Source organism: Pelophylax lessonae, assembly GCF_965119305.1.
Source record: "Pelophylax lessonae genome assembly, chromosome: 10".
Lineage (NCBI taxonomy): Eukaryota > Metazoa > Chordata > Amphibia > Anura > Ranidae > Pelophylax > Pelophylax lessonae.
The window spans coordinates 216,407,034-216,479,122 of NC_138777.1; the positions used below are offsets into that span (position 1 = coordinate 216,407,034).

Consider the following 72,089-nt stretch of genomic DNA (forward strand, 5'->3'; position numbering starts at 1 on the left):
GTCCCCTTCAGCCCCCATAGTATTGTCCTGTCACTGTGTCCCCTTTAGCCCCCATAGTACTGCCTGTGTCCCCTTCAGCCCCCATAGTACTGTCCTGTGTCCCCTTTAGCCCCCATAGTACTGTCCTGTGTCCCCTTTAGCCCCCATAGTACTGTCCTGTCACTGTCCTGTGCCCCCTTCAGCCCCCATAGTACTGTCCTGTCACTGTCCTGTGCCCCCTTCAGCCCCCATAGTACTGTCCTGTCACTGTGTCCCCTTCAGCCCCCATAGTACTGTCCTGTCACTGTGCCCCCTTCAGCCCCCATAGTATTGTCCTGTCACTGTGTCCCCTTTAGCCCCCATAGTATTGTCCTGTCACTGTGTCCCCTTCAGCCCCCATAGTATTGTCCTGTCACTGTGTCCCCTTTAGCCCCCATAGTACTGCCTGTGTCCCCTTCAGCCCCCATAGTACTGTCCTGTGCCCCCTTTAGCCCCCATAGTACTGTCCTGTGCCCCCTTCAGCCCCCATAGTACTGTCCTGTCACTGTGTCCCCTTCAGCCCCCATAGTATTGTCCTGTCACTGTGTCCCCTTTAGCCCCCATAGTACTGCCTGTGTCCCCTTTAGCCCCCATAGTACTGTCCTGTCACTGTCCTGTGCCCCCTTCAGCCCCCATAGTACTGTCTGTGTCCCCTTCAGCCCCCATAGTACTGCCTGTGTCCCCTTCAGCCCCCATAGTACTGTCCTGTGCCCCCTTCAGCCCCCATAGTACTGTCCTGTCACTGTGTCCCCTTCAGCCCCCATAGTACTGTCCTGTGCCCCCTTTAGCCCCCATAGTACTGCCTGTGTCCCCTTCAGCCCCCATAGTACTGTCCTGTCACTGTGACACTGTGTCCCCTTCAGCCCCCATAGTACTGTCCTGTCACTGTGACACTGTGTCCCCTTCAGCCCCCATAGTACTACTGTCCTGTCACTGTGTCCCCTTCAGCCCCCCCCCCCCTCCCCTCCCATAGTACTGTCCTGTCAGTCACTGTGTGTGTCCCCTTCTCACATGGGTGTCCATATTCCGCCGCCGCCGCCTGCTGAACTTCAAGCTCAGCTTGGCTCGGATGGCTGGCTCCTGATTTTTAAATTCTGCCGCCTGGCCTGGCCCTGGCGGTGGTGTGGCGGGATTCGGGAAATGCGCCATGACGATGACATCCAATGATCCAATCAGCTCAGCAGCACTTGCGGCGCCGGCGCCTTGTCATCACAAGTCAGTAGGCGTGCCGGCGTGCCGCACTCACAGCTTCGTTCTGACTCTCCTGAGCCTTACAGCAGCCAGACCCACCCCCCTGGCCAGGGCTCCGCCCGCCCGCCCGAATACAGGAAATGATCGGGTCATCTCGGGCATTTCCGGAACTGCACATGCGCAGTTCCGACCCGAGCCGATTGCTGCCGTATTTCACGGGCACTTTTCTCCTGCTACGGGCATTTACGGGCAGGAGAAAAGTGCCCTGATTTTACGGGCTGTCCGTAAATATACGGACGGTTGGCAACACTGGTTCCAACCTGCCGTGTTACCGGAGGTATTCTCTCCCCAGGATATTCCGGCTGTGGAGGATCACCTTTCCGTCCTACGTGCTTCTTGGGTACAGATCCAGAAGTCCCTTGAGGTCTCTGCGCAGCGCCAGAGACTCCAGGCTGATCGCAGACGAGCGCCTGCTCCTTCCTACCAGGCCGGAGACCGTGTATGGTTGTCCACCCGCAACCTCAACCTTCGAGTGCCCACTCCCAAGCTGGCGCCTCGCTTTGTTGGTCCCTTCCGAGTGCTTCGCAGGGTAAACCCGGTAGCCTATGCCCTTGCGCTTCCTCCTGTCATGCGGATCTCCAACGTGTTTCATGTCTCCCTGTTGAAGCCACTGGTGTGTAATCGTTTCACTTCCTCGGTTCCTCGGCCTCGTCCGGTCCGAGTGGGCAATCGTGAGGAGTATGAGGTGAGCAATATCCTGGACTCACGCCTGGTCCGCGGTCGGGTGCAGTTTTTGGTTCATTGGCGTGGTTATGGTCCAGAGGAGCGTTCCTGGGTTCCTTCCGCAGATGTCCATGCTCCTGCCTTGCTCCGAGCCTTCCACGCACGCTTCCCTCAGAAACCGTTCTTTACTCCGCGGAGGAGGGGCCCTTGAGGGGGAGGTACTGTCATGGTTTTACCTTCTTGCTGTTCTCCTTCGTTTGACATGTGCTGGCGGCCATCTTGGTTTCTGGGTCTCTTGTAGCCTCCCACCCTGCGGCTCCTCCTTCCCACTGGGAGGAGCTGGATGCCTAGCTCATATATATAGGAGGTCTGTGGCTTCAGTTCCCTGCTTGGTCCTCCTGTGTTCACATGCTTCTAAGACTGCTGCTGCTTCTGGTTCCTGTTCCTGGCTTCGTCTGACTACCCTGCTGGTTCCTGATCCTGGCTTCATCTGACTACCCTGCTGGTTCCTGATCCTGGCTTCGTCTGACTACCCTGCTGGTTCCTGACCCCTGGCTTCGCAAAGACTCTGCATCGGTTTCGCCATCCGTTTGGACTTTTGCTTTATAGCTTGTTTTTCAATAAAGCTTTCTTATTTTCTTATCCGTTGTTGTACGTCTGGTTCATGGTTCCGTGACACTGACTCCCGTCCGTGTGTGTGTTCACCGGACCCAGCTGCCGAACTTGGAAGCTGTGATTAGCCTGGCACTGCTGTACCAATAAATATTGCCTTATTGATTAACTTGCATTTTTATTCTCATGGGTAATTGTGTTTGCGGGGCCCCAGTGCACTGCATTGCCTGGGGCCCTTTAATGCTTTTAAGATTGCACTGGCATTCATCCAAGAATGGGTGGATGTAGATGGGTGACCCCTGGTATTGCAACACTTAGGTCAGGGACTCGTGTGCTGACCACCCATTAGTCCTGATCATTCTATGCTGAATTTGTATGCAGCATTTACTTCTTTTCTTCCTCTGGTGCACATTTTGGGCTATGCCGTCCCCCTTCTGATTCTAGCAGGAATACACCAGCATTCACTTTATGGCCTCTATTGCAACACTTATGGACTTATGTCAGGGACTCACAGGGCCACTGCTAGAAATCATGGAGCCCTGTACAGCCTTCCTGACAGGGGCCCCCCAACCCTGCCCACACCCCCCTCCCCCTTCCCCACGGGGGGTGCAGTGGAACAGCAGCACTGACTTAACCTGCCTACGCCCAAAAAATGAGAAAAGTTCCTCTTCTGTTCCCACCTCTTGCCCCTCTGTTGACCTGATGGGGCCCAGGGAAATGTCATTTTAAGCGTAACTCCACTTTTGTTGAGAAAAAAACATTCCCCTCTGGGTGATCTCTGTACATTACAAGGATTTTCACAAACTTTGTTACAGATTTCTACCTTTTGTTATTCTTAAGAAATCATTGTTTGTTCCTCTGTGCTGAGTGGGTCTAATGGGAGTGGCTTCATAATTATCAATCAGCTGTGGCAGCTGCAGAGCACTAATGAAGAAAGCTGCTGGGCCTGTGTCCCTTTTGTCGTGTTCCTATTGGGAGTATCTCACCAGAAATTACATTTTTGTTGCAGGGGATGCCAGAAATCTGACTTGTATCTTAGGCAGACTTCTGAGGAAATTGGTGAGCCAATCACACAAGCAGGAAATGATGTTTCTGGGGGTGTGGTCACTATACATTCTGTGTACAGAACCGCTCCAGGCGGCCATATTGTATTGCATTTTCAGAAAATTACAACAGCGGCAAATTGAAAAGGAAAGGTAATTTTTAATAACATTCAATTATAATATGACTTGTGTCGCAATTGTATACTCTATATTGTTTTTTCTTTATTTGCTATTTTTTTTCCCCACGAAAGTCGAGTTACCTTTTAAGCTCTGGTAAGCTAGTAGGAGTAGGGGTGTGGTCTAGTAAAATAAATATAATAATTTAGGCAGAAATCACCAATAAAGCAGCCCTGGGCCCCCCCATTTAGCTGATAGGGCATGGGGCCCAGTACAACAGGACAGGTTGTACTGCCTTATCAGCAGTCCTGAGGACTCATATGCGTTGCTCCCATCCAGAAAGGAGGTTGTCTATGCCAGAATTGACTATCTCTTTCTACTGACTGGTCTTTGCTTGCTCAGCATGCAGTAGTTATTTCTTGTCTTCCTCTGGTGCAGGTTTTGGGCCTTGCTGCAATTTCAATCCCCTTCCTTATTCCAACATGGGTGCAGCAGCATTCACTTTATGTACTCAGGTACCCTGTCCACCTATAAGGGATAGCCAAGAACATAAGTAGGCATTGGCCTCCAGTTGACTTTTTAGGGTTGTCAAATTTTCAAGCTGCTTATTGAACAGCTTGCACACTCATGATTACAAATCTCTGTTGGGTTGCAGATCCTAAGACGCTGACATTGCTTGTTCTAACCTCGATTTTTATCAGCAAACCCTGACCCTTGCTGTGCTTCCTGACTACGTGTTTTCATTCACACTTGGAGTTGGTTATCCTCAGCAGCAATCTTTGGCTATGCTGCACAACTATGCTCCTGTCTCACACTTTGGTGCTGTCTGCGGCCATACCACCCCTAATCTTCAACTTTCTTAAAGTGTATAGCAAAGCCAAGTTAATCACTTCTGGATCGGTAGGATTTTCCCCCTAAATGACCAGGCCATATTTTGCGATTCGCCACTGCGTTATTTTAACAGACAATTGCGCGGTCGTGCGATGCTGTACCCAAATAAGATTGACATCCTTTTTTTCTCACAAACAGAGCTTTCTTTTGGTGGTATTTGATCACCTGTGCGATTTTTATTTTTTGCGCTATAAACAAAAAAAAAAGCGACAATTCTGAAAAAAACCCCAATATTTTTCACATTCTGCTACTGTATATAACATTCCCAAAAAAAAAAAAATTTAAAAAATCAAAAGTTTTTAACATTTTAGGCCAATTTGTTTTCTGCTACATATTTTTGGTAAAAAAAATCGCAATAAGCGTATTTTGATTGGTTTGCGCAAAAGTTATCACATCTACTAACTACGGGAAAGATTTATGTCATTTTTATTGTTTTTTTTTTTTACTAGTAATGGCGGTGAGCTGCGATTTTTTGCCAGACTGCGACATTGCGGCGGACAGATCAGACCCCTGAGTGACATTTTTAACACTTTTGGGGGGACCAGTGACATTACTACAGTAATCAGTGCTAAAAATATTCACTGTTACTGTAATAATGACACTGGTAGGGAAGGGGTTAACACTGTGGGTGATCAAGGGGTTAAATGTGTACCTATGGGTGTGTTTCTAACTGTGGGGTGGGCGTGGCTTGGGAAATGACCACAGAGACCTGTGTTCCTATATAGCAGGATCACAGGCGCTCTGTGATCATTTCAGGGAGAAGAACGGTCAACTGTGTTTGCAATCGGAGCCGTCTGCCTGCTGCATTGGCTTCCCCGCTGACGAGCAGGGGCGGGAGCGCGCCGCCGACGGCGCGTGCTCGCGCCCTAGCTGCCTGCGCACGACCTACGTATAGCTACGTTGGTTTGCCCAGGAGCGTCTGCGGGCGGTCGTAAAGTGGTTAAAGTATATAGCAAAGCCAAATTTAAAGCGATTGTAAAGCCAAATTTTTTGGTAAAATAAAAAAAGAGGTTATACTTACCTGCTCTGTGCAATGCTATTGCCAAGGAATTTTAACCCACAACCTCTCAATTGCAAGCCTAGTAGCCTACCACCTCCACTACCATCAGGCCTGCTTAGACTGAACACACTCTCTCTGCCTAACTAAATAACTTCTATCTCTAGAAGTTAGTGGGTTAGGCAGGGAGAGTGTGTTCAGCCTAAGCAGGCTTGACGGTGGCATAGGTGGTAGAATACCAGGTTTGTAAATGAGAGGCTGTGGGCTCGACCCCTGGCCAGCAGGTGATTTATAAGTGGAATTCCTTCAGGGAGAGTGTAGTGAACTTAACAGAGATATAGTGTAGTATAGTTAATATTACATTGCTGGCAGGAAAGAGAAAGTTTTGCTTTTTACAGTTTGTTGAGATCAGACAGTGCAGTGTATACCACAAAGTAACATACATATATATATATATATATATATATATATATATAGGCACTTCAGTTTATGTCGGTATTGCTGAAAAAAATGGCGTGGGGTCCCCCCCCAAGTCTATACCAGGCCACTCGTTTCTGGTATGGATTTTAAGGGGAACTTTGTGCCAAAATTTTTAAAAAAACGGCATGGGGTTCCCCCTAAAATCTATACCAGACCCTTATCCAAGCACACAACCTAGCTGGCCAGGATGGGGGTGGGGGTGGGGGCGAGCAGGCATGGGGTTCCCCCTAAAATCTATACCAGACCCTTATCCAAGCACACAACCTAGCTGGCCAGGATGGGGGTGGGGGCGAGCAGGCGCCCCCCCCTCCTGAACCATACTAGGACACATGCCCTCAACATGGGGGCGGGGGGTGCTTTGGGGCAGGGAGGGCTCGGTACCAATCACTCCTGTGTCCTTTTATCACTGAAGCATAGTAAACTCTATTTACTATGTTTCTGTTTGTGAATGAGCAGGAAGCCTCAGAGTGCTTCTGTGAAGCTGAGTCTATAGAAAAAGAGATTAATAAATGTATCTAATGTCCTCAGTTACTTTTAGACAGAGGAGGGGAGCCCTGTCGGGAAGGCTATATGGGGCCCCGTGATTTCTAACAGCAGCCCTGGTTGCAGGTGACTTTTCTGGTCATGTGATGAGCGGCTCCTTTTCTGATCTTTAGCAGTGGGCAGTCCTTACTGTTGGGCAAAATGGGGATCTGTGCAGCAGAACTGTGAGCCCAGGTCAGGTTGATGACACACCCCCAGGGGGGCAGGTCCATAATAGCCTGATCCCATAAGGAGTGGGTTGAATGACACTGGCAGCAGCAGAACAGATCAGATTTTTTGCATGGGACAAAAAAAATCTACTCTGCAATTAAAGTTGATTTTGTATTTTTTATTTTACCTTCTGCTTCCCTATTTATTTATTTATTCAGATCTAAAGAAGAATTTATAATCAGATATTGATGTGTATGACCAGCTTATGGCATTCCTTATTTGCTTTCAATCATCTGTTTTCAGGCCAAAGCTCAGCTGGAAATGTCTGATAGATTTTAAAAGCAAAACATGCATTAAATATTTTTTTTTTCACTTCATCATTTCAGATCAGCTCTAATATTGATTAAATCTTATTTGAATAGGATCATCAGTGGCACGGGTGAACTAGGAATTGTTGCAGGGACTGCCAACTCCTCTTAAAAGTGAGCCACACTCAGTTCACTTTTTAGGGGTTTTTGAAAGGCAGGGAGGAGACATTGTATCACCTCACCGCCTGCTTTAACCCCTTGGACCCTGCACTAGCATGCAGTGCCGGGACAAGGTCATCCAGTGCCCAGGGCAAAGATGCCAAATTGTGCCCCCCCCCTCCCCATTTATTATGTGGAAGCTTAGAGGATCCTACACCCAGTAAACTATTGCGCCCAGGGCAACCGGCCCTCCTGCCCACCCCTTGTCCCGGCCCTGCTAGCATGCCGCAACTGCACTTAAATGGGTCACAATCATCAGGCGGTCGCACCCACCAAAAGGACAGGGGGTATAATTATTTCTGTGGCATGTGTACTCCCTCTGCAGTTAGTGCGGAGTTCCACTCATTATTGTGTTTATTAAATGTCAGTAGCTAGAAAAAGTGTAGCTGCTGACTTTTAATAAACACACACTCACCTGTCCAGGGATGCGCCGGCATTGCAAGTATGGGCACCCTGCTGTGACAGCTTGCAGCTTCACAGCCGGGTGCACACTGCGCATGCGTGAGCCACGCAGCGCCTCCCAAACGGTCGGGGAATCTTCTGGGACCTGCGACATGTCCCGGAAGATTGCAAGGAGAAAGGGGGAAAAGAGAACTCCCGCTTGAGCTGCCTAGTGGGAGCAAGTACCTGTCTCTCATCCCCCCCCCCCCCCCGCCGCCCCAAAAAAAAACAAAAATTACATGCCTAATGTGGCATATTTTGGGGGAGGGGAATGCTTAAACTTCCCCGTTTGGGTAGGGCTCCACTTTAAAGGGGGAGTGGCGGGGGAAGTAAAACCACAGCTTGGCCACTGGGTTTTACCACCCACCAACCACTACTGTGAATGAGCCCTAAGTCTTTTGATCTTATTTATAATAAAAATGATTTTAAGTACAGCTAGAAAACAATGCTCTACCTTCAAATCTGGAGTTACCTTATGGGCAGGTCCTATATCCTTATCGAAAATGTTCTTACTACCACATGTTCTGTGTCTATTCCGCACGCTGCCTCTCCCATACTCTCATGTACAGCTCAGACGTATCCAAACTATTCTACAGAAATTAATCTGGGATTTAAAAAAAAAAACACGCCTCAGGAAAGAGACTCTTTGCATGACACCTAAACTAGCAGGCATGGGGGCTCCCAACGTTATGGCCTACTACCATTCTCTCCCAATTAAGGCCATGGTGGTCTCCTATTCTAAGTCTACCCTGGACTCAAATAGAGTCTAATGCTGCAAAGTCAGACCTTAACTCCTATTAGAGGCTACTTTGCTCCAACAAACCCCTCCACCACCACAATTCCTAGACACTATCAAAGCAACGCTTAAAGTATGGGTATCAGTGGATAATTCAATTCAAGGTCTTTCACAACAAACTCTCCACCTGAAATGTTTGCCCATTCCTCCTTGCAAAACAGCTCGAGTTCAGTGAGGTTGGATGGAGAGCGTTTGTGAACAGCAGTTTTCAGTTCTTTCCACAGATTATCGATTGGATTCAGGTCTGGACTTTGACTTGGCCATTCTAACACCTGGATATGTTTATTTGTGAACCATTCCATTGTAGATTTTGCTTTATGTTTTGGATCATTGTCTTGTTGGAAGACAAATCTCCATCCCAGTCTCAGGTCTTTTGCAGACTCCATCAGGTTTTCTTCCAGAATGGTCCTGTATTTGGCTCCATCCATCTTCCCATCAATTTTAACCATCTTCCCTGTCCCTGCTGAAGAAAAGCAGGCCCAAACCATGACGCTGCCACCACCATGTTTGACAGTGGGGATGGTGTGTTCAGGGTGATGAGCTGTGTTGCTTTTACGCCAAACATAACGTTTTGCATTGTTGCCAAAAAGTTTGATTTAGGTTTCATCTGACCAGAGCACCTTCTTCCACATGTTTGGTGTCTCCCATGTGGCTTGTGGCAAAATTTAAACAACACTTTTTCTGGATATCTTTAAGAAATGGCTTTCTTCTTGCCACTCTTCCATAAAGGCCAGATTTGTGCAGTATACGACTGATTGTTGTCCTATGGACAGAGTCTCCCACCTCAGCTGTAGATCTCTGCAGTTCATCCAGAGTGATCATGGGCCTCTTGGCTGCATCTCTGATCAGTCTTCTCCTTGTATGAGCTGAAAGTTTAGAGGGACGGCCAGGTCTTCGTAGATTTGCAGTGGTCTGATACTCCTTCCATTTCAATATTATCGCTTGCACAGTGCTCCTTGGGATGTTTAAAGCTTGGGAAATCATTTTGTATTCAAATCCGGCTTTAAACTTCTCCACAACAGTATCTCTGACCTGCCTGGTGTGTTCCTTGTTCTTCATGATGCTCTCTGCGCTTTAAACGGACCTCTGAGACTATCACAGTGCAGGTGCATTTATACGGAGACTTGATTGCACACAGGTGGATTCTATTTATCATCATTAGTCATTTAGGTGAACATTGGATCATTCAGAGATCCTCACTGAACTTCTGGAGAGAGTTTGCTGCACTGAAAGTAAAGGGGCTAAATAATTTTGCACGCCAAATTTTTCAGTTTTTTATTTGTTAACAAAGTTTGAAATATCCAATAAATTTTGTTCCACTTCATGATTGTGTCCCACTTGTTGTTGATTCTTCACAAAAAATTACAGTTTTATATCTTTGTGTTTGAAGCCTGAAATGTGGCAAAAGGTCGCAAAGTTCAAGGGGGTCTGAATACTTTCGCAAGGCACTGTATCTCGGTTGGAGTGTGATGACTGTGCTGTCCATCACATTGGGGGATGAGCGGGTACTCTATCTGGTGAAGGATGTGCACTACTTATGAAGATTGAAGACATTGGGTGTTTTATTTTCTTTACGTTAACTCTTCACGTTATTTTTCAATAATTGGACATATTTATTCATATTATAATGTTGGACAATTATCATTTTATTGGACTTTGATTTATTTATAGGTGGATTTTGGTGTTGTGCTACACTGCGTTTATTTCAGGTCAATATTTTGGTGGTGTGAAAACATTGTATATTGTCCGGCTGTGCAACACATAATTGATTTGTTTAATTGATTTTTTATTATTTAGGATTTATGCGCTGATTGCATTAATTTTATTTTTGTCCATAATAATATGCACTGTCACTATACTAATGACACTGCCTGGGACGGGGTTAACATTAGGAGCGATCAAGGGGTTCAATGTGTGCCTAACAATGTTTACTATGTGTAATGTGTGCTGTTTTTATCCCTGGGAGGGAGAAAAAAAATAACAGCACCCCACTGCTTTCAGTAGAGAACCCTGTGTTGTTTACCTACACAGAGCTCTCTTCTGTAATTTGCTCAGCCGATTGGGGGGTTCCCGGTCATAAATCAATGGTCGAGACCCACCGATCAGCTTGTGCTGTAGCGAATGACAGCACAGCCGGGGCAGCGCATGCCCCTTACCTGGAAATAGCAAATCACGTACATGTACGTACGTGCCACAAATGCAGTGGGCGGTCCTGAAGTGGTTAAACAAAACTATAATAGATTGTCATTAGATTTGGTCGCTGTAATTGTTTTCTTTTTTCAAAAAGGAAACTAATTAAGCCATCGCATCTAAGGACGGATAATCTGGAAAAGATTAAATGTTTGTTCTTGGGTTTATATATCCTTGAACTGCTTGCCGACCGCCCGCCGCAGATATACTGCGGCAGGCTGGCTCGGCTGCGCGAATCGCCGTATCCATACATCACCCCTCGGGAGCGAGCGTGGGGGGGCGCGCCAATTCACGAGAGGGGAAGCTGATCTGCGGGGCTGGTGGGCCGCGATTGCCGCCGGGCCCTTTAGTTCAGTTTAGGGGTCCAATCTGTCCGCTGCAATGTCGCAGTCTTGCTAAAAATCTCTGATCGTCGCCATTACTAGTAAAATAAATAAATAAATAAAATTGACATAAATCAAAAATCGGCCTAAAAAAAAAAACAATATATATTTTTTTTGGAGAATGTTATATAGCAGAAAATGAAAAATATTGTTTTTCAGAATTGTCGGTCTTTTTTTGTTTATAGCGCAAAACATTAAAAAAAGAAAGCTCTATTTGTGGGGAAAAAAGGACATCAATTGTATTTGGGTACAGCATCGCACGACCGCGCAATTGTCAGTTAAAGTAGCGCAGTGCCGTATCGGAAAAAAATGGCCTGGTCATTAACCACTTGCCGACCGCCGCACGCCGATCTACGTTGGCGGTCAGCCCCTCACAGGCAAAGTGACGTAGTACTACGTCACTAGCTTGTGAGGGTCTAGGGAGCGAGCGCGCACCGCCGGAGGCGTGCTCCCGCTCCCGCGTGGTCACGGACCCCCCCGCGCGTGTGACCGGCGGACCCGATGTCCGCCGGCCACTCTGTGATCGGCGGGGGAGAGGGAGAAAGTCAGGCAGCTTGTGTAAACAAGCCACCTGTCATTCTCCCCTCTGTATGAGAGCTGATCATATGGATCTACTATGTAGATCCGTTGATCACTCTGCATATAGCTGAAGCCACAGCCAATCACAGTTAGAATCACGCCCCTAGGGACACACACAGCCCCTCCCTCTCAAATAAAGTTAACCCCTTCACTACCAGTGTATTTTTACAGTAACAGTGCATATATATAGCACTGATTACTGTAGAAATGTCACTGGTAACCCCAAAAGTGTCAAAAATGTCAGTCAAGGGTCCGATCTGTCCGCCGCAATGTCGCAGTACCGCAAAAAAAAATCGCAGATCGCCGCCATTACGCGTTAAAAAAAAAAAAACAACAAAAATGACAAAAATCTTTCCCTTAGTCAGTAAACGCAATAACTTTTGCGCAAACCAATCAAAATACGCTTTTTGCGATTTTTTTTTACCAAACATAGGTAGCATAAAACAAATTGGCCGAAAATGTTAAAAAATTTTGATTTTTACATTTTTTTTGGGGGAATTTCATATAAAAAAAAGGGAAAAATATTGCTATTTTTGCATAATTGACGCTCTTTTTTTGTTTATAGCGCGTGATCAAAAAATCGCACAGGTGATCAAATACCGCCAAAAGAAAGCTCTATTTGTGGGAAAAAAAGGACGCCAAATTCGTTTAGGTACAGCGTCGCACGACCGCGCAATTGTCCGTTAAAGTCACGCAGTGCCGAATCGCAAAATAACCCCTGGTCGTTTAGCAGCCAAATCCTCCGGGGCTTAAGTGGTTAAGGGGGTAAAACCTTCCGGTCCAGAAGTGGTTAAATGGAAATACATCCCAGGTGTAATTGAATTGAAGAAAATGTAATTAAAAATATTGAAGCAGGTGTGGCTATCATACAGATTGCCTATATCAATCATTATCAATATTTTAGTAGTTACCTGGCTCTGTTCCACCCCAACCACAGAAAGGCTGCGTTACCCCTGTTTGACCAACAGGTGGCGATCTTCACCAGCGTCACTAATTCTGTGCAGAGTGTAGAGAGAGTTACATGTTTGCAAGATGCAATTTATTTATTGGAATCAACAATCAATCAATTTCTTCCTCTTGAAATAATTTAAGTATTGCTAAGGTCCAGGTCAACTTTAAAATGAACTATTTGTGCAAATTAAAAAAAAAAAACTACAGATATGAACTGCCATAAAAAAAATAAATAAATAAACTATGGACTGCCATGGAAAAAATAAAAAATGTTAATAAAGTATCAAATGGTTACCTAAATTAAATTAAAATTAGGTAGGGAAAACGAAAAGAAAAAAATGTATGTATGTTGAAAAACAAAAGTTTACTTTCCTTCCAAGGCACCGCTGGGATTCGAACCCAGGATCTCCTGTTTACTAGACAGGCGCTTTAACCAACTAAGCCACGGCGCCGCACGCTGTTCCAGCCTCGATAAAACAAAGCTCTTACATAGGGCACCAATGCTGGTGGTTTTTGGTATTGCAGCTAGTAAGTATGGGATTATAAAATTAAGTAGTAGGAATTTATTCAAAGGAAGTATTATTATTATTATTATTATATAAGATTTATATAGCGCCGACAGTTTACGCAGCGCTTTACAACTTGACGGTAGACAATACAAATGCAATACACTTTAATACAGTAGGAATCGGAGAGCCTTGCTCGTTAGAGTTTACAATCTAAGAGGGAATATTTAATATTAATATTCTTGACTTATTTTATTGTGCTTTTAAACAAAATTTTAATTGAATTGCTTTGTTTAAAAAAAAAAAATTATTACAAATGTTGATTTTTTTTTTTTCATTAGATTTTAGTCTTCACCCATAAGTATGACTTCAGTTGGCCATACACAAATTATGAATACATTCGATGACTTGATGAACGCCGTTCGAATTTACGTTAAAACGTGGTTTCCTTTTAACATTCAATTTTGGAATGATTGCATTTTCACGAACGTCAGCCACATACACTTGACTTGAAATTTCGCTTGCTCTTGAAAAAATTTCTATCCTGCTTCTGCACATTTCATCGTCACTGAGATCGGGAGCCAACGCTGTTTTCATACCACAAATGATTATTAAATCAGACAAACGTTCTCACCCCCATCCCCTTCTCTGACACAACTGGTAGGAATTTTTTTTACCCCTTCCCACCTGCCCTGGGGGTGGGGGGGGGGGCAGCAAGGGCCGGTGATTTGTCAAATAGTCAGAGTTGTATAAAGTACTCGAAACCCATACTTGAGTAAAAGTACAAGTGCTCGATCAAAAAGTGACTTGAGTAGAAGTGGAAGTGCTCGATCAAAAAGTGACTTGAGTAGAAGTACTAAAGTATTCAACATTTTTTATACTTAAGTATCGCAAGTAGTTTTTTAAAAAATTTTGCTACTCAAGTACTGAAAGTAAAAGTACCAGTAGTTTTGAAAAAAAAATTGCTACTCAGGTACTGAAGGTAAAAGTACAAGTACTGTGTTATGTAGTTATTAAAGAAAGAAGTCAAAAGTTTGAACATCATATTGTTTTTTATTATTTCAAATGCAGCTTTTATTTATACATACAGTAGCATTTATTTTCGTATGCGCTGATAATACACATGTTTTGAGCTTCATGAAACCTGCCATCTACTGTTCTGGCAGTGGTAATTTTTATAATTGTAACGAGTAACTAAGCAGCACAAAAAAAAAATATCGGAGTAGAAGTATTGAAATCATCGAAAAAATGTAGTGAAGTAAAAGTGGAAGTAGGAGAAAAAAATTCTACTCTAGGAAAGTACAGATACCGCCTTTCCGTACTTAAGTACAGTAGTGAAGTAGTTCTACTTAGTTACTATACATCTCTGCAAATAGTGCATCCCATCAGATAATGCCTCCGACGAGATCTGTGCATGCAGAGTACGTAAGGTTACTCCAGCTGATCTATTGATCAGCTGGCGTGACGTCAACACTGCGCATGCGCAGATCGTCTGAGGCATTATTCGATGATCTGTAAAGCACGGAGGGAGAATCTAAATCTAATTGTCAGATTGTGCCTCACTCTCTCTTCGCATGCGTGAGACTTGAGTGACGTCACAGGTGGAATATTATTGTTGTTGGGAGGATTTGGGTTTTTTGCAGGGCGGATTCCGTTACTCGAGTCTCGCGCATGTGCAAAAAGAGCAAGGCAGAATTTGACAATTAGATTCTCTCTCCGCACCGTCCGATAGTGCCTCCGACATTCTGCGCATGCGCAGTGTTGACGTCACACCAGCTGATCAACAGATCATTACGTACTACGCATTAATCCGACGAGATGCACTATTAACACCAGCAATCATATGACCACTGTTATAGGTTGTCACAATGGTCACATGATTGGGTGCTGGTCCCGCCAGCTACTGATCTTTAGCCTGGTCAACAGCGGTCTTTGACAGCTCAGTGTCTGTGTTGGGAGCGCACTCTCTGCACAGAAACATCGGTTACCCAGCGATGCACGTGTGTGACATGTGCATGGTAAATATGTTACATGGGTTGAAAATAAATATTTTTTGTCATCCTAGGCAAGGATGACGTATGCAGCACCATCTCACGCATGCGCAGATATGCTGCTGGATCTATAGGACCTGGCAGAGCAGCGGCGCAAGTCTGTGAGCAGAATTGTGTGAACCCCCCCCCCCCCCCACACACACACATGAGCAGAAAGCAGCAGGTCCCTGTCTGTCTATGGGACCTGGAAGAGCCGCACAGCATCTCCCACATGTGGTGGTTTTTAGTCATTCCGAGCATTCGCAGATGTGCCCCATTACTCTGCCAGGTCCTACAGACCTGAAAGTGGCTTATGGGCAGGGCCGTCTGTAATTATGATTGGACCCTGGGCAAATATTTTCTTGGGCCCTCCCAAAACCCACTTATTACCTATTTGCTGGCAGTGCGGGCTCAAGGGGCAACTGCTTTGGGCCCCACAACAATGACTGGACCCAGGGCAGCTGCCCCTTTTGCCCTGTGTTAAAGACGGCCCTGCTTATGGGATCCTTGAAAAGGTGTGAGCTATCAGGAAAAATGGCGGTGCAGGAACACAATGACAAAGAAGAACATTGGACTGGAAAGAGAACAACGCTGGACTCCATGGGTCAGCAGAGTCTGGTACACACAATGAGAAAATCGAACTAATGATCGTTCAGGGTTTTTGCATACTAATCTCATTTCTAACACGAGAGAGCTACTAGGTGTACGAAAATTCTTGGACGATTCAGTACAGAGTGGAATCGGAAGTAATATAATTGTACATGGGAGCCCTCTGCATGCTACACCTTCTGCTACTTCCGTTCGGAGTGTTGCGGCGTCTTAGTACATTGGTGTCAGTAGGGCAGTGGACAGGCAACATTTAACGAGTAGAAGGAAAAATGGATTCAATAAAATTTCAGCAAATTTTGGATGGTAACTTGATGCCATCTGTGAAAAAGCTAAAGTGAAAGAGAGGATGGCTTCTATAATGGATAATGATCCTAAACACACCTCGAAATCAACGGGGGATTACATCAAGAGGCGTAAACTGAAGATTTTTCCATGGCCTTCACAATCTCCTGACCTCAACATAATTGAAAATCTATGGATAGACCTTAAAAGAGCGGTGACAGACAGCCCATAAATCTCAAAGAACTGGAAGACTTTTGTAAGGAAGAATGGGCAAAGATACCTCAAACAAGAATTGAAAGACTCTTGGCTGGCTACAAAAAGCATTTACAAGCTGTGATACTTGCCAAAGGGGGCAGTACAAGATATTAACTCTGCCGGGTGCCCAAACTTTTGCAGACGCCATTTTTTTTTTCTGTTATTTTGAAAGCGTAAATGATGGAAATAAAATCTAACTTTTGTTGACCTATTATAAGAATGTCTAATCTGTAATTTGATGCCTTTTGGAGATTTTTTCATCTTTCCTTGGCTTCTTTATGCACATTAATACAAATTTTTACCTGGGGTGCCCAAACTTTCGATCACCACTGTATATATATATATCCCAATGTCCTTCTCACTTTATTAGCTTGATTTAGAAACACACACATACACACACGGTCATAATAAAAAAAAAAGGTTTATTCCAGAGGTGTACAGACGGTCGGAGGCACGGGGTGAAGGAGGTCTCTGGAGGGCGTAGAATGACGACAAAAAACACATCTGTGGGTGACGTTGGTATTGTCCCAGTGCATGATGGGAAAAGTCTTCTGGCACTCTTCACACTGGAAAGATAAAGAGGACAGTTAGGCTCATAAAAGGCTGTCTATAGGATAAGAGGTCTGTCCCTGCTGACAATGGTGACCCCCTTCCCCATACAGCTTTACTTTACATTGAACAGCAGCACAATGAAAGTCACATTGAAAAAAGGGAACAATGGATTACTTGTAGTCCAGGATTTCCCAGTAGGGGAGTGATAACCAGCAACGATGATCAGTACCGTTTTAGGAAACGGGAGGACCCTGAGAAAATATATTAGAGGTAGACCCCACCACCATGTACTAAAATAACAGACATTTGGCAGGCTGCAGGCTTCTAGGAGGGGAAATTTAAGGGAGATGCTTTAGGGGGATTTATGTCGGGAGGGGGATGAGGGAAGAAGATTTGTGCTAGGTTGGGGGATTTGGGGGCAATTTGTGCTGGGAGGAGGGGGTTTGAAGTGGGAGGGAGAAGATGTGTATTAGGAGGGGAAATTTTAGGGGTAGAGAATTTTTGCTAGGAGGGGTATGAATTTTTTGGGAGGGGAGTGGAACAAAGATTTGTGCTGAGATGGGGGATTTCAGCAGGGGGGCAGATTTATACCGGGAGGAGGGGGGTGGGTTTATAATTAGGGGTTAAGCATGCAGATTAGTGCTCAGGGTCTTTTTGGGGGATTTTTTGCTGACCCATAATGCTCATGCATCCTGGGGGGGTCAAAGGTTAGCATGTTAGCCCTGGGCTCTGGTTGACCTTGTCCCAGCACTGCTGGCAGGGGCTGCCTCTGAGTAAGGATGTCTCCACCTACCTTCACAGCAGTTGGCAGTAGAGGAGAGGGAGAGACTTACATGTTTTAAAGTGTCCTACTCCTACTGGACACTCACAGCACATATGGTGCATTAGGGGGCAAGACTTTCCTGGGCACTGCAGAAAGCAGCACAATATTCAAAGAGAAGTATAGCCAAAGCTTTTTTGGCCATACTTCTCTTGTGGATCACAGGAGTGCACTTACTTTTGCTCTTCTGTGACCCAGAATCAGCTGAAAGCGGGCTAAAGCTAAATGGAGTGGCTCTTCTCCAGGCTCTTTAAAGATCCCGACAGTTTTGTCGGGATCCATCAAGATGCCTGACTGACAGCTCGCTCCGCCTCTCAGCACTCAGCGGAGAGCCAAAACCAGTTGTGCTGGCCCCCTCCCCTGCCCAGTACTCTATGGAGCTCTGCAGGAGCATAGCAGAGAGCGGTGATTGGCAGTCACCGCTCCCCACTCTGAACACACCAAGAAACGAGTGATCAGCGGTCATATGATCACTCAGTTCTCGAATTTAGAGAAAACGTTCACACCGCTGCTGCAGCACAGAGGTGAGTATATAGGTTTGTTTTTGCAACCCCAAACTTCTTTCAGTATTCGCAGGATCCTGGAGAGAGGTCACCTTGTGTTATTTCTCTTTTCAGCGGCAGGGGGGCCCGGGGTCCAAATGCAGGCCCTGAGCAAAGACAGCTGGGCTGTGTGCACAGATGCACCTGGAGTAGCTCCCAGCCTCTGTGCTTGCAGCAGCTTTCTAGGGGGGGGGGGGGGGGGGGCTGTCAGGTAGCCTGTATGGGACCCCAGGATCTCTAATAAAGGCCCTGCAGTCATGCATTGACTTAAATAAATCATATACTGCAGCAAATGTGTCTCTCCATCCATGTTTCTCTGGAACAGATCTTCCCACCTTGGAGTGCACAGGTAGTAGATTAGGGTAAATTCACAACATTTATAGACCACTTATATTAAAATATCTTAAGACTGTCACCTGGGCAAGTCGGGGACCAATCGCTTTCTTGTTCTCAATCACGGCAGGGATCTCCTCGCAGTTCTCTATATTCCACAGTCTTAGCGTAGAATCCTGCAGGAGCACAGAGGGTGTCAGGGAATTCCTGTGAGACGTCTGGTGCATAGATATGTGCATTAAGGATCGACCGATATCATTTTTTAATTGCCGATACCGATATTTTGGTCATCGCGTATTGGTATCGGCCGTTGTGGGCCGATATTTTCGTATATTTAAACATTTTTTTTTTTTATTTGACATGTACTGTTGTGGAGGGATCTGGGGGTTCTAAAAGACCCCAAACCCCTCCTCTGCACTTAAAAGCATTCAAAACACCAAATTTGGCTGTTTTGAATGCTGTCATTTTTTTTTAATCTGGCGCCGAGTACCCGAAATTGATGTCATGACATCACTTCCGGGTTTTTGCATTGAGACCCGATCAGAGCCGAATGTGGCTTTGATCGGGTCTTCGGCGGCTGTGCAGGCTGGTTGCCCAGGTCTACCGGTGGGACGGGAGACCCGGGCGAGCCGCGGAAGGCGACAGGAGGGGGGGGGGGGGGGGACGTCCCCTCCCGCTCCTTGTAATGACAGCCGAGCGCCTTCTCAGCCGCATCGGTTGTCATTACAAGATAGCCGACCGTCGGCTATGGACGCCGGTACCGGGGTGATTCCTCTAGCTGCAGACATCACTCCGGTACAGCACTTTCTGAAATATCGGTAATATCGGCCACCTTGATCGGGGAAAGTGCAGATTGGCCCTCGATATATCGGCTTTGCCGATAATCGGTCGATCTCTAATGTGCATGGTATTTCCTGAAGAACGGCTAACAGGTACACCCATGTGCGTGGGAATTTGCGATCGCGAATGCGCACAGTCACAATCCCTGTTAGCGCCAGTTGGGCTATTTAATGGGAGCTTATTCCCATATCCTTTGCTGACTGATCTTCAGCTGTGCCCTGTGTCCTGACTGATCCTGCATGTTCTCCCTGTTACTGACCTGGCGTGTTCTTGACCGGATACTGGATTCTGCTTAGGTCTTGTCGTTCACCTTTGACCCGCCTCCGTTCCCGACTTTGGCACCTCACTGCCTGCCTTAATTACCCTGGCTATTCCTGAGGCCCTGCTTCTGTCTCTGATCCTGGCTCCCGGTACTACTCAAGTGCTTGCCTGGATGTCTGTTGCACCGGCTCTGTACACCGCTGTATGTTCCAGCCTCCAGAGTCCTGACAAGCTGCCTATCCTAAACCTTCAGCGTAAGCGGAGTGCCCCTTTAGTCTGGACCAGTCCTCCGAACACTACTGCTGTTCCTGCTCCTCTGGTTCCACAGCCTGGAGTTGCATTCCCTGCTGCAGGCTCTGCAATCAACACCCATAGGCACTCGTGTCCCTGCTGTCCCTCGGCACCTTCTGCCTCATTCTCAGTGGGGTGGGGGCGGGAGATATAAGAGAGGCCGACCCCATCAATTCAGTCTCCTATCATGTACGTGACCGAGAGATCCGATATCACTTCTGTACCTGAAACTGCTACAGTCACTGAAGGGGAACTCCGCTTTTATGGCAAACTTTATTTGAAAATAACAGGGCAGTGAAATCATCAGCTGTGCAATCAGTAGTCTCAGTCTTGTCTCCAGTGAAAAATATTCAGTATATGTTTCATGTTACAGGCCCAGCTGTAATGTCCAGAATCCTTACATAGACACAGCGTCCCATGTGTCTACACTGACTGAATACACTCTGCAGTTTCCCATTAAACAGACATCAGCTACAAGGTTACTCACCTTTGAAGCAGATAGAATCCATTTCCTATCGGAGCTCAGCGCAACATCCAACACCCAGTCTGTGTGGCCCTGTGGAGTGACCAGAAAGCAGCTGGAGTTAAAATATCATGCAATGTATAATCACATATTCCAGCAGAAACCTCAGTAAATCCGAACGGATTACATTAAAATGAAAAATAGAACATGCTTCTCCGGAGCCCATAATTGGGTAATCCTGCAAATACATTGTGTGCCATACACAGGGCTGGGGCTCATCCTATGCTCCACAACAGTGGTGGCTGGTGCTCCATCAGTCGGGGGGGGGGGGGGCGGCGGAGGGCGGACACCCCCCCCAATCCCTCCAGCGGCAGACGGACCCCCCCCGGAACCCCCCCCCCAACCACTCCAGCGGCAGACCCGGACGCCCCCTCCAATCACTCCAGCGGCAGGCCCGGACCCCCCCCCTCCAATCACTCCAGCGGCAGACCCGGACCCCCCCCCCCTCCAATCACTCCAGCGGCAGACTCACCTTGCTCCGGCGGAGGCTTCCCCCTCAGTCCCCACGTTGGCTGTCTCCTCCCTTCCTTGGCCAATAGGATGCCTTCTCCTTTCGGCTAATTGGGAAACAGGTCTCAGAACCCGCTTCCTGATTGGCCGAGAGGAGAATTAGTGTGGCAATAGGGAATATTAATTCGCTATTGTCACACAACTGGGTGGGCTCAGGGCGCAGTGCTCTGCGCCCCAAGACCAACCCTTTTTAAGCCTATTAGAGCCCCTGGCTCTAATCACATGCTTAAAAAAAAAATTCTCCATTGGAATCCATGCGTCTGGCGCCCTGCATGTAGATTAGGGGGCCGGACACATGATGGACTGGCCGCCACTGCTCCACAATCCAGAAAGAAGAAAGACAGTGACACCCCTTGAATTCAATTGCTGGCAAGTTTATTATTCTGCACAAATGACAAGAAGTCCCCTCCCTGAGGTTACCTCCTTTGACACGACGCATTTCATCCACAAGACCAGGGTAAATTATAGTAGTATGGAGGAGCAGGAATGAAGATCTAAATATATATATATATATATATATATATATATATATATATATATATATATATATATACACATGCACATACATATACACACACACACACAGAGTAAAACCTTGGATTGCGAGCATAATTTCTTCCAGAAACATGCTTGTAATGCAAAGCACTCTTATATCAAAGCGAATTTCCCCATAAGAAATAATGAAAACTCAGATGATCCGTTCCACAACCATTTATTCATAAATCCTTCAGTTTATAGTCCATATAAAAAGATTATAGCAATGGGATGGGTTGTGTAACCATAAAACGTCTATCCACAAATGGCGCCTACACAAGGGGATTAAAAGCAAAAATCCAGCACAGAGTATAAAAGTGAACGGAGGCGCCTCTAAGTGTAGCAATATGGTTACATTTAATGAAGGTTCAACATTTAGCAATTAAAATGGTTAATGATTAAAACAGGTACAGCTAAGCATGCAGGCATCCAGTGCAAAGCTGTTCACATAGACCATCCTCCTCCTCCTACTTACCTGAGCTTGATCTCGATTCAGCGATGTGCACAAGAGCAGAGGCTCTCTCTGCTCTCTACCTCCTCATTGGCTCAGACACAGCAGGGGGATCATTGGCTCTTGCTGCAGGCAACAATCACAGCCAGTAATGAGGGAATGGGGGGCGGGGCCAAGCCCCACTCTATGTGTCAATAGCCACAAACAGCGAGGCTCAGGAAACCACACGAGTGCTTCATTAGCATTGGGCTTGCTACGGGGGCTCTCAAAAGGGGGAAAGGAGCCCAGAGCACCAGCCCTAAGAGGAGGAGGAGCGGGCTTCTGTGCAAAACCTTCCATTACACAGAGCAGGAAATTATGACACCTTTGTTGTAAAAAAATAAAAAGTTTTACGTTTAGAATCACTTTAAGAGCCAGTTCACACCATAGAAACGCAGTCCGGATGCGTTCCAGATGCTTTCCTGCATGCGCGTTTTTGACGCAATTTTGATGCAGTCTAGTGCATTACATCCCCCCCAAGTCTCTTTTTAACCACTTAAGCCCCGGAAGATTTTACCCCCATTCCGACCAGGGGGTTTTTTGCGATTCCGCACTGCTTGACTTTAACGGACAATTGCGCGGTCGTGCGACGCTGTACCTAAACGAATTTGACCTCCTTTTTTTCCCACAAACAGAGCTTTCTTTTGGTGGTATTTGATCATCTGTGTGATTTTTATTTTTTGCGCTATTAACAAAAAAAGAGCGTCAATTTTGCAAAAATAACAATATTTTTCACATTTTTTAAAAAGAAATTCCCAAAAAAAAAAATGTAAAAATCAAAATTTTTTAACATTTTAGGCCAATTTGTTTTATGCTACCTATGTTTGGTAAAAAAAAAAAAAAAAAAAAAAAAAAAAAAAAAAAAAAAAATCGCAAAAAGCATATTTTGATTGGTTTGCGCAAAAGTTATTGCGTTTACCAACAAAGGGAAAGATTTCTGTCATATTTGGTGTTTTTTTTTTAACGCGTAATGGCGGCGATCTGCGATTTTTTTTGCGGTACTGCGACATTGCGGCGGACAGATCGGACCCTTGACTGACATTTTTGACACTTTGGGGTTACCAGTGACATTACTACAGTAATCAGTGCTATACATATGCACTGTTACTGCAAAATGACACTGGCAGGGAAGGGGTTAACTTTATTGGGGAAGGAGGGGTTAAGTGTGTCCCTAGGGGCGTGCTTCTAACTGTGATTGGCCATGGCTACTGGTGTAGGAACAGTGATCAACGGTCCTACATAGTAGAACCGTATAATCACCATTCATACACAGGGGAGAATGACTGGCGGCTTGTTTACATTAGCCGTCTGCCTTTCTCCCTTCAGGGCGGACGATCGCGAGTGACCGGCGGACACCGGGTCCGCCGGTCACACGCACGGACTTCCCCGCGAACGAGCCGGAGCGGGCGCGCGCCTCAGCGGGCGCGCGCTCGCCCGCTATTGGCTCACATGCAAGTGACAGGCGAGTGACGTACCCATACGTCACTTTGCCTGGCCGGGGCTGACCGCCGCAGTATATGTACTTGCAGCGGTCAGCAACCGGTTAACCCTAAGGCCTCATGCACACTTGACGTTATAAAAACGCCAGTAGCTTTGTAGTGAGTTTTTCAGCGTTTTTAACTTTTTTGCATTGCCGTTTTTCAGCGTTTTCTGGCGTTTTTAGCTAAGAATCACCTCTTTGCGATTTTAATAACTCCAACTTTTCCACATTGCAATGCTTGCCAGAATTTCATTGCATTGGTGTTCACAACCATTAGACAAGATTTAGGTGCGGTGAAAAAAAGGGTCCTACAACATTTTGGTGCAAATGTGGACCCTTTTTTCCCCACATTTTGCAACCTGTTTCGGGGTGTCGTTCATGAAACATTAAGCCCCCGTTCACATCGGACAGATTTGACATGCGATTTGACATGCCAAATCAGAGCCTATTGCCGGCAACCTTACTGTCCGAATTGGTGCAACCCTGACTTTGCGGCACCGCACCGATTCCCAAAAGTAGTTTCTGCACTACTTTTGGCGAATCAGGGCGATTTCAATAGACATCTGTGCATGAACCCGTACAGATATCTGTCAAATCGCCCCCGAAGTTGCACTGGCATGCGAGTGTGAAATCGTGTGCGTCCAGCAGAATGATTTCAAACCCGCCCTCAGTGTGAACCTGTGCTGGCAATAGGCTCTGCTTTGATATGCAATTCGACATGACAAATCGGCACAATGTCAACGGGGCTTCATGTTCCACGAACGATACCCCGAAACAGATTGCAAAATGCAGTGCACTTGCCAGAATCGCATCGCATGGGTGTGATGCCAGAATCGCAACCCATGCAATGCGATTAGGTGTGGAGAAAAAAAAGGGTCCTACAACAAATGTGATGCAATTTGAGCCATATAAAATATATGGCTCAAATCGCATCGCACAGACATGACATGTGATGTGCAAAGGAATGCGGTGCGTTTTTGGTGCAAATCACATGCGGTGTTCAGCATGCACCAGTGTGACCCCAGGCTATGTTCCATCAATGACACCTCCTAACACAACCCAGGCTTAAAAAAAAAAAAAACAATAGGAAAGAGAACGTCAAAAAACGCCAGTTAGCAGCATTTTTCAGCATTTATTGACATTAGAGCGTTTTTATAGCTGAAAAACACTACTCAAAACCCACTCGTTTTTGGATTTTTTTTTTTTTTTTTACAGCCAGAAAACGCCCCTGCCAAAAACTGCCGATATAATCCTATGTGTGTATGGACATACAGGAGAACATGCTGGGGAGTTTACTAGCTGTAGAAAAAAACGTCTGATGCCAAAAACAGTCGCTGTAAAAACGTCCCGTGTGCATGAGGCCTAAATAAGGACATGTGTGTTGCAGTGCATTTAGGTGCGTTCCAGTGCGTTTGTGATGCGTTTTACAGCGTTCCAGTACAGTCCAGTGCAGGAAAAATGCAGCATGTTCTCCTTTTTTTTCTGGAACTGGAATTGACTGCACTGGTGTGAACTATGCCATTGGAAAGCATATAACCTTCTTTCCATGCGTTTTTGATGCCGAAAAAAATGCACTGGGCTGCATGTGGTGTGAACTGGCCCTGACCCTTTTATTCCCATGAGTTACCTTGAGAACAAGTTTCTTGCATGCTGAACTCACATCCCACACAACGATCATTCTGTCGCATCCTCCAGACACAAGGGTGGAGCCTAAGAAGACCGAGAAACGGGGGACAGCAAGAAACAGTCAGCGATTGGTTGGTAAAAGTTCCCATTCACATTGTCCAAGGAAAAAGCAACAACCCAAATCACCCAATCTGGTTTCTCTGAATGGTTTGTATTAGTGAAATGAGCACTAAAACATCCTCAAAAAAAATCCTGCACAGTGCTTAATTGCTTTACGAACGCCCGCCGCAGTTATGCTGCGGCAGGCAGCCGCTCCTGCGCAAACCGATGTAGCTATACGTTGGTCAGGAGCAGGAGTATAGGGGGCGAGCGCGCGCCACCCGTGGCACGCTCCCGCCGTCGCTCGTCAGCGGGGAAGCCGATGCAGCGGGCAGGCGGCTCCGACTGTCACCTGACACCCGCGATTGCTCCCCACTGAGAGAGAAGGACGGTCGGCTGTTGTAAACACAGCTGACCATTCTTCTCCCTGGAATGATCATAGAGCGCCTGTGATCCTTCTATATAGGAACACAGGTCTCTATGGTCATTTCAGAAGCCACATCCCCTACAGTTACAATCACTCCCCTAGGCTCACATTTAACCCCTTGATCACCCACAGGGTTAACCCTTTCCCTGCCAGTGTCATTATTACAGTAACAGTGCATATTTTTAGCACTGATTACTGTAGTAATGTCACTGGTACCCCCAAAAGTGTCAGTTAGGGGTCAAATCTGTCCGCCGCAATGTCGCAGTCCCGCAAGCAAAAAAAAAAAAAAAAAAAAATCGCAGATCGCCGCCATTACTAGTAAAAAAAAAAAACCAATAAAAATGACATACAGTGGGTACGGAAAGTATTCAGACCCCCTTAAATTTTTCACTCTTTGTTATATTGCAGCCATTTGCTAAAATCATTTAAGTTCATTCTTCTTCCTCATGAATGTACACATAGCACCCCATACTGACAGAAAAACACAGAATTGTTGACATTGTTGCAGATTTATTAAAAAAGAAACTGAAATATCACATGGTCCTAAGTATTCAGACCCTTTGCTGTGACACTCATATATTTAACTCAGGTGCTTTCCATTTCTTCTGATCATCCTTGAGATGGTTCTACAGCTTCATTTGAGTCCAGCTGTGTTTGATTATACTGATTGGACTTGATTAGGAAAGCCACACACCTGTCTATATAAGACCTTCCAGATCACAATGCATGTCAGAGCAAATGAGAATCATGAGGTCAAAGGAACTGCCTGAAGAGCTCAGAGACAGAATTGTGGCAAGGCACAGATCTGGCCAAGGTAACAAAAAGATTTCTGCTGCACTTAAGGTTCCTAAGAGCACAGTGGCCTCCATAATCCTCAAATGGAAGATGTTTGGGACGACCAGAACCCTTCCTAGAGCTGGCCGTCCGGCCAAACTGAGCTATCGGGGGAGAAGAGCCTTGGTGAGAGAGGTAAAGAAGAACCCATAGATCACTGTGGCTGAGCTCCAGAGATGCAGTCAGGAGATGGGAGAAAGTTGTAGATAGTCAACCATCACTGCAGCCCTCCACCAGTCGGGGCTTTATGGCAGAGTGGCCCGACGGAAGCCTCTCCTCAGTGTAAGACACATGAAAGCCCGCATGGAGTTTGCTAAAAAACACCTGAAGGACTCCAAGATGGTGAGAAATAAGATTCTCTGGTCTGATGAGACCAAAATAGAACTTTTTGGCCTTAATTCTAAGCGGTATGTGTGGAGAAAACCAGGCACTGCTCATCACCTGTCCAATACAGTCCCAACAGTGAAGCATGGTGGTGGCAGCATCATGCTGTGGGGGTGTTTTTCAGCTGCAGGGACAGGACGACTGGTTGCAATCGAGGGAAAGATGAATGTGGCCAAGTACAGGGATATCCTGGACAAAAACCTTCTCCAGAGTACTCTGGACCTCAGACTGGGCCGAAGGTTTACCTTCCAACAAGACAATGACCCTAAGCACACAGCTAAAATAACGAAGGAGTGGCTTCACAACAACTCCGTGACTGTTCTTGAATGGCCCAGCCAGAGCCCTGACTTAAACCCAATTGAGCATCTCTGGAGAGACCTAAAAATGGCTGTCCACCAACGTTTACCATCCAACCTGACAGAACTGGAGAGGATCTGCAAGTAGGAATGGCAGAGGATCCCCAAATCCAGGTGTGAAAGACTTGTTGCATCTTTCCCAAAAAGACTCCTGGCTGTATTAGATCAAAAGGGGGCTTCTACTAAATACTGAGCAAAGGGTCTGAATACTTAGGACCATGTGATATTTCAGTTTTTCTTTTTTAATAAATCTGCAACAATGTCAACAATTCTGTGTTTTTCTGTCAGTATGGGGTGCTATGTGTACATTCATGAGGAAGAAGAATGAACCTAAATGATTTTAGCAAATGGCTGCAATATAACAAAGAGTGAAAAATTTAAGGGGGTCTGAATACTTTCCGTACCCACTGTAAATCTTTCCCATAGATTGTAGACGCGATAACTTTTGCGCACATTTTTTTTACCAAAAATATATAGCAGAAAACAAATTGACCTAAAATGTTAAAAAATGTTGATTTTTACTTTTTTTTTTTTTTTTTGGGGAATGTTATATAGCAGAATGTGAAAAAAAAAAAAATATATATATATATATATATATATATATATATATATATATATATATATATATATATTTTTTTTTTTTTTTTTCAAAATTGTTGCTTTTTTTTTGTTTATAGCGCAAAAAAATAAAAATCGCACAGGTGATCAAATACCTCCAAAAGAAAGTTATATTTGTGGGAATAAAAAGGACATCAATTTTTTTTGGGTACAGCATTGCACGACCGCGCAATTGTCCGTTAAAATAACGTAGTGCCGAATCGCAAAATATGGCCTGGCCATTAAGGGGGGAAATCCTTCCAGTCTTAAAGTGGTTAAATGACTTTCTTGACTCACCGTCTTCTGATAAAGTGCAGGAGCTGACAGAGCCGCTGTGTGCATGGAGGAGACTATCCGGACCGTGATGGCGGTACTCTCCAGCATGAACGTCCCAAAGCTTTATACTCCTATCCCAGGAGGCCGTGCAGAGTAGATGCCCATTGTTACTGAAGCTGCAGTCCGATATAACATTGCTGTGTGCTCTACAAGGTAATTAATAAAGTTTTTGTAAACCTCAGACAAAAAAATTTGAACAAAGCATATCCGTCTATAGTGTGTACTTGTCTCAGTCCAGAGCACTAAGTGTAATTTCTGTCTGCTGCTCCCTTCCTCTGCTATCTGCATGAATCACTTCTGATACGTTTTTCTGACACCAAGAAATAAAAAAGTGGGGGTGGGGGCTCCGCCACACATCCTGTGATTGACAGCCTTAGCTCTGTTGTGTGCTGTGTGAACGGGGGGGGGGGGATGGTGTCCCTTCCCTCCCCTCCAATCAGCTCTCAGAGCTCGCCTCACTGAGCTCTGCAGAGTGTAACTTTAGCTCTCTGCCCCCTTTTTTCTGAACCCTCAGACAAGCTGTATTAATTCTCCACTTTGAACAGATGTAGCGAAGAGAAGAGACTGTGGATAAACAGGTACAACTTGTGTAGGAGGATTTGTTTCATCTCTGTGTATCACTTGAGGCCAGTTACTGCACTTGGTATATGTAAGGGTTTACAACCCCTTTAACCCCTTGCCGTCCTCCCGCCGCAGTTTAACTGCGGCAGGCTTTTTCGGCTGCGCAAAACAACGTAGGGGTACGTCGGTCGCGTGGTGCTGGGGAAGTGGTGCCGCCCCCACTAGGCAGCGGGGATGCCGATGTACAGGACCGGCGGCCGCAATTGCCGCAGGGCACCCCCGATCGCTCCCCGCTGAGAGAGAAGGACAGGCAGCTGTTGTAAACACAGCTGACCGTTCTTCTCTCTAAAATGATCACAGAGTGCCTGTGATCCTTCTATATAGGATCACAGGTCTCTATGATCATTTCACAAGCCCATCCCCCAGACAGTTAGAAAACACTCCCCTAGGCTCACACTTAACCCTGTGATCACCCCTAGGTTAACCCTTAGTAAACGCAATAACTTTTGTGCAAACCAATCAAAATACGCTTATTGCGATTTTTTTTACCAAAAATATGTAGCAGAAAACAAATTGACCTAAAATGATAAAAGATTTTGATTTTTACATTTTTTGGGGGGGAATTTCATATAAAAAAATTTGAAAAATATTGTTATTTTTTCAAAATTGTCGCTCTTTTTTTGTTTATAGCGCAAAAAGTAAAAACCGCACAGGTGATCAAATACCAACTAAAAGAAAGCTCTGTTTGTGGGAAAAAAAGGACGTAAATTTTGTTTGGGTACGGCGTTGCACGACCGCGCAATTGTCCGTTAAAGTTGCACAGTGCCGAATCGCAATAAGTGGCCCAGACGTAAGACAGCAAAATCCTCCGGTGGTAAAGTGGTTAAAAGGATAAAGAGATTGTTTGCCATTGGAGTGAAAAATTCAGCTCTTTTTCCATGCAATGCCCATGTTTCTTCTTACTCGCTTATGTTGATGGTGGTGCGCTGGGCGATCATATCCCACAATTTGATGGCTCGGTCTGATGACACGGAACAAATCCTCTGACTCTTGGGGTCAAAGCAGCATCGGGTTATTGTTGAGGTGTGCTGGTCTGAAAAGTGACAAAGATATAAAAAGCTTTACATCCTCCATAATGTTAAGGACACGATTGCCTCGGGAAAGGGATGGGTTGGGCATCACCATGCCAGCCTGGCTGCACTTCTTAAACCCCAAAAGTGGTTAGCTCTCTTCCCTATGGCCTTTTCCTTGCTGTTTTGGGACCTGCAATCATTGTTATGATGCTGACTTATCTAAGGCAGCATTTCTTAACCAAGGTTCTGTGGAATCCTGAGGTTTCTCCTGAGGTCACTAGGGGTTTCTTGACCTCCTACCTACACTGACCACCAATGTAAGGGGTCACTTAAAGAAAGACCACCGATCTAAGGTGTCACTACTATACTGACCACCAGTTTAAGGGGTCACTTTTGCACTGACCATCAATCTAAGGGGTCACTACTATACTGACCACCAGTTTAAGGGGGCCACTTCTACACTGACCATCAATCTAAGGAGTCAACTCTCGACTGACCACCAATCTAAGGGGTCATTTCCACACTCTGGGGACATTTATGGCAGGTCAACTACAAGTTGACCTGCCAGAAATGCACTGACCTCTTACAGTATCTCACAAAAGTGAGTACACCCCTCACATTTTTTGTAAATATTTTATCCTATCTTTTCATGTGACAACACTGAAGAAATGACACTTTGCTACAATGTAAAGTAGTGAGTGTACAGCTTGTATAACAGTGTAAATTTGCTGTCCCCTAAAAATAACTCAACACACAGCCATTAATGTCTAAACCGCTGGCAACAAAATTGAGTACACCCCTAAGTGAAATTGTCCAAATTGGGCCCAATTAGCCATTTTTCCTCCCCGGTGTCATGTGACTCATTAGTGTTACAAGGTCTCAGGTGTGAATGGGAAACAGGTGTGTTAACTTTGGTGTTATCGCTCTCACTCTTTCATACTGGTCACTGGAAGTTCAACATGGCACCTCATGGCAAAGAACTCTCAGAGGATCTAAAAGAAAAATTGTTGCTCTACATAAAGATGGCCTAGGCTATAAGAAGATTGCCAAGACCCTGAAACTGAGCTGCAGCACGGTGGCCAAGACCATACAGCAGTTTAACAGGACAGGTTTCACTCAGAACAGGCCTCGCCATGATCGACCAAAGTAGTTGAGTGCACGTGCTCAGCATCAAATCTAGAGGTTGTCTTTGGGAAATAGATGTATGAGTGCTGCCAGCATTGCTGTAGAGGTTGAACAGGTGGGGGGGGGTCAGCCTGTCAGTGCTCAGACCGTACGCTGCACACTGCATCAAATTGGTCTGCATGGCTGTCATCGCAGAAGGAAGCCTCTTCTAAAGATGATGCACAAGAAAGCCTGCAAACAGTTTGCTGAAGACAAGCAGACTAAGGACATGGATTACTGGGACCACGTCCTGTGGTCTGATGAGACCAAGATAAACTTATTTGGTTAAGATGGTTTCAAGCGTGTGTGGTGGCAACCAGATGAGGAGTACCAAGACAAATGTGTCTTACCCACAGTCAAGCATGGTGGTGGGAGTGCCATGGTCTGGGGCTGCATGACTGCTGCCGGCACTGGGGAGCTACAGTTCATTGAGGGAACCATAAATGCCAACATGTACCGTGACATACTGAAGAAGAGCATGATCCCTTCCTTCGGAGACTGGGCCGCAGGGCTGTATACCAACATAACGACCCCAAGATGACCACTGCCTTGCTAAAGAAGCTGAGGGTAAAGGTGATGGACTGGCCATGCATGTCTCCAGACCTAAACCCTATTGAGCATCTGTGGGGCATCCTCAAACAGAAGGTGGAAGAGCACCTCCATGACGACATCCACCAACTCCGTGATGTCATCGTGCAGGAGTGGAAGAGAACTCCAGTGGCAACCTGTGAAGCTCTGGTAAACTCCATGCCCATGAGGTTTAATGAAGTGCTGGAAAATAATGGTGGTCACACAAAATATTGACATTTTCATTTAGGGGTGTACTCACTTTTGTTGCCAGCAGTTTAGACATTAATGGCTGTGTGTTGAGTTATTTTGAGGGGACAGCAAATTTACACTGTTATACAAGCTGTACACTCACTACTTTACATTGTAGAAAAGTGTCATTTCTTCAGTGTTGTCACATGAAAAGATATAATAAAATATTTACAAAAATGTGAGGGGTGTACTCACTTTTGTAAGATACTGTAATTCCTATTGTCGGCTGACAACAGAGTCCTGCCCAGTTGTCTTTTGCTAATCTACTCAACCACTTTCACACTAAGATCTCCAAAATACAAACTCTAATGAACCTGTAATCAAACATAACAAATAAAAGGGCTCTTTGAGTATGCAGAAGACAAAGAACAACTGTTTGGTAAAATTTCTGGCAGGATCAGTAGGTTTTTTTGCAAGCATATTTAACAGTCCCAAAAAGGAGCAAAGTTGAAAAATTCATTGTTAGGTTTTAAATACACTTAAAAGCTGAACTCCTTGCACGGCAAGGGTTAAATACTTGTTTAGTCTAGAGGTGTCCCGATAAGGTGTGAAATGTTTGGGAAAAAAGGAGAGGTTGGAAACGGCGCCCTCCATCACTCCATAGCTCCATAGCGCTGGTCACCCCCCATTCATACCCAAGGTGTGAAATGTACCTCCCTTCTGGCTCCAGCAGACTCCCTCCATCCATGCGACTGGTCCAGCACCACCGCCTCCCTATGGAGCAACTCAGCTGCCATCATATGCTCAGTCCCTCCTTGTACAATGCAGGGTTAATAGCCCTGCATTGTACATGATGACGACGAGAGACTGCCCACAGATGGGAGACTTGTGCAAAAGAACAGCACTGGAGTCTGCAGGACCAAGAGATAATGGAAGAATTACACCTTATCCCTGCACTAAACTTGCACTGAACCTTTGCAGTGCAGGGAGAGGACCCACTGTCAGGGCGGATCTTGTCTAATTCCCGGATTTAAGCCCCACATCAGTATTAAGGTGTCAAGAAACAGCAAAAACAAAAAAAAATCATGTACCTTTAATATTTAGCACTTTGGAGCCCGTGGTCGAGTCAACGACGCACATCTCATTGTCCACATCCACACTGCACACCACGAGCTTTCCATCACCGGAAACATTACAAGATGTCACCAGACCATCCAAGCTCACCGACCACTGAAAACCACAGACAAAATATCAGCAAACTGCATTTCCATTCAGAAAATCTAGTGACATTTCAGAAAATCTGCAATGCTTGCTGTGAAAAGAACCTTTCTACCTACCTATGGGATGCACAAGGTTCTACCAGTCAGACATGCAGAAATTTTTTAATGAAATCATTAGAAAACAGAGAAAACAACTTCATTAAAGTGATTTAAAAAAATGTGTGCCTTTACAAAATTGAAACAACAAACATGTTATGCTTACCTGCTCTGTGTAATGGTTTTGCACAGAGCAGCCCCGATCCTCCTCTTCTCAGGTCCCCTTGCTGGCACTCCTGGCTCCTCCCCCCTGTCGAGTGTCCCCACAGGAAGCCACTTGCTATGGGGGCACTTGTGCATGCTCGCTCCGGAGCCAGATCTGTGTGTCTATAGACAAACTCAGCGCGGCTCAGCCTCGCTCCCTCCGCACTGGCTGTGATTGACAGCAGCAGGAGACAATGGCTTCCGATGCTGTGTCTCAACCAATGAGGAGATAGAGAGCTAGGATATTGTTGGCTCTTGTGCACATTGCTGGACTGGGCTCAGGTAAGTATAAAGGGTGGTCTGGGGGGGGGGGAGCTGCTTTTACGATCCAATTGCTGACTGATTATTGCTGTCTTTTTTTCTCGATTTTCTTAGGCTCCACCCTTGTGTCTGAAGGATATGACAGAACAATCATTGAGTGGGATGTGAGTTCGGCATGCAAGAAACTTGTTTCCAATGTAATTCATGGGATTGAAAGGGTTAAAGTGATTCAAAATATAAAACTTTTTTTTCTTTATAAAAATAAACAGGTTATACTTTCCTTCTCTGTGTAAGGATTTTGCAAAGAGCTGCCTGATCCTCCTCTTCTCAGGTCCCCTGCCTGAGCTCCTGGCTCCTCCCCCCTTCTGAGTGCCACCATAGTAAGCCCCTTGCTATTGGGGGACTTGTGTGGGTTTACTCCCAAGCCTCAATGTTTGTTTCTATGAACACACAGAGTGGGGCTTGGCCCCACCCTCTGCTCCCTCATCAATGGCTGTGATTGACAGCTGCAGGAGCCAATGGCTTCCGCTGCTGTGTCTCAGCCAATGAGGAGAGAGAGAGCCGATAGATTCTCAGCTCTCATAGTTAATGAGGCTGAAAAAAGACACCAGTCCATCCAGTTCAACCTATGATGTGTGTGTGTGTGTGTTTATAGTACATTGTATATCCCTGTATGTTGTGGTTGTTGAGGTATCCATCTAATAGTTTTTTTAAACTATCGACGCTCCCTGCTGATATCACTGCTTGTGGAAGAGAATTCCACATCCTTACTGCTCTGACGGTAAAGAACCCTTTACACAGTTTAAGGTTAAACCACTTCTCTTCTAATTTTAGTGAATGGCCGCGTGTCTTTTTAAATTCCCTCTCGCTGAAAAGTTTGTTCCCTATGCTAGGGTCGCTAGTACGGCATTTGAGCATTGATATTGATATCATATCCCCTCTCAAGCATCTTCTCTCCAGAGAGAATAAGTTCAATGCTTGTAGTCTTTCCTCATAGCTGAAGTCCTCCAGTCTCTTTATTATCTTTGTTGCCCTTCTCTGGACTTTCTCCAGTTCCAGCACATCCTTCCTGAGGACCGGTGCCCAGAACTGGACGGCATACTCCAGATGTGGCCGGACCAGAGTCTTGTAGAGCGGGAGAATAATCTCTTTATTTCTGGAGTGAATCCCCTTTTTAATACATCCCAGTATTCTGTTGGCTTTGCTTGAAGCAGCTTGGCATTGCATGTCATTGCTGAGCTAGTCATCTACTAGGACCCCCAGGTCAATTTTCATCTTTGATTTCCCCAGAGGTTCACCCCCTAGTGAGTAACTTGCATTCGTATTTTTGGCACCCAAGTGCATTACCTTACATTTTCCAACATTAAACCTCATTTTCCATGTAGATGCTCACCCCAATTTTTTGTTCAGGTCTTCTTGTAAGGTTTCTACATCCTGCGCAGAAGTTATTGCCCTGCCTAGCTTTGTATCATCAGCAAATACTGAGATTGAGTTGGATATCCCATCCTCTAGATCGATTATGAATAAACAAAACAGGATTGGTCCCAGGACAGAACCTTGAGGGCCCCACTTTCCACCGCTGACCATTCCAAGTACTCCCCATTTATCACCACCCTTTGGACTCGCCCCTGAAGCCAGTTTTCAATCCAGGTACTCACCCTATGGTCCATACCTATGTACCTTGTACAGTAAACGTTTGTGGGGAACTGTATCAAATGCCTTTGCAAAATCCAGATACACCACACCCACAGGCCTTCCTTAATCTAGATGGCAGCTCACTTCTTCATAGATGGTTAATAAATTGGTTTGGCAAGAACGATTTTTCATGAATCCATGCTGAATACTACTAATAATACCGTTTTCATTACTAATATCTTTTATATAGTCCCTTATCATCCCCTCCGATAGCTTGCAGACTATTGATGTTAGGCGAACTGGCCTGTAGTTCCCAGGGATATATCTTTTTTTAATATTGGTGCCACATTGGTTTTTCTCCAATCAGCTGGTACCATTCCCGTCAGTAGACTTTTCATAAAAATTAGGAACAATGGTCTGGCTACCTTTGCCTTCCCTCTGTCCTTTATAGCCTAGTTCCCTTCATCATCCTTTATGGGGCCAATATGTTCTGGTCTCACTTTCTTACTATTTATATACTTAAAGAATTTATTGGGGTTTTTTTTTTACTCTCTTCCACCAGGTGCCTTTCGTGTTCCATCTTAGCCACTCTGATTGCGCTCCTTCATTTCTTATTGCATTCTTTGTAATGTTGGAATGCTTACCCCTCATACCCCACAAATGCACGCCACACTTTTCACATATTTATTTGTGAAAAAAAATTGAAAACCATTTATCATTTTCCTTCCACTTCACAATTATGGGCCACTTTGTGTTGGTCTATCACATAAAATCCCAATAAAAGACATTTACGTTTTTGGTTGTAACATGACAAAATGCAACATGTGGGAAATTTCAAGGGGTATGAATACTTTTTCTAGGCACTGTAAATGGTAAATAAGAAGTTTATTGTTAGTAAATTGAGAAAATAAAGCTGGAATGGCAAATATGTTACTGCCCCTCAAATAGTAAAATGTGAATGTGGGCGATAAGTCCATGTACATACCAGAACCTTACCGGTCTCCAGGTCCCAGAACTTCACCGTTTTGTCATAGGATGATGTGACCATTCTATAAATCAGACATAATTACAATCAGGATACATATTACTCTATATGGATATAAAGTTAGCCAACTTCAGGGAATAGCCAGATCTCACTAAGTGACGGATAAAGGTGGTAGATTAGGGGGCAGAGGGCAAGCAGAGGATCTACAGCAGACGCAGAGCCACCAAACAACTCCAGCCAAAAGAAGTCCTGAGGGCCCAACCCGGGGCCCCTCTAACCTGCACAGGGTAAAGAGCTTGCACCCCCTCATGGTTGTGGACAGAGAACTTAAAGAGACAAAGAAAGTGGCCATAATGGAGAGCAAATTAAATAACCATGTGTCTTGAAGACCCGTAGATACCTAAAATACCTGCAGCCACTTTAAAGAGACCCGGTCCCCACATAATTTATTTTAACAACAAACTTCCCATAAGATCATATGGGCATTTCATGTATTTTCACATGTAAAAACCTCCCCTATGTAGGCGTCCAAAAATCACTGAGACCGCTGCTGGGCACCACCATCTTGGATGAGATGTCAAGTGGCCCTTTATAGTAGTGATCGACCGGTATTGTTTTTTTTTTTTTATTGCCGATACCGATATTTTGGTCATCGCATATCAGTATTGGCCGATATTTTCGTACATTTTTTTTTTTTTTGACAGGTACTCTTGTGGAAGGATCTGGGGGTCTAAAAGACCCCAAACCCCTCCTCTGCACTTAAAAGCATTCAGAACGCCAAGTTTGGCTGTTTTGAATGCTGTAATTTTTTTGAATCTGACGCCAAGTACCCCGGAAGTGATGTCATGACATCACTTCCAGGTTTTTACATGGGGACCCGATCAGAGCCGAATGTGGCTTTGATCAGGTCTTCTCTTCGGTGGCCGTGCAGGCTGGTTGTCCAGGTCTCCTGGTGGGACGGGAGACCCGGACAAGCCGCAGAAGGCGGCGGGAGGGGGGGGGCGTCCCCTCCCGCTCCTTGCAATGACAGCCGAGCGGCTTCTCAGCCCCATCGGTTGTCATTACAAGACAGCCGACCGTCGGCTATGGACGCCGGTACCGGGGTAATGCCTCTAGCTGCAGTGATCACTCCGGTACAGCACTTTCCTGAAATATCGGCAATATCGGTAAACCTCAGGGGTCGATTCCGATATATCGGGGAAAGTGCATATCGGCCCCCGATATATTGGCTTTGCTGATAATCGGTCGATCCCTACTTTATAGCATTCCAATTCACACCTCCCCAGGCAGCTACATAAATGGTTACGTTGGGAGATGAGGGAAGGGGTGGAGGAGCTGGGCCAGCACAGAAAGTAAGTAAACACTTCCAGAAGAGGAGAGGGCTATGACTTGCAAGGAGAGAGGGGGGCGATGCTAGGGAATTGACTCTTCCTGGAGTAGTCAAATTTACTAGCAAGTTCAAAGGCATATTAAAAGTCAACAAAAAAGAATTTATGGGAAAAAAAAACACTGCAAGAAACGATTTAAAGGCGAACTCCATGAATGATCGTTATTGCATACCTACATTGGTCCAGCTGGGCAAAAAGTACAGTAAGTATGCATATCTACTACTAGAGGGTCTGCTAAGGAAGCTGACAATTATTGTAGTAGTCTGCGCTACTACATAAATAGCTGCGATCTTCTGGATTCTGTGCGGCGCCGCTTCCTCTCTGCAGCCTGACCACAAAGAGTCCCTTACTCCACACTTCCACCATTTACTAAATGCCTTGTCTGTTTTTTTATTTTTTTAAATGAATGCGGGTGCTTAGCCGGCGGATGTACATTACGGAGAATGCCCATTTGGAATCAACCTAAAACCTAGAAGCTGATTGGTTGCTATGCACATCTGCACCAGATTCTGTGTGCACCCCTTTTAGTAAATCCCCCTCAAGTTGTTCTCTGACTGGATGAGGTGAAGAAGAGGAGTTGGTGATTGTCAGCCTCCACAGCAATCCCTCATTTAGGATACTAGAAAGTGTTGGTACTTTGCCCAATCAAAATAGCCAGGGTTTCTGGTGGAGCAGGGGGGACCATTTTTTTTTACCGGCAAGTATGAGTACTGATACTTTCAGTCAAGTACTTGCCGATACCTTTGCGGCGTGATTTGAGCCCATACAAAATGAATAGGCTCAAATTGCATTACAAAGAATCGAATGCGATTTAAACAGGAATGTGGTGTGATTTCCTACACCGCTCCTGTGTAAACCCAGGCTGAAGTCACTATGACAAGGCTGGATTTACACAGGAGCTCAGCGGGAAACTGCATGCGATTCAGACAGGAATCGCACTGCATTCCTGTTCAAATCACATACGATTCTTTGCAGTGCAATTTGATCCCAGTCATTTTGTATGGGCTCAAATCGTACTGCAAAGGTATCGGTTTAAGGTATTGGAGCATTTGCAGGAGTATTCGTGCAAATGCTTAGTATCAGCACCAATACTGGTATCAGTGCAACCCCTAGAACAGTGATGGCGAACCCTTGGCACCCCAGATGTTTTGGAACTGCATTTCCCATGATGCTCATGCACTCTGCAGTTTAGCTGAGCATCATAGCAAATGTAGTTCCAAAACATCTGGGGTGCCAAGGTTCACCATCACTGCACTAGAAGATATGTAGAGGAAGCTCTAGGTGCCTGCATGTAATACCAGTCAGCGGGACTTTTTATTTGCTAAAGTAAAAGACACTTTAAAAGACGATAATTCACTTTATGACACAAAGATTACCTTCTGTTATCTTGTGTTGGGCTGCACTGGGAAATAGGAGCCGTGTGTTCTCCTCCATAGTCACAGATAGGAGTGATGGTAGAGAGATCCTAGAAAACAAATCACCATTATAAATATACCTATGGAAATACATGACACGTATTCTCTTGCCTGAGAGTACAGAGAGAGCTGAGCTGCAGAGAGGATCCGGTGTAATGAGAACCAGCGGAGTTGTGTGAGCCCAGTTTCAGGAAAGCATTCCAAGTTCGGGAGTACTGCAACTGCCCTTGGGGGTCTGCCTAGCTGAGAGAGGCCTGCTCCGGTGAAGGTCCAAGGGATCCAGGAGCTAGCTAGCGGTAAAGGGGGTGCCAGTGTGACCCTGAAGTGTCAGAGGAGGTGCCTAGTGAGAGGACCCTGATGTGTCAGAGGGGGGTGTCTAGTGAGAGGACCCTGAAGTGTCAGTGGGGGTGCCTAGTGAGAGGACCCTGAAGTGTCAGTGGGGGTGCCTAGTGAGAGGACCCTGAAGTGTCAGAGGGGGTGCCTAGTGAGAGGACCCTGAAGTGTCAGAGGGGGTGCCTAGTGAGAGGACCCTGAAGTGTCAGAGGGGGTGCCTAGTGAGAGGACCCTGAAGTGTCAGAGGGGGTGCCTAGTGAGAGGACCCTGAAGTGTCAGAGGGGGTGCCTAGTGAGAGGACCCTGAAGTGTCAGAGGGGGTGCCTAGTGAGAGGACCCTGAAGTGTCAGAGGGGGTGCCTAGTGAGAGGACCCTGAAGTGTCAGAGGGGGTGCCTAGTGAGAGGACCCTGAAGTGTCAGAGGGGGTGCCTAGTGAGAGGACCCTGAAGTGTCAGAGGAGGTGCCTAGTGAGAGGACCCTGAAGTGTCAGAGGGGGTGCCTAGTGAGAGGACCTTGAAGTGTCAGAGGAGGGGTGCCTAGTGAGAGGACCCTGAAGTGTCAGAGAGGGTGCCTAGTGAGAGGACCCTGAAGTGTCAGTGGGGGTGCCTAGTGAGAGGACCCTGAATGTGTAAAGGGGGCGCTAGCGGTTGGGCCCTGAAGAGATAAAGTGTGCAGTGTGCAGTGTACAGTGTTGAGAGTTGCAGCAGCACAAGCAGTTACAAGAAGCTACCTCAGTCAGTGAAGGGCTTGAGGGAGCTGTTCACAGGACTTGTGAGCTAAACGCAGTGTCAAGAGTCAAGTCTTACTACAGTCCAGAATCTTTTGAGTTAACCTGAGGGTTAAAAGCTAAGTTCTAGCACAGTCCAGCAAGACAGCATTTTTCAAGCGCCAGTAAGCGTTGGTCGGCATCCAGCTGGCGTCAAGACAGCACTGACAGGCATTTTTCTGCAATGTGTCCCAGTTTTTACCTATTTGAGCCAGGAGTATCCCACTCATTCCCAAAGATGCCGGAATGGTCATGGTCTCCAATCTCACATTTGGGTATTCAGCTTAAATGGGCTGAAGGTGTCACCGGTAACAATGGCAGACCCACATCAGGCCCAATGCCTGGAAAAACTGCTACAAAAGAATCAGTTGCTTTATTCACATTCCAGCATAACAGTCATGGGACATCATGGACAGGACAACAAAAGAAGCAACAGTTGACGCGTTTCACAAATCACATTCGCTTAATCATAAGGTCTTGTTATGATTAAGCGATTGTGATTAGTAAAACGTGTCAACTGCTGCTTCTTTTGTCGTCCTGTCCATGATGTCCCATGACTGTTATGCTGGAATGTGAATAAAGCAACTGATTCTTTCATGTCCGAGTGCGGCCTATTTTTCTTTGTGATTATACATTACCTGGATTGCAGATCTGATGTGCACCTGACCTCTGATTGTGGGATTATCCTCACCTGAGCGGCTGTCTCTCCATTGTATCTCAGTCTCCACTCTACCTGGCTGCCCTGGAAGCATGGCAAGGGCATGAAAGCAGATAACTTCCATCTGACAGCTGTCAGTTGGCTTTTTAGATTTGCACACTCTCTGACGTAAAGGAGGCTAGGGTAACCACATTGCTGTTCTCGTCCTCTGCCTAGTTGTAATGCTAATCTTTTTGCTTCAATCAATTCTCAGTGACTGACTCAAACAGAGCACGCTGACTTCACTTGCTGCATGCTTGCTTGGTCTCCTTGACTCAGGAGAAGTCAGAGATGGTGGTGTCTGTGGGGCGAAGACTCACCCAGAGTTTGGCGGTCTGGTCATGTGAGCAGGTTAGAAGTTTTGTATCCTGGCAGCAGAAGTGACAGGAGCTCACCGCACCGCTGTGTCCTCTCAGGGTCTGGAAGGGGATCTGCAGGAATAGAGCAGATTTATATCAAACATTAGACGTTCTCATGGCATCCTGAAATCACAACACACACTGAGAGCTCATCACATGGCTGGAGGTTCCCTTAAACCCCCCAATCCTCACACCATGACCCCCCCAACACTATCACAGCCTGGCCAGTGACCTGGGACAATCCCTCACTCCTCCACTCCTTCTCCTCGCTGCCCTCCAGGACAGGCTCGGCCTCCTGTACACACAGAGGATCCATGTGGCTGCACTTCCGGAGTCCTTGTCTCCATGGAGACCAGCTATAGCGAAGCCAATCCAAGGAAAGCGAGCAGCGTCTCTATGGAGACCACCTTGTTCCCGCCCACTAGAAGAAGCCCAGCCAAAAGATTGCAAAGGATGAGTAAATGGGCGGAGCTAGGTCCCGAGCCCACAGCAAGGTCCCGCCTCTCGTGCCTGCTGATCAATCACAGCCTGCGCCCACAGCAAGGTCCCGCCTCTCAAGTCTGCTAACCAATCAGAGCCCACAGAGAAGTCCTCTCTATGCATGACAGTCAGCGCACACCAGGCGCAAGGTTGGCGGCATATAGTTCCAGCTGGTATAGGAGATAACTCTACACATTACCGCCTATCAACTCTAGAGGGGACTGGAGCTACGAGTCCCGGCTATCTCATTGGCTCTGATGTCTGCCTAATGGGCGGAGCAAAGGACACACCCACCCAGATCTTCCCTGTATGGAAAGGTGTGGCAGTCCGGGGAGGGGGCGGGGCCCTGTATAGAGAGGTGTGGCAGTCCGTGGGGGCGGGGTTCTCTGATTTGTAAATGATAGGCTGAGCCCCTGACATCGGTGTGTAGAGGGGACATGCAGAGGTGGGGGTGCGCTGTTCCTTTTCACTGCTATGACCACCAGTACCTGGGATAGGAGGGGTTAACTTTTACAGACATTGACCAGGTGTGTGTAATAATGCTGACACCATTGCAATGGTGTCGGTGGATGCAGTAATAACCCCCGAACTGGTGTCGGTGGATGCAATAATAACCCCCGGCACTGGTGTCAGCGGAAGCAGTAATAACCTCCGAACAGGTGTCAGTGGATGCAGTAATAACCCCTGGCACTGGTGTCACTGGTGTCGGTGGATGCAATAATAACCCCCGAACTGGTGTCGCTGGAAGCAGTAATAACCCCCGGCACTGGTGTCACTGGTGTCGGTGGATGCAATAATAACCCCCGAACTGGTGTCGGTGGATGCAGTAATAACCCCCGGCACTGGTGTCGGTGGAAGCAGTAATAACCCCTGAAACTGGTGTCACTGGTGTCGGTGGATGCAATAATAACCCCCGGAACTGGTGTCACTGGTGTCGGTGGAAGCAGTAATAACCTCCGAACAGGTGTCACTGGTGTCGGTGGATGCAATAATAACCCCCGGCACTGGTGTCAGTGGAAGCAGTAATAACCTCCGAACAGGTGTCAGTGGATGCAGTAATAACCCCTGGCACTGGTGTCACTGGTGTCGGTGGATGCAATAATAACCCCCGGAACTGGTGTCGGTGGATGCAATAATAACCCCCGAACTGGTGTCGGTGGAAGCAGTAATAACCCCCGGCACTGATGTCGGTGGAAGCAGTAATAACCTCCGGCACTGGTGTCGGTGGAAGCAGTAATAACCTCCGAACAGGTGTCACTGGTGTCGGTGGATGCAATAATAACCCCCAGCACTGGTGTCGGTGGATGCAGTAATAACCTCCGAACAGGTGTCAGTGGATGCAGTAATAACCTCCGAACAGGTGTCTGTGGATGCAGTAATAACCCCCGGAACTGGTGTCGGTGGATGCAATAATAACCCCCGAACTGGTGTCGCTGGAAGCAGTAATAACCCCCGGCACTGGTGTCGGTGGAAGCAGTAATAACCTCCGGAACTGGTGTCGGTGGATGCAATAATAACCCCCGAACTGGTGTCGGTGGAAGCAGTAATAACCCCCGGCACTGGTGTCGGTGGAAGCAGTAATAACCTCCGGCACTGGTGTCGGTGGAAGCAGTAATAACCCCCGGCACTGGTGTCGGTGGAAGCAGTAATAACCTCCGAACAGGTGTCACTGGTGTCGGTGGATGCAATAATAACCCCCGAACTGGTGTCGGTGGATGCAGTAATAACCCCCAGCACTGGTGTCGGTGGATGCAGTAATAACCTCCGAACAGGTGTCAGTGGATGCAGTAATAACCCCTGGCACTGGTGTCGGTGGATGCAATAATAACCCCCGAACTGGTGTCAGTGGATGCAGTAATAACCCCCGGCACTGGTGTCGGTGGATGCAGTAATAACCTCCGAACAGGTGTCAGTGGATGCAGTAATAACCCCTGGCACTGGTGTCTGTGGATGCAGTAATAACCCCTGAAACTGGTGTCACTGGTGTCGGTGGATGCAATAATAACCCCCGGAACTGGTGTCGGTGGATGCAATAATAACCCCCGAACTGGTGTCGCTGGAAGCAGTAATAACCCCCGGCACTGGTGTCGGTGGAAGCAGTAATAACCTCCGGCACTGGTGTCGGTGGATGCAGTAATAACCCCCGGCACTGGTGTCGGTGGAAGCAGTAATAACCTCCGGCACTGGTGTCGGTGGATGCAGTAATAACCCCCGGCACTGGTGTCGGTGGAAGCAGTAATAACCCCTGAAACTGGTGTCACTGGTGTCGGTGGATGCAATAATAACCCCCGGAACTGGTGTCACTGGTGTCGGTGGAAGCAGTAATAACCTCCGAACAGGTGTCACTGGTGTCGGTGGATGCAATAATAACCCCCGAACTGGTGTCGGTGGAAGCAGTAATAACCCCCCGCACTGGTGTCGGTGGATGCAATAATAACCCCCGGCACTGGTGTCGGTGGATGCAATAATAACCCCCGGCACTGGTGTCAGTGGAAGCAGTAATAACCTCCGAACAGGTGTCAGTGGATGCAGTAATAACCCCTGGCACTGGTGTCACTGGTGTCGGTGGATGCAATAATAACCCCCGGAACTGGTGTCGGTGGATGCAATAATAACCCCCGAACTGGTGTCGGTGGAAGCAGTAATAACCCCCGGCACTGATGTCGGTGGAAGCAGTAATAACCTCCGGCACTGGTGTCGGTGGAAGCAGTAATAACCTCCGAACAGGTGTCACTGGTGTCGGTGGATGCAATAATAACCCCCGAACTGGTGTCGGTGGATGCAGTAATAACCCCCAGCACTGGTGTCGGTGGATGCAGTAATAACCTCCGAACAGGTGTCAGTGGATGCAGTAATAACCCCTGGCACTGGTGTCTGTGGATGCAGTAATAACCCCCGGAACTGGTGTCGGTGGATGCAATAATAACCCCCGAACTGGTGTCGCTGGAAGCAGTAATAACCCCCGGCACTGGTGTCGCTGGAAGCAGTAATAACCTCCGGCACTGGTGTCGGTGGAAGCAGTAATAACCCCTGAAACTGGTGTCACTGGTGTCGGTGGATGCAATAATAACCCCCGGAACTGGTGTCACTGGTGTCGGTGGAAGCAGTAATAACCTCCGAACAGGTGTCACTGGTGTCGGTGGATGCAATAATAACCCCCGGCACTGGTGTCGGTGGATGCAATAATAACCCCCGGCACTGGTGTCAGTGGAAGCAGTAATAACCTCCGAACAGGTGTCAGTGGATGCAGTAATAACCCCTGGCACTGGTGTCACTGGTGTCGGTGGATGCAATAATAACCCCCGGAACTGGTGTCGGTGGATGCAATAATAACCCCCGAACTGGTGTCGGTGGAAGCAGTAATAACCCCCGGCACTGATGTCGGTGGAAGCAGTAATAACCTCCGGCACTGGTGTCGGTGGAAGCAGTAATAACCTCCGAACAGGTGTCACTGGTGTCGGTGGATGCAATAATAACCCCCAGCACTGGTGTCGGTGGATGCAGTAATAACCTCCGAACAGGTGTCAGTGGATGCAGTAATAACCCCTGGCACTGGTGTCGGTGGATGCAGTAATAACCTCCGAACAGGTGTCTGTGGATGCAGTAATAACCCCCGGAACTGGTGTCGGTGGATGCAATAATAACCCCCGAACTGGTGTCGCTGGAAGCAGTAATAACCCCCGGCACTGGTGTCGGTGGAAGCAGTAATAACCTCCGGAACTGGTGTCGGTGGATGCAATAATAACCCCCGAACTGGTGTCGGTGGAAGCAGTAATAACCCCCGGCACTGATGTCGGTGGAAGCAGTAATAACCTCCGGCACTGGTGTCGGTGGAAGCAGTAATAACCCCCGGCACTGGTGTCGGTGGAAGCAGTAATAACCTCCGAACAGGTGTCAGTGGATGCAGTAATAACCCCCAGCACTGGTGTCGGTGGATGCAGTAATAACCTCCGAACAGGTGTCAGTGGATGCAGTAATAACCCCTGGCACTGGTGTCGGTGGATGCAATAATAACCCCCGAACTGGTGTCAGTGGATGCAGTAATAACCCCCGGCACTGGTGTCGGTGGATGCAGTAATAACCCCCAGCACTGGTGTCGGTGGATGCAGTAATAACCTCCGAACAGGTGTCAGTGGATGCAGTAATAACCCCTGGCACTGGTGTCTGTGGATGCAGTAATAACCCCTGAAACTGGTGTCACTGGTGTCGGTGGATGCAATAATAACCCCCGGAACTGGTGTCGGTGGATGCAATAATAACCCCCGAACTGGTGTCGCTGGAAGCAGTAATAACCCCCGGCACTGGTGTCGGTGGAAGCAGTAATAACCTCCGGCACTGGTGTCGGTGGATGCAGTAATAACCCCCGGCACTGGTGTCGGTGGAAGCAGTAATAACCTCCGGCACTGGTGTCGGTGGATGCAGTAATAACCCCCGGCACTGGTGTCGGTGGAAGCAGTAATAACCCCTGAAACTGGTGTCACTGGTGTCGGTGGATGCAATAATAACCCCCGGAACTGGTGTCACTGGTGTCGGTGGAAGCAGTAATAACCTCCGAACAGGTGTCACTGGTGTCGGTGGATGCAATAATAACCCCCGAACTGGTGTCGGTGGAAGCAGTAATAACCCCCCGCACTGGTGTCGGTGGATGCAATAATAACCCCCGGCACTGGTGTCGGTGGATGCAATAATAACCCCCGGCACTGGTGTCAGTGGAAGCAGTAATAACCTCCGAACAGGTGTCAGTGGATGCAGTAATAACCCCTGGCACTGGTGTCACTGGTGTCGGTGGATGCAATAATAACCCCCGGAACTGGTGTCGGTGGATGCAATAATAACCCCCGAACTGGTGTCGGTGGAAGCAGTAATAACCCCCGGCACTGATGTCGGTGGAAGCAGTAATAACCTCCGGCACTGGTGTCGGTGGAAGCAGTAATAACCTCCGAACAGGTGTCACTGGTGTCGGTGGATGCAATAATAACCCCCGAACTGGTGTCGGTGGATGCAGTAATAACCCCCAGCACTGGTGTCGGTGGATGCAGTAATAACCTCCGAACAGGTGTCAGTGGATGCAGTAATAACCCCTGGCACTGGTGTCTGTGGATGCAGTAATAACCCCCGGAACTGGTGTCGGTGGATGCAATAATAACCCCCGAACTGGTGTCGCTGGAAGCAGTAATAACCCCCGGCACTGGTGTCGGTGGAAGCAGTAATAACCTCCGGCACTGGTGTCGGTGGATGCAGTAATAACCCCCGGCACTGGTGTCGGTGGAAGCAGTAATAACCTCCGGCACTGGTGTCGGTGGATGCAGTAATAACCCCCGGCACTGGTGTCGGTGGAAGCAGTAATAACCTCCGAACAGGTGTCACTGGTGTCGGTGGATGCAATAATAACCCCCGAACTGGTGTCGGTGGAAGCAGTAATAACCCCCGGCACTGATGTCGGTGGAAGCAGTAATAACCTCCGAACAGGTGTCAGTGGATGCAGTAATAACCCTGGCACTGGTGTCGGTGGAAGCAGTAATAACCTCCGAACTGGTGTTGGTGGATGCAATAATAACCCCTGAACTGGTGTCGGTGGAAGCAGTAATAACCTCCGAACTGGTGTTGGTGGATGCAGTAATAACCCCTGAACTGGTGTCGGTGGAAGCAGTAATAACCCCCGGCACTGGTGTCGGTGGATGCAGTAATAACCCCCGACACTGGTGTCGGTGGAAGCAGTAATAACCTCCGAACAGGTGTCACTGGTGTCGGTGGATGCAATAATAACCCCCGAACTGGTGTCGGTGGATGCAATAATAACCCCCGAACTGGTGTCGGTGGATGCAATAATAACCCCCGGCACTGGTGTCGGTGGATGCAATAATAACCCCCGAACTGGTGTCGGTGGATGCAATAATAACCCCCGGCACTGGTGTCAGTGGAAGCAGTAATAACCTCCGAACAGGTGTCAGTGGATGCAGTAATAACCCCTGGCACTGGTGTCACTGGTGTCGGTGGATGCAATAATAACCCCCGGAACTGGTGTCAGTGGATGCAATAATAACCCCCGAACTGGTGTCCGTGGAAGCAGTAATAACCCCCGGCACTGGTGTCGGTGGAAGCAGTAATAACCTCCGGCACTGGTGTCGGTGGAAGCAGTAATAACCTCCGAACAGGTGTCACTGGTGTCGGTGGATGCAATAATAACCCCCGAACTGGTGTCGGTGGAAGCAGTAATAACCCCCGGCACTGGTGTCGGTGGATGCAGTAATAACCCCCAGCACTGGTGTCGGTGGATGCAGTAATAACCTCCGAACAGGTGTCAGTGGATGCAGTAATAACCCCTGGCACTGGTGTCTGTGGATGCAGTAATAACCCCTGAAACTGGTGTCACTGGTGTCGGTGGATGCAATAATAACCCCCGGAACTGGTGTCGGTGGATGCAATAATAACCCCCGGAACTGGTGTCGGTGGATGCAGTAATAACCCCCGGCACTGGTGTCGGTGGAAGCAGTAATAACCTCCGGCACTGGTGTCGGTGGATGCAGTAATAACCCCCGGCACTGGTGTCGGTGGAAGCAGTAATAACCTCCGAACAGGTGTCAGTGGATGCAGTAATAACCCTGGCACTGGTGTCGGTGGAAGCAGTAATAACCTCCGAACTGGTGTTGGTGGATGCAATAATAACCCCTGAACTGGTGTCGGTGGAAGCAGTAATAACCCCCGGCACTGGTGTCGGTGGAAGCAGTAATAACCTCCGAACAGGTGTCAGTGGATGCAGTAATAACCCTGGCACTGGTGTCGGTGGAAGCAGTAATAACCTCCGAACTGGTGTTGGTGGATGCAATAATAACCCCTGAACTGGTGTCGGTGGATGCAGTAATAACCCCCGGCACTGGTGTCGGTGGAAGCAGTAATAACCTCCGAACAGGTGTCACTGGTGTCGGTGGATGCAATAATAACCCCCGAACTGGTGTCGGTGGAAGCAGTAATAACCCCCGGCACTGATGTCGGTGGAAGCAGTAATAACCTCCGAACAGGTGTCAGTGGATGCAGTAATAACCCTGGCACTGGTGTCGGTGGAAGCAGTAATAACCTCCGAACTGGTGTTGGTGGATGCAATAATAACCCCTGAACTGGTGTCGGTGGAAGCAGTAATAACCCCCGGCACTGGTGTCGGTGGATGCAGTAATAACCCCCGACACTGGTGTCGGTGGAAGCAGTAATAACCTCCGAACAGGTGTCACTGGTGTCGGTGGATGCAATAATAACCCCCGAACTGGTGTTGGTGGATGCAATAATAACCCCTGAACTGGTGTCGGTGGAAGCAGTAATAACCCCCGGCACTGGTGTCGGTGGATGCAGTAATAACCCCCGACACTGGTGTCGGTGGAAGCAGTAATAACCTCCGAACAGGTGTCAGTGGATGCAGTAATAACCCTAGCACTGGTGTCGGTGGAAGCAGTAATAACCTCCGAACAGGTGTCAGTGGATGCAGTAATAACCCTAGCACTGGTGTCGGTGGAAGCAGTAATAACCCCCGAAACTGGTGTCGGTGGAAGCAGTAATAACCCCCAGCACTGGTAGTGATGGATGCAGTAATAACCCCCAGCACTAGTGTCAGTGGATGCAGTAATAACCCCCGCCAATGGTGTCGGTGGATCCAGTAATAACCTTGGGCACTGGGAACGATGGATGCAGTAATAAACCCCCAGCACTGGTGGTGATGGGTGCAGTAATAACTAGGGATAGACCGATATGTTTTCTTCAGGGCCGATACTGATACTTTGGTCACAACGTATCGGTCGATATTTTGTACATTTAGCCCCCGTTCACACTGGGGCGACCTGGCCGCCTGACAGGTCGCCTTCCATAGAGAAGCTGCGGACCCGTTCTAATAGGAGCGACACAAGTCGCTCCAACTTAGAAAAAGGGTCTGGAGCTTCTTTGGGGCGACCCGGAGCGACCTGCATAGACTTCAATGTTATGAAGTCCGTGCCGGCCGCGACCTATGAGGTCGCCCGGCAAAGTAGCGTCGCCCCAGTGTGAACGGGGCCTTAAAGTTTTCAAAAATAAAGACAATTTTTGACACAAAACTGGTACTGAACATGTTACCTTAATGGCTGGCTTTCTGGCATCCTGTGGTGGGTGGCTGGCACCCTGTGGTAGGTGGTTGGCTGGTACAGGGACTGTGGCTGGCTGGTACAGGGCCTGTGGGTGGCTGTCTGGCACCCTGTCTGTGGGTGTCTGGCACCGTGTGGTAGGTGGCTGGTTGGCACCCTGTGGGAGGTGAATGGCTGGCACTGGGGCTGTGGGTGGCTGGTACAGTGCCTGGGGCTGGCAGGTACAGGGCCTGTGGGCGGCTGGCTGGCTGTCTGGCACCCTGTCTGTGGGTGTCTGGCACCGTGTGATAGGTGGCTGTTTGGCACCCTGTGGGAGGTGAATGGCTGGCACTGGGGCTGTGGGTGGCTGGTACAGTGCCTGGGGCTGGCAGGTACAGGGCCTGTGGGCGGCTGGCTGGCTCAGTGCCTGTGGCTGGCTGGTACAGGGCCTGTGGATGTGGGTGGCTGGCTGGCACCGGGCTGCTGTGGGTGGGTGTATGGCTGTAATACACACCCGCGAGACTAGTCCCGACTCCAGACGAGGCTGTCCAAGGCGAGGGAGGCAGCCTAAAGCTGGATACACACTATAGTTTCCGTAGATTTTTTTCCTTTAAACTTACCAAAACCATATAATATCTAAACACCTAAACACTTTCAATTTGTATGTAGTCAGGCAGGCCCTTCCACTACATAGTTGAAGGTAAATCTAAAGGAAATCTACCAACAAAAGTTGTATAGTGTGTATCCAGCTTTAGAAGGCAGAATGACGTCACAAAAATATTGGCAATATCGGCCAGTTCTGTATATATATTTTTTTTTTTTTTTTTTTTTTAGATTTCATTGTTCCTTGCTGCAAAAGGTGTGTAAACTACCCCAATGCCCCCCTTCACTATACCACACTCATCCGCCTGCACCTTTCCAAATTCCAAAATTAAGTGATGCCATATATCTTGAAGTACAGATCGCAAAAGCTAGGAGTAAGGTCATTTTTTTTTTTTAATGTAACGGTGACATTCAAGCCTTAGTCTGAGAGTCGTCTGATCAAGTTGTAGCAACTAAAGCCCCGTACACACGTACCGATCGTCGATCGTAAATATTCAGCCGACGACCGATCAGCCGATTGTAGGCTTGTTAGTATGATGCTTCCGACAGCCGACAGCGCATTTTCGGCCGAACAGAATCTGTCGTGCAGGCATTAAAATTTTTGTATGCCGACACCAGAACGGCCGATTGTTCGCCAGTCAGTACAGATTTCGGCCGACAGACAGCAGATTTGCAAGACTGGGCATGCTCAGAAAAGAAAAAAGACAAGGAAAGTTAACCATCACATGACATCACTTCTGCAGTCGGCTGTTGTTAGTCGACAAAATTCGTGTGCAGTCTTTTGCAGTTTTCAACAGACACGACAGCCCTGGACAAAAGACGGCCGATCGGTACGTGTGTACGGGGCTTTATTCTTGCTTAGAATTATCTTGAAGGGGGGTGTCAGCTATAACAACCTTTCATTTCCATGCTTCAACTGCCCCACACACTGCGGACGGTTCCAGTGAATCTTCTAAGGTCTTGAAACGTGGAAAAGGAAGGCTGTGAATTGTGGCCTATCGCCTCTGATATATGGCGTTTGTAGGTGTTGCAGAGCCATAAAGTGGGTAAGGTTGGTCCTGCAGCTTCCCCAGGGGGAGAAGACATCAATTTAGACCCCTGGAGGCCAAGGGGTGTTAATGGAATGTGACAAAGTAAGGATCTGACAATGGGCCCAAGGATTTCATCCTGATACCAAATGGCAATCAGGGTGCCAATGTCTAGCCTGTAGAGGTCTGTGTGTCCCTCCAAGGATATGCCTCCCTAGACCATCACTGACCCACCACCAAACCAGTCATGCTATGCTGCCTGTAACATGAACGATGTTACAGATAGCATACCATTCTCCATGGCTTCTCCAGACCCTTTCACGTCTGTCACATTTGCTCAAGGTGAAACTGCTCTCATCTGTGAAAAGCACAGGGTGCCAGTGGCAGACCTGCCAATTATGGTGATCAATGGTAAGTGCCAATTGAGCTCCATAGGGCACAGGGCCCATTAGAGGACGTTCAGCTGTCAGGCCACCCTCATGAAGTTTGTTTCTGATTGTTTGGTCAGAGACATTCACACCAGTGGCCTGCTGGAGGTCATTTTGTAGGGCTCTGGCAGTGCTCATCCTGTTCCTCCTTGCACAAAGGAGCAGATACCGGTCCTGCTGATGGGTAAGGACCTTCTACGGATCTATCCATCTCTTCTAGAGTAACATAAAATAGGCAGTAACTAACTGTATATAAAATTGTCAAAATCACAATCTTTACTGATAAAATAAGCTTGCAGATAAACCCTGTTCCCTCACGCTGCACTATGATCTACAATGCTATATAAAGTTCAAAAAAAGTGTATATATATATATATATATATATATATATATACACACACACACACACACACACACACACACACACACACACACACACACACACACACACACACACACACACACACACACACACTAAAAAAAAGTTAACTTTTTTTAAAGCAAGTCTAGTGTATTTGTCAGCAAATCATGAAAACAGAGCAGAGTTTTTATTATATCATATGAATTAAAAGCCTTGGGTACGCAAAGGAGTCCTAAAGATATTGTTAAGTGGGCAGAAGTGGACAGCTTTGAAAAACAGACGTGGTAGACAGGAGTGGCACTTATTAAATCTAATTATTGAACAGTATGTTACCTGCACTCTCCATTTATGTCTGTACAAGCTCTTGAATGATCTCCAAACACCTCCTAGCACTCTGAAATTGAGTGACATCTTTTAGACATGTCCTTGATGACACCCTGTGGGAAGGGCAAAACGCGTTGACGTAAATTCCTGGTTTTGCGACCCAAGATGTCACTTCCGCACGCTGAGCTGTGATGATCCCGGAGGGGCCTCGTTATTGTCTCAATGCCCGTTTAATGCAGGGATTTTGTAAGTAAATTTTTTATTGCGCAAATAAACCTCTTACAGTACTTCACTAGGAGTACTTTTTTTTCTTTCATTGAGCTTGGTGGATATTCCGGGTGTCCCAATGAGCAGCTATTTGGAGACCTCATTTAGGACACTGAAGAGACCTGGTATTCCCAACATCAGACATATGCGTGCTTGACCCCCAGACTGAAAAGCTGAGGGTTCATTTTCTCTGGTGAGTGGGGATATGAGAGGGGAGTGTGACACATTGCATGGCATGTTTCCTTGAAGCACTTCATATATGATTTTTTAAGACTTTGGACTTTTTTCATGTGTTTTCACTGTAACCATTTTGGACTGTGATGGGGAAAAGGGAACAGCCATTTTATTTATCAAACATTTATTTATGATTATCAAACATGTATTTATGATTAAGCAGATGTATATGTTGTGAGAAGTCATATTGTATCACAGCTGTTGTGTTCAAAAGCCATTTACACCTCCAGCTGACAAGATTGCTATCTCGACCTTTGAAGACCTGTTCAGCAAACAAGCCTTGGAAGTGATGTGAATGACCATCCGCATATCAAAGAATGTCACCAAACACGCAAATGGGACTTCAAAAGAATTTAGTTAGCTAGGTGCCACCCACTTCAGAATGTATAAATTTTATTAGGTGTCTTAGCCAGCCGGAGCAATGGTTTTCAAACCAACAGAATGTAATGTGACTGAATTGCTCTCCAAACATGTCTTTCTATTTACATGTTTGTAAAAATACAAACCCAATTCCAAAAAAATTGGGACACTGTACAAATTGTGAGTAAAAAAAGGAATGGACTAATTTACAAATCTCATAAAGTTATATTTAATTCACAATCTAATATAGATAACATATCAAATGTTGAAAGTGAGACATTTTGAAATGTCATGCCAAATATTGGCTCATTTTGGAGTTCATGAGAGCTACACATTCCAAAAAAGTTGGGACAGGTAGCAATAAGAGGCCGGAAAAGTTAAATGTACATATAAGGAACAGCTGGAACTTATTTGCAACTTATTTGGTCAATTGGCAACATGATTGGGTATAAAAAGAGCCTCTCAGAGTGGCAGTGTCCCTCAGAAGTCAAGATGGGCAGAGGATCACCAATTCCCCCGATGCTGCGGCAAAAAATAGTGGAGCAAAATCAGAAAGGAGTTTCTCAGAGAAAAATTGCAAAGATTTTGAAGTTATCATCTACAGTACATAATATCATCCAAAGATTCAGAGAATCTGGGACAATCTCTGTGTGTAAGGGTCAAGGCCGGAAAACCATACTGGATCCCTGTGGTCTTCGGGACCTTAGGCGGCACTGCATCACATACATGAATGCTACGGTTATGGAAATCACAACATGGGCTCAGGAATACTTCCAGAAAACATTGTCGGTGAACACAATCCACTGTGCCATTCGCCGTTGCCGGCTAACACTCTATAGGCCAAAAAAGAAGCCAAATCTAAACATGATCCAGAAGCACAGGCGTTTTCTCTGGGCCAAGGCTCATTTAAAATGGTCTGTGGCAAAGTGGAAAACTGTTCTGTGGTCAGACGAATCAAAATGTAAAGTTATTTTTGGAAAACTGGGACGCCATGTCATCCGGACTAAAGAGGACAAGGACAACCCAAGTTATCAGCGCTCAGTTCAGAAGCCTGCATCTCTGATGGTATGGGGTTGCATGAGTGCGTGTGGCATGGGCAGCTTACACATCTGGAAAGGCACCATCAATGCTGAAAGGTATATCCAAGTTCTAGAACAACATATGCTTCCATCCAGACGTCGTCTCTTTCAGGGAAGACCTTGCATTTTCCAACATGACAATGCCAGACCACATACTGCATCAATTACAACATCACGGCTGCGTAGAAGAAGGATCCGGGTACTGAAATGGCCAGCCTGCAGTCCAGATCTTTCACTCATATAAAATTTTGGCGCATCATAAAGAGGAAGATGCAACAAAGAAGACCTAAGACAGTGGAGCAACTAGAAGCCTGTATTAGACAAGATTGGGACAACATTCCTATTCCTAAACTTCAGCAACTTGTCTCTTCAGTCCCCAGACGTTTGCAGACTGTTATAAAAAGAAGAAGGGAGGTCACACAGTGGTAAACATGGCATTGTCCCAACTTTTTAGAGATGTGTTGATGCCATGAAATTTAAAATCAACTTATTTTCCCCTTAAAATTATACATTTTCTAGGTTTAAACATTTGATATGTCATCTATGATTTATTCTGAATAAAATATTGAAATTTCCACATCATTGCATTCTGTTTTTATTCACAATTTGTACAGCGTCCCAACTTTTTTGGAATCGGGTTTGTAAATATATTTCTCTTACGTCCTCTGACGGACGCAGCCTCTTCCAAGTTTTATCAGTATTGGGAATAGTGATGAAACTTGGAAGAGGCTGCGTCTGTCAGAGGACTCAGAGAAAAGAATTTTACGGTAAGTTCTTCAATCTGGCTTCAACAGTCAAAATGTTACTGAAACCCATGAGTTTTGGGGTTTCCCCTACAACTGTAAGTGCTGTATTATTGATATTTGTTTTTAGCAATATCTTACTACAGCTCTGGTTATATGCTAATCAGTTCAGGAAACAAAAAAAAAAAAAACCCACAGATTTTCATTCTAGATACAAACATTGTTTAGAAGAGCGACACAGCAAATGGTTGTTACAGACGGATCTCCTGAGATTTTACACACTTTAATTTTAAAAAACACAATTTCTTTTCAATATACACCTGTACAGGGCATTCATTGGTGCCTAAATAAATATATATACACAGTAAAGTTTATTGGCTGTCAATTCATTGACACCAGACATCAGCTGTAGAATCCACCGCCGTCACTGATGAGGGATAGGAAGATTTTTTAGCCTGTAAAGAAATGAGATTGTGTGTAAGTTCTGGGATATATTTTTCCAAGTCACAGAGAGCAAAACTGCCAGGGATGAGCCTTGCCTTAAAATGAATGTTTGGCGGGTTTTGTAGGTTTAAAATATTATATATACTGTACATAAGTGCAGCACTACAGTCATTCAAATACCACTAATCATAATCATCATCCAGTGTATTAAAAGTATAACTAAACTCAAATCTTTTTTGTAGTTTTGGATAGAGTAGAGAGGGATTAGAATGCTTGTCAGTTTTTATTGCAGTCTGTGTCACATTGATTATTCACAGCATGCCTTGAACGTAAAATGTTTTGGGGAAAAATTAAATTGAAGAGTTTAGTTCTGCTTTAACTGTTGTCATCTCACAGCTGTATTCTCCAGCTAACTGCTTGACCTCCGGAAAATTTACCCTGCTTCATGACCAGGCCATTTTTTTTGCTATACAGCCCTGCGTTACTTTAACTGACATTTGCGCTGTCATGCGACGCTGTACACAAAAATAAATATATATGTCTTTTTTCCCCCACAAATGTAGTAGTGATCAAATACCACCAAAAGAATGCTCTGTTTTTTAACGAAACGAAAAAAAAAAGACAATTTAGGAAAAAAAAAAAAAAAAAAAAAACACGTACACAATATTTTTTACTTTCTGCTATAAAACATATCCAATAAAATACGTAAAAACAAAAATGACATTTCTTTATAAATTTTGGCCAATATTTATTCTGCTACATATTTTTAGTAAAAAAAAAAAAATCCCAATAAGTGTATATTGATTGGTTTGTGCAAAAGTTATAGTGTCTATAAACTATGGTATATATACTGGAATTATTTTTATTTTTTTTTATACTAGTAATAGCGGCGATCAGCGATTTCTAGCAGGACATCAACATTGCAGCAGACAATCTGACACTAACGGACACTAGGTGGGAACCAGTGACACTAAGGCTACATTCACACCTGAGCGTAGCGTTTTCGCACGTTTTTACCGCGATTTCTGTGCAGGCGTTTTTAGATTGAATAGAGAGCAATGGAAAACGCCTGTAATCTGCCCAAAAAGAAGCTCATGTACTTTTTTGAGTGTTGGGCGTTTTGCTCACAGCGTCAAAACGCTCAGATGTGAACAGGGGCCATTGAAATGAATAGGATTTGTCTTGTTGGGCATTTTGAGAGCTGATCCTAGAGCAGAAAAACTCCCCAAAAACGCCTACATGTGAACGGAGCCTAAAGCCCCGTACACACGCAGCGATTATCGGCCGACCGATCGTCCGTCTTTTGTCCAGAGTTGTGTTTTGTTGGTTGGAATGTGCCTAGACTGCACACGAATTTTCTCGCCCAACAAAATTCTACTTCAGAAGTGATGTCATGTGTTGGTTTGCTTTCTTTGTGTTCTTTCTTCACTGAGCATGCCCAGACTTGCTCATCAGATTTTTCCCTGTCGAAATCTGTACTGACTGCACGAAAATCGGGCATTATGTTGACGGCCAACAAAAATTTTATAGTCTGCACACCAGATTTTTTTCGGCCGAAAAGTCGAAGTTGGTTGTCGGAATCATCATACTAACTAGCCGAAAATCGGCAGATCGGTCGTCGGACGAAAATTCCCTGCCGATTTTTGACGCGTGTGTACGGGGCTTAAGGCTTGGTTCACACTGCCGCGACCTGGGATCCGACTTGTAAGACTCCAAGTTGCATGACATGTGAAATCCCATGTTGGTCAACCAGAGTGGTTTTAATTAGCACTACTATTAAGTCGCTCAGACTTTAGAAAAGGCTCCTGTACTACTTCAAAGTGACTTCTATCCAACTTGTTTCCAAGTAACAAAAAAAAAGCCGGCACACGAATGCTTCCTTTTGATGAGATTTATTCCAGCATGACAGCAGTGTATAGCATGGTAAAATTCTAACGCGTTTCGGCCGTAACCTTACTCACAGCATCATGTGCAGCTATGCTATGAGTAAGGCTAGGGCCGAAACATGTTAGCATTTTACCATGTTGTGCACTGCTGTCATGCTGGAATAAATTGCATGCATCTGGACGCTGCAGCCTGAGCACCAACACTCAGTTCCACATTCATTTCACTATGTAGTAGAGCTAGGGCGAGTTTGCATGTATTCTATCTGACTTGTGCCCATAGACTTTAATGGAAGTCGACTCCAAGTCGGATCTCCATCTATATTAATGCGATTTGGATCAGACATTACAGGAAGATTACCCAGGCATTTCCAAAAGTCACTTCTAAAGTCGCATCAAGTCACATCAAAGTAGTACTCAAGTTGCCAGGAAGTTGTCTGGCAAAGTCGCACCATAAGTCGCGAGACATTTAGCTTGCAGTAGTGTGACTGGAGCCTAATACAGTGATCAGTCCTAATAAAATGCACGGTCGCTGTACTAATGACACTGGCCGGGAAGGGGGTTAAACATCTAAAACAATCAAAGGGTTAAATGTGTGCCTTACCAGTGTTTTTGTGTACTATGTGTGGGGCTTTTACTAAAGGGATGTAATGGATTTTCTTTCCCTGCTTTGCAAATCCATCGTATCTACTCTGTCAGGACTCTCTCCTCAACGATCAGCGGGTGCCGGCGGACATCTATTGGCCAGCACCAACTGATTGGCTTCTGCTGGGCCTATCACAGCAGAAGCAGCGCACGACCCTACCCGAAGGTGCAGAATCACTTAATTATACACGTAATTCTGCACAGAACGGCTGCTCTGTAACAGTAAATCTGTTATGGGGCGACCGGCAAGTGGTTAACGAGATGAGAAGAATCCACCTGAGGAACGGGGACACCAGCATTTGCCTTTGTAACATCAATTTCTGCCTTTTAAGAACATGCCCTCTTAAAGTTCTAAAGGCTCAATGTTTTTTACCCTATATGAAAAAAGGTAAAAAAAAACCTCTGTGCAGCAGCCCCCCAATACTTACCTGAGCCGCATTGTGATCCATTGAGGCATACGAGAGCCTGTCAATCCCAGCTAGTGAGCCAATAAGGAAAGAGGGGGGGGGGGGGACAGGGGCGAGCCACAGGTGTGTGCGTGTGTGTGTGCGTGTGTGTGTATGCAAAGCGGTTTGCTTTGGGGGCACTCGGCAGGAGATAGGGGACAGGAGTGCCGGCGGGGGACCACGGAAGAGGAAGATTGGGGCTGCTCTGTGCAAAACCATTGCATAGGGCAAGTAAGTGTAACATGTTTGTTAGTTTTAAAAAAAAAATGCCTTTAATATCACTTTACGAATCTGTGGCTTCCCACCTACCTCTTTAGAAGTTCCCTGGGTGTAATCTTGGCGGCTTCTTCTGTTTCACTAAGATCCGTGCTGCTATCTTCAGAGTCTGTGCGGTCATTGTTTTCTTTTTTATTTTTATGTTTGCTTTTGTGCTTTTGCTTCTTGTGCTTTTTCTTCTGCATTAGACACCGAATACAAAATACGTTTTATAATCAGTGCGGTAAAGCCTGGAGGTTAAAGCTGAACTCTAGCAAAACAAAAATACAACATCTTCCCGAACTGAGAGGTCAGCTCAGCAATAATACAGTGATGTAAATCCTGGAGCCTGAGCAGGTATTGGCTCTGTTCACAAATGTCTGACAAATCAGCCCCTGACCTTGTCACCCGTTACAGAATTGTTACAATTTTGCAGTCTGATCAGTGGGAAGAGGAAATGCTTTCACCTGCCTGCAGCAGACCAATGGCATTTTTTCAGGCTAGTCTAGGCACAGGACTGAATCTCAAGGACTTATTGAAAAAGGATATGGTTGTATATTGTTACATAGTTTGTGAGGTTGAAAAAAGACATCCGTCCATCCAGTTCAAACTATGATGTGTGTGTGTGTTTGCTGTTAACCGTACATTGTATACCCCTGTATGTTGTGGTCTCTAAGGTGCCCATCTAATAGTTTTTTTGAAACTATCAATGCTCCCTGCTGATACCACTGTTTGTGGAAGAAAATTCCACATCCTTACTGCTCTGACAGTGAAGAACCCCCTACGTATTTTAAGGTTAAACCGCCTTTCCTCTAGTTTTAGTGAGTGGCCCCGTGTCTTATTGTATTCCCTTTCTCTGAATAGTTTGTTCCTTATGCTAGGGTCGCCAGTACAGTATTTGTACATTGATATCATATCCCCCCTCAATCGTCTCTTCTCCAGAGAGAATAAGTTCAGTGCTTGTAGTCTTTCCTCATAGCCGATGCCCTCCATTCCCCTAATTATTTTTGTTGCCCTTTTCTGGACTCTTTCCAGTTCCAGCACATCCTTCCTGAGGACCGGTGCCCAGAACTGGACAGCATACTCCAGATGTGGCCGGACCAGAGTCTTATAGAGCGGGAGAATAATCTCTTTATTTCTGGAGTGAATCCCCTTTTTTATACATCCCAGTATTCTGTTGGCTTTGCTCGCAGCGGCTTGGCATTGCATGCCACTGCCAAGCCTGTTGTCTACCAGTACCCCCAGGTCCTTTTCCATCCTAGACTCATCCAGAGGTTCCCCCCCTAGTGAGTAGCTTGCTTTCTGGTTTCTGGCACCCAAGTGCATTACTTTACATTTTTCAACATTAAACTTCATCTGCCATGTAGTTGCCCACCCCGTTATTTTGTTCAGGTCCGCTTGTAAGGTTTCCACATCCTGCATAGAAGATATTGGCATGCTTAGTTTAGTATCATCCTCAAATACGGAGATTGTACTAGATATCCCCTCCTCTAGATCATTTATGAATAAATTAAACAGGATTGGCCCCAGGACAGAACCTTGGGGGACCCCACTTTCCACACCCGCCCAATCTGAGTACTCCCCATTAATCACCACCCTCTGTACTCTCCCCTGGAGCCAGTTCTCTATCCAGGTACTCACCCTATGGTCCATACCTACATTTCTTAGTGATATGTTAGGAATGTCATCATGCATAATTGTAAAGTTACTGACAGGTCCACTTGAACACATAAAAGAAGTCTGCACTTCCATTGTGACAGGTTCTCAGAGTAGGTTGCTCATTAGGAACACCAATGACAATGTCTACATGAAACTTATAGATGTATTTCCTCACTATGACCCGTCTCACCTTCTCCTTCTTATGTTTGTGCTCCTTTTTTAGTTTGTGCTTTTCTTTATGTCTCTTCTGCTTCGACTTCTTTAAAGAGTCATCCCGACTGACTGAGGGAGAGTCATAGGTAATTCGAGTGGTTGCTATGGTGAAAGAAAAAAAACAGGAAAAGTGGTCTTCTATGATCAGATTTATGGTTTAGGTCACATAGTTTTTAAAATTCTGCTCTATTTTGAACCTTTAAAGTGATATTAAGGGCTTTTCTATTTATATAACAAACATGTCATACATATCTGCTCTCTGCAGTGGTTTTGCATAGAGCAGCCCTGATCTTGTGTCCCCTGACGGCGCTCCTGGCCCCTCCCTCCTGCCAAGTGCCAAGCAGCCTCGCTGCGTGTCCATTCACACACAAAGCTCCCGCTCGGCCCGCCCCCTCTCTCCTCATTTGCTCACTGGCTGTGATTGACACAAGGGGAGCAGGGGCAGAAGCTGCTGCACACGGGTTTTTTTTAGCTTCACGCATAGAATGCATGAAGGTAAAAACCTTTTGCCTTTAGAACCACTTTAAAGCTGAACTCCAGGATGAGCTTCCTACCGCCATTTGCAGCAGAACGTTCTTAATAAGAACACAGAACCAGGAAATCTGTACATTTACTTGCTGTGATGTTACCATACTTTTGATCTATCTCCGACCACAGGGAAGAGGAAACTGTAAGGTGCCCAATGTCCCATTCCTTGGGCACCCGACTGACTCTTTGTTAATGAAGAAGTGGCGGGCAGGGCTAGACTGCAACCCAACAGTCGGCGGGTTTAAGTGTGGCCCTCTGTGGCTGAGCAGAACCAGACGGTGTACTCCAGCAGTGGGCAGGTTTATAAAAGGGGCCCTGTGGCTGAGAAAAACTAGACTTTGTAACCCAGATGTGAGCGTTGACTGGCAGGGAAAGACCTGGGGAGATCTGTAGAAAGAATTTCTTTGCGTTCGGCTTTAAAAAGGAATGCAGACACAAGGGTCTCCCTATTATTTTATTCCGGTCTCCTCTATGACTATCCCTGATTTTGTTTCACTTTTTATTAGGCCTTGGCTAAGCCCAGTCAACTGTTATCCAATGACCATGGCCAGTATGGACACACTCACAAGCCTTGTGGATAGCAGTGCTTGGCTAACCTCCATCCAGAAAATTGGGAGGTATGGTTGAAAGTGGTTCTAAAGACTAAAAGGTTCATTCTATGCGTAAAGGCAAAAAAAAAAAACACCTTTGTGCCCGAGGATCCAACCCCCCCTTATACTTACTTGAGCATGATTTAGATACAGCACTGTGCATAAGAGCAGCAGCTCACTCCGCTCCCTCCCTCCCCACTGGGCAGATTGATAGCAGCAAGCTGTCAATTAAATTCTGTGACAAGGGAGCGGGGCCGAGCCGCACTGTCTGCGTCAATAGGTGCAGACAGGGCGGCTTTGGGGTGAACCCACAAGGGTGGCCCCCATAGAAAGCCAATTACTCGGCGGGGGGGGGGGGGGAGCCCGGAACATCGGCGGGGGACTCCAGAAGAGAAGGATCAGAACTGCTCTGTGCACAGAGCAGGTAAGTATAACATGTATATTATTTTAATTAAAAAATAAAAGCTTTACAATTACTTTAAACCAAAGCCTGCCCACCCTCGTTCCCCACCCTACACTGCTGTTAGAGGACAATAAAGGTGGCAACCTTTGGCATCAAATGGGTGGCAAGTGCCAAGCTTAAGAGGGTGAATATTCAGGGGCTTTGAGCACTTGGTAAAGACAGACCAGGGCCAAGGAGGGCACAGAAAAGGCTTTACAGGCCAACAAAGGTCATCAAAATCATGTGACACCTCATCCTAGGACTATTACTTTTAAACATTAAAAATACCCAACAGGCTCTCCAAGACACCCTAGCAAGATGCCACACAAAAGCTCCAAATTACAAGCATTAGACTACTGGGAAACGGATTAACATTATCACTCTCTGTATTTACTGAGCTGTTAAAGTGCACCATGCATGAAAATACAAAAAGGTAAGCTTTAATAACAGCAGCTTAAAAAATAGTGCCAAAACAAGCAGCATTGGTCAAAAAATATACTTACTTCAGATCAGACTTCCTGGAGTGACAAGCAATGTCATTGTAGTCTCCCAAGCGTTGAACATATTCCTTTGTCTGTGCATAAATACATTCTAGTGGCTCTCGAGCACCCAGGATTCCCTCACTTCCCCTCCCCTGAAGCAGCGGTGAGCCAATGACATCACCAGAGCATTCAGACAGTAAGATCAAAGTAATGTATTTTTTTTCTTCCCCAAATATTGCCTTTTTTGGCACCAGTGCCTGGCCTCTTTGGTGCTAAGACTTTATTTCTTCTCTTGATTGCTGTATCCCTGAGGCCCTAGCCAACATAATCATTCTGAGATCTCACCAGAAGGAAGCGCAGGAGGAAGCCTGGGACCGAATTCTTCCTCAGCGTTCATCTCATCCGGACCCTCCGTCACTGTTGGAGGAATAGGCTGGTGAACCTCCAGCTCTGCAAATTAAAATACACATTACTATACCGAGGGATCAGAGGAGACCAATGAGGCAGATCTACACTTCCCATTTCAATAAAGGATCATTCCAGTTTATAAAAATTTCTATGAATACTTCTGTGCTTGTTGGGGTGATTTCCTCTCACTCAATTAGGTTGACGACAGTGGACACGAAAAAAAAATAAATGAACACAGAATCTGACCATGACCCTATCTAATACAAAAACTAAAAAGGGAGTGGAGAATACAACCAATAATCTGAAAAAAAAAAAAAAAAAAGGAAACGCTTTCTAATTGCTAAGAAAAAGATTTAGGCTGCATTCACATGTCAGCGTTTGGATCACGGGCAGAACCGCTGCGGTTCCGCCCGCGATCCAGAGATTATTGCAAATCGCGGGACGCCTAGAGTTGCCCGTTGATTTGCAATAGCCCCCCAAACGCCGAGCGATGTTGCCGCGATTTCCGCCTGCCGAATCGCGGCAACATCGCGCAAACAAAATCGCGGGACGCAATACGCTCCAAAGAAGCTCTTGTACTTCTTTGGAGCGTATTGCGTCCCGCGATTTTGTTTGCGCGATGTTGCCGCGATTCGGCAGGCGGAAATTGCGGCAACATCGCTTGGCGTTTGGGGGGCTATTGCAAATCAACGGGCAACGCTAGGCGTCCCGCGATTTGCAATAAATCTCCGGATCGCGGGCGGAACCGCGGCGGTTCCGCCGGCGATCCATACGCTCACATGTGAACGGAGCCTTAAGTGATTGTAAACTCTCATTTTTTTTTTTCTTAAAAAAAAAAAATAAATAAATAAATAAATAAATAAATAAAGCTTTATACTTACCTGTTCTGTGCAGATGGTTTTGCACAGAGTGGCCCAGATCCTCCTCTTTTCGGGTCCCTCTTCTGTGCTCCTGGCCCCTCCCTCCTGTTGAATGTCCCCACAGCAAGCAGCTTGCTATGGGGGCACCTGAGCTGAGTCACCGCTCCCTGTGTCCATTCAGACACAGAGCCCCGACCCAGCCCCACCTTCTCTCTCTCCTGATTGGCTAGCTGACTTTGATTGGCAAGCTGCTTGCTGTGGGGGCACCCAAGCCAAATCACAACTCCCTGTGTTCATTCGGATACAGAGCCATGACCCTGCCCCACCCCCTCACTCTCCTGATTGGCTGACTGACAGCAGCAAGAGCCAATCGTGCCACACTGCTGTCTCAACCAATGAGGAGGTAAGTCTAGGGCACACCTGCAACACTGCTGGATAGAGATGGGCTCAGGTAAGTATTAGGGGGGCTGCTGCACACAGAAGGTTTTTTTTTATCTTAATCATAGAATGCACTTTCTGCCTTTACAATCCCTTTAACCACTTAAGCACCGGAGGATTTTACCCCCTTCCTGACCAGGCCCTATTTTGCGATTCGGCACTGCATGATTTTAACGGACTATTGCGCGGTCATGCGACGCTGTACCCAAACGAATTTGATGTCCTTTTTTTCCCACAAACAGAGCTTTCTTTTGGTGGTATTTGATCACCTGTGCGATTTTTACTTTTTGCGCTATAAACAAAAAAAAGAGCGTAAATTTAAAAAAAATAACAATATTTTTCAAATTTTTTATATGAAATTCCCCCAAAAAAATGTAAAAATCAAATTTTTTTAACATTTTTGGCCAATTTGTTTTCTGCTTCATATGTATACATACATACATACATAGCCGCCTGCCTTTCTCCCTCTCCACGGGGAGATCACGAGTGACCGGCGGACATCGGGTCCGCCGGTCACTCGCGCGGACTGCTTAGGAAACGAGCGGGAGCGCGCCTCCGGCGGCACGTGCTCGCCCCCTAGAGCCTCACAGGCGAGCGACGTAGTCACTTTGCCTGTGAGGAGCTGACCGCCGCAGTAAATAGTCGTGCGGCGGTCAGCAAGCGGTTAAATATTCACTTTTAGGCTTCATGTACACGGGCCGTTTGAAAAACTCTCCTGAACACTGGAACTTGACAGCTAGTAACTGACAGTTAAAAACATTTGTTTTGCTGCGTTTACATGCCGCGTTTAGCAGCGTTTGCGTTTAGAAGCGTTTTTACATTATAAAATGGTCAGAAATGAATCCCTATTGAAAACGCCTATAAACAAAACGCTTATAAAAATGTGAGTTACCGCGTTTAGACGGGTTTGCACGCTGTTACAAGGATTTGGCATTTCAAATGCCAATAAACTTCTGTCTGAATGCATTTTTTTGCTTTCAAAAAAATGCCACTACACTCAACTGCCTGAGGGGGGACAGGATAGCAATTTTTAAATATCTCAATGGGGATCTCAGCTTCGAAAAAAAGCTGTTCATTCGAAGGGATTGCATGAGGACTCGGGGGCATACAATGCGATTAGAGGAGAAGCGTTTTAACCTCAGGCAACGTGGGGGGGTTCTTTACTGTTAGGGCTACAAGATTGTGGAATTCTCTACCACAAGAGGTGGTTTCTGCGGGAAGTATGGTGGCTTTCAAAAGACTATTAGACTTACATCTCAAGGATCAGAACATTCAGGGGTATGAGAGATGATTACAGCCACTCACACCTACACAGGTTGAACTGGATGGACTATTGTCTTTATTCAACCTCACCTACTATGTAACTATATGTAACTGCCTCTAAACTACTATAAACGTCTCAGTGTACATGGACAGATAAGATAACAGAGGAGAGTTCAGAAGCTGATGAAAAAAACGCCCAACTGCACCTAAATGTCCGTTTATCAGCAGCAGTGTACATGAGGATTTAGGGCTCATTAACATTAGTGGTTGGGGGGCAGTAAAACCCCGCAGCTGAGCTTTTATGGCTCCTAAACTGCTACCCCCTTTAGCTGCAGAGGCAGCAGCCAGGATGTTTACGTTTGGCAGGAATTATACCCCACAACCCATTCAAATGAATAGGGAAGTTCTGCAAGTGCTCCACAACAGCATGCAATGCATGCAGTTGCAGTGAGCTAGTGTGGGGTTCAAGGGGTTAAATCAGCCAGCAAAGAGGCCTCTTGACAGTCCATCAAATGCTCTTCAGACAGCAAAGCTAGTGTGAACATGTCATTTGTATTTACACTGAATCTTTAGGATTCACTGTCTCCACAGTAAAAAATAATAATCAAAAAGCAGAAACAACCTGAGAGCAATCACAGAAGCGAGCCTGACCTTGAACTATAGAAGGCGGTGCCGTCTCCGGCCTGCTTTCCTCAACCTCTTCCCTGGGCAATGGAGAATCCTCATCGCTCTCCTCTTCCGATGATGACGATTTCTCAGAGGAATCAGCAAAAATGGCTTTAAATAAATCTATTGGAGGTCTCGTCTCCTCTTCTTCTTCTTCTGCATTCTGATCTACCTGGCTCTGGAGGACACAAGGGGTATAAAATGTCAGTGACTGTATAAGAATTGAACCAATGTTAAAGTGGAAGTCCACCCTAAAACTAAAATCCCTGCATCTACAGACATCCATGATTTAACACTAACCTATCTAGCACTATAAGGAAGAAATCCGTTTACATACTTCTTATGAAGCCGAGCCGAGCAGATCCGATCTCCAGCGGCGGAAGCTCTGCAGACGACACAGCCGACAGCGGCTGTGAAACGAATGGGGAGTGACGTCACCCATAGACTTACTATGAGACTTCCGTTATCGGATGTGTCCTCTGCACCCACCTCCACAGCAAAGCCGCAGCTGACAGCACAGTATCGGGTTGGATCAGCTTCAAAAAAGATATGTATACCGATTTATTCATTACAGGACTAGATAGGACACAGTGTTATATCGTGGAGGTCTGTAGATGCAGGGATTTTAGTGTTAGGGTGGACTTCTACTCTAAATCTGTGCATTCTTTCTCATGTATAATTCTACAGTGACAGATCAGCAGTAGCATTATTTAACCACTTGCCGACTGCCGCACGACTATATACGTCGGCAGTCAGCCCCTCACAGGCAAAGTGACGTAGCCTGTGAGGCTCTAGGGAGCGAGCGCGCGCCGCCGGAGGCGCGTTCCCGCTCGCTCACGGATGGACGGACCTCCCCGCACAAGTGAGCGGCGGACCCGATGTCCGCCGCTCACTCTCGATCGTCGGTTACACCAGGAGAAAGGCAGGCGGCTAATGTAAACAAAGCCGCCTGTCATTCTCCCCTGTGTAACAGCACAGATCATACGGTCTTGCTATGTAGGACCGTAGATCTCTGCTGTTACACACACAGCCACATCCAATCACAGTTAGAAGCACGCCCCTAGGGACACACTTAACCCCTCCTTCTCAAATAAAGTTAACCCCTTCCCTGCCAGTGTCATTTTTACAGTAACAGTGCATATGTATAGCACTGATTACTGAAGTAATGTCACTGGTACCCCCGAAAGTGTCAAAAATGTCAGTCAAGGGTCCGATCTGTATGCTGCAATGTCGCAGTCCCGCCAAAAAAAAAAAAAAAAAAAAAAAAAAAAATCACAGATCGCCGCCATTACTCGTTAAAAAAAAAAAAAAAAAAAAAAATCTTTCCCATAGTTAGTAAACGCAATAACTTTTGCGCAAACCAATCAAAATACGCTTTTTCGCGATTTTTTTTACCAAACATATGTAGCAGAAAACAAATTGGCTGAAAATGTTAAAAAGTTTGATTTTTACATTTTTTTGGGGGGAATTTCATATAAAAAAATTTGAAAAATATTATTTTTGCAAAATTGTCGCTCTTTTTTTGTTTATAGCGCATGATCAATAAATCGCACAGGTGATCAAATACCACCAAAAGAAAGCTCCGTTTATGGGGGAAAAAAGGACGTTAAATTTGTTTATGTACAGCGTCGCACGACCGCGCAATTGTCCGTTAAATTAACGCAGTGCCAAATCGCAAAATAGGCCCTGGTCAGGAAGGGGGTAAAATCTTCCGGGGCTTAAGTGGTTAAAAACCTTCTACTGTGTGTTTTTGCATCACCGTTCTAATAAACAGATTATTTCATAAATAGCAATAAAATGCTGATCAAACTATTTTTCTAATTAAAAGAAAAAGACATTATGAGGATTCACACCTGGCTGGATGTAGCCACTGAGACAGGAGGAGGAACGCTCTCCTCCTTCCCTTCTTCCTTTTCCTCCTTCACCTCGCTCTTGCTGCGAGCCTGGCTGAGAAACGTGCTCAGAGGGTCCTTTTTCACTTCTGCAGAGGACACATCCCATCTGGAGGACTTCTTCTGCTCTGAAATAAGTTTGATTAAGAAACCCTCAAGTTTTATTTAGAAGTGGATGTAAACCCTCACATATAACCCAGTGAAGTGAACGGCCTCAGATGAGACACAGAGATGACAAATTTCCCAAATAAGTTTTACATGTTTATCTGCTGTCTTCAGCTTTCTATATTCTTTAGAAAGTTCAGAGATTGTGTTACAAATTTTTCTACCAGTTTCAGCAGTGAGAGGGGAGCAGTGTTGCCAACTGTCAGTATTTTTACTGGCAGCCAGTATAAAACGGGCACCATTCTCCTGCATCATAACAGCATCTCTTTATCAGGAGCCTGGCTGTCTCTTTCTGGTCCTAGTAGCTGGCCTCCTGATGACGCTGCTCTGTACACCTGCAATGTGTTCTACATAGTCCCGAAGCTTTCTGGATGCATGACATTGCTATCCCAGGGTGCTTCTGGTGATTGGGGGGGGGGGGGGTGAGATGGTGGATTGTGCCACCTGTGCTTGTCAGAGCATGGGAGTGCAAACCTAAGGGAGGATATGTTGGGGCCCTGGGGAGACCCTGTAAGGCGGCAAAGTCACCAATCGGTTTCAGTATTGAAAATATCTTCTACTTCTCTTTTTATAGAATGAAGGTCACCGAATATGACAGCAATTCAGTAAGCATGCGAGTAAAGTAACAACTTTTGATTTGACAGATCGTGGGTTTAATAACACTTTGATGAATCATAAGGTGTCTATGAAAAAAGATATCACATTGGGCCACCCTTCTGCCATGTTGTATAATCCCCACAACATTTCACTGTCAGTGGATGCAATCCTGTGATTGAACACTAGAGGGCTGCACAACCCTGCATTCATTCCCCAAACAGGTAATACAATTATGTTACATGTTCAGTGTGCGAGGCTGTGGCCAATGATCACTGGGATAGGGATGGGAATTCCAAAACATCTGCCCACGGCACTGAGCAGGAGTCAGAGCAAGAAGGCAGCTGCATCAGCCAATCAGAAGAGGCGACCCACCCGGGGACATGATAGTAATACAACATGAACTCTCAAGTCTCTGACCTTAAAGTGTTACTAAACCCACAACAGTAAAATCAGTCTGTATATGCAGTAAAGCATGCTTTTTATGCTCACTGTGGAACCTAAGGGGTTAATTCTCCGCATTGTGTAAAAAGGCTGTTTGATTCTGTCTTCTCTGATCCTCTCCTCTTACTGTCCCCAATCCATCCGATAGGGCAGAGCCCTAGGAAGCACTCTGCACATGCTCAGTTTGGTGTGTATTGCTAGTTTTTTTTTTTTTTTGGGAGGGTGCATGTAATCAGCAAAGGGCCAATCAGCACTGACCAGACAGAGGGTCAGGCAGCCTCATAGGGCAGTTAGAGGAGAATAGAGGAGCATAGAGAGAATGAAAACTCCACCTACAAGCTTTAACCAGCGCTCGGCCGGACACTGATAAAAGTCACAAGACTGCTCTATACTGCTGAGGAGAAAAGGTATTTAGCAGTTTATATTTACTAAAATAATTGCATTTCCGTGTTCTGTGGGAGACCCGATATAGTGAATGCAGGCTCCTGGGTTTTGTAACACCTTAAATCAGTGGTTCTCAACTCCGGTCCTCAGGAACCATTAACAGGCTAGATTTTAAGTATTACCTTGGGGAGATGCAGACTAGAGTACTGCAATCACTGAGCAGCAAATTATATCGCCTGTGATATATTTCAGTTATCTTGCAAACCTGGCCTGTTAGTGGGCCCTGAGGACAGGAGTTGAGAAACACTGCCTTAAATGTTTTGACAGGAAGTTTAGATATCCTTTAGTAAACATACCTAAAGATGTTACCATTCCAGGCTGTCTTCCAGACACAGGTGCATATCTACCAACATCTGTTCAGAGGGGTTTTTCCCTCATTTTGGAGAAATTCTCTCACTTCCTGCTGTCTTTCTGGGACAGGAAGTGAAGTGAAATCTCCTACGGGGCAAAAAAGGCTTGATTGGCTATAGAAAGGCATTCTGACCCCTCCTTACTCTAATTTTTCTCTGGTTGTGGATAACTATGAACCCATGTACCAATCTCCCCTAACTTTTGGATATTCCGTTTGTAAAATCTCTGGGTCTTTACATAAGCTTGCTATTATGATGGGCTCCCACCATCTCTGGATCAGGGTCTGCACACCTGCTGGGGTTTCTAAAATCACTGCCAAATTTGGATTTCTTTTATATATTAGAGAATGAAATGAGAAGGAACGTGACATTAAGTCTGGGTTCACACTGGTGCGAGGTTAGAGATCATGTGATTCACACCGCATTGCTGTGCAGATGGCATGTGATGTCTGACAGGTTGTATGGCTGAATTTTCATCGCATTCGCACCAAAATGGTGCAAGACCCTTTTTTTGGTCTGCACTGGAATCGGATCGCATCAGAGTCCACACCCATATGATCCGATTCATGCACCATTTGGCAGTTCGCACTGCGATTTGCGAACTGATCTGAGGGGGTCATTAACTTTGTATTGACACCCACAGCGGATAGCATAGGGCAGTACGAACTGCCAGAGACATGCAATGCAGGAACCCGCACTGGAATCACGCTGGTTCCCACATCGCATATGTGTGAACTGAGCCTAAAGCTCACCCACAATGAAGCAAGGAAAATCCTATATTTGAAACACTCCTGCATGGAGTTTCCCTTCAACACCCTACTGCCAGCCCCACTACTGTAATTTTTGTTGTGGATCCGCTTACGGTTTTAACCTGTCATGACCCGCTTTACCATGGCAGATAGAACAACGTAGGAGAACAACGTAGGAGAATCACTACCACATTAAAATGTCACTATCCACTGTTGTGGTAACGAATACTGAAATTTGCCTTCTGTAAGCACACACCTAATGGATTTTTAAACAGTGCTATGTCATGACCCCCTTACTGTTGTCCGAGATCTCTGGGGCTTTATCCAGTACCGCTGCAAGGGTCGTCATTGGCTGTTGTTCAGGAATAGTCAAGAAGTTGAATACAGAATATTTGTCTCTCTTCACTTTGGGTAGCCCAATCAAAGTGGATCTAAAATGCAAAAAAAAAAATAAAAAAATAAAAGCCAGTGGAGATGGGTCAAAGAGTCAGCGCAGTGTTTGTGAATGCATCCAGACAGTAAAGCAACTTAATACCCTCTGTTATCTAAACCAATCTCACATTGTTCCGGCTTCCTTGCTAGCATTGAATGAGCCATCCTGCTGCATGCAACTCACCAATGACAGAATCATTACAAACCCCCTTAATACTGTTGCGTTGCAGTAATGCACAAACTACAGTGTGGTGCCATTAAGGGCGGCCATACATGGCTAGAATCTTGGCTGGATCAGCAGGAACTGGCCAAGAATGAAAGCGTTAATGGGCAGGCTGAATTACCAAGATGATCGATCAACTTGGGTACAACCAGTCTGCCTGATTCTCTTGCGATTATCGCTAGTGGTTACTATAATCATTGTCTTCTCCCGAAGGGGGTGGCTTCTCCCTGGTGGGAGAACAGGGGATTCCCCTGTCAGCACTGTCTGAGTTAATGGGGAAATCTTTCTTTCCTGCAACCATGGAAATTTGTGTATGGCCGGCCTTAGAATGGCACCCCAATGCACTATTGCACTAGCACCTGCGCTGTTCTGCATCGCAATGCCCATGCTGTGCGTTATGTAAAAAAAAAAAAAAAAGGTCATGTCTGTTTTTTTATTTGCGATAGCATGCGCTGCCGGTGTTCTGCAGAAAACTTCAACTCCCCGAAATCTCCAACTACGTCACTTCCGGTTATTCTATAG

General features: G+C 46.1%; 2 protein-coding genes across 2 annotated transcripts in view; both read right to left on the reverse strand.

Annotated features, from left to right (window-relative positions):
• Positions 1-16,736: 16,736 nt before the first annotated feature.
• WDR88 (WD repeat domain 88) lies at positions 16,737-41,395 on the reverse strand (the record flags this gene model as incomplete). Its single annotated transcript, XM_082270424.1, has 11 exons — positions 41,297-41,395; positions 41,026-41,136; positions 38,872-38,960; positions 36,108-36,171; positions 32,798-32,936; positions 29,674-29,803; positions 28,111-28,295; positions 25,118-25,200; positions 20,441-20,509; positions 18,645-18,737; positions 16,737-16,880 (listed from the first exon to the last, which is right to left on the reverse strand). The coding sequence occupies exons 1-11, from the start codon at positions 41,378-41,380 to the stop codon at positions 16,737-16,739; spliced, it is 1,191 nt and encodes a 396-aa protein (XP_082126550.1). The 5' UTR covers positions 41,381-41,395.
• A 13,964-nt stretch (positions 41,396-55,359) lies between these two features.
• GPATCH1 (G-patch domain containing 1) overlaps positions 55,360-72,089 on the reverse strand; it is a 65,480-nt gene continuing 48,750 nt past the window's right edge. Inside the window, exons 14-20 of the mRNA XM_082270406.1 lie at positions 71,210-71,343; positions 68,128-68,294; positions 66,260-66,452; positions 62,985-63,089; positions 60,575-60,699; positions 58,780-58,925; positions 55,360-55,507 (exon numbers count right to left, since the gene is read on the reverse strand). Of these exons, the coding sequence (XP_082126532.1) occupies positions 55,477-55,507; positions 58,780-58,925; positions 60,575-60,699; positions 62,985-63,089; positions 66,260-66,452; positions 68,128-68,294; positions 71,210-71,343 (901 nt within the window). The 3' untranslated portion in view covers positions 55,360-55,476. The remainder of the gene's footprint in view (positions 55,508-58,779; positions 58,926-60,574; positions 60,700-62,984; positions 63,090-66,259; positions 66,453-68,127; positions 68,295-71,209; positions 71,344-72,089) is intronic.